This window comes from Talpa europaea, assembly GCF_964194135.1.
Source record: "Talpa europaea genome assembly, chromosome: 2".
Lineage (NCBI taxonomy): Eukaryota > Metazoa > Chordata > Mammalia > Eulipotyphla > Talpidae > Talpa > Talpa europaea.
In genome coordinates this window covers 142,397,669-142,461,929 of record NC_140068.1, presented here as the reverse complement: position 1 = coordinate 142,461,929, position 64,261 = coordinate 142,397,669, and the positions used below count along the sequence as shown (strand labels likewise).

Sequence of the window (64,261 nt, the reverse complement as noted above, 5' to 3'; positions counted from 1 at the left end):
AGTAAAAATCTAAATCAACAGGCAACTATAAACCAGAGACATAATGCAGGCAGGGAGAAGGGAGAAGGATCAGAACAGGGGTGGGAAGAGCAAAAGGGACTATGGTAATGGTATACGGGTGAATTGCTAGTGGGAATTTCACGGACAGTATAACCAAGATGATAATGTATGCGTTGTACAAAAATTAAAAATGATGTAAAAAATAACATAATAATAAAAAAGAAAAAATCTATTTAATGCTTGTTTAGTTATTCACTACCCTAAAAAGAAGCCTAGTGTATAGAATTATTCCATTTGCAATGCTGTAATTAATTTGAAATTCCAATCCTAAGGGAAACTAAAGCTACGCTTGGTAACTCCATCTTATCTTAAAACTATCCCTTTTATCATTATTTAAATGGTGGCCCAAATCGCTTATAAAACATGGCTTTACTAAATTTAATAATGAGAATTTGTTAATTATTGAAAATCATCTTATCTAAAATTATTGAGCTTTCAGGTTTACTTTTTGCTCCTTATTATAAGAAAACTAAAATTTTAATGCATATCACCTAAAAAAAATTAAAGCATGTGTTTATGTGTACATTATCTAGTCCAAAGGAATGATAGTATAACAACTATTACAATGTCTCATAACCCAAAAATTAGAAACTAGGATGTAATAACTCTGAATGCAAGTAAAGTGAGGTGTATTTAAAAAGGAAGGAATGTATTGGGAATGGATATTTTGAAAGTATTGGGAAGAATTTAATGACAATGAAATGGTTATCTTTTGAAATAAAATGATTTTTAATAAATAGGAAAGCAGAAGAAAGTATTGAAGATGTAAGAGAGGTATCTTTGTAATAGAAATTTTATGTCCTCAAATGACTTGCTATAGGAATATTTGAGTTTAATATCAGTACTGTACTTACGTAAAACCAAACTAATTTCTTTTTCATCTGCAAAAAGGGACTAAAGTATTCTTAGGCTGCTTTTACTGAGCTTTCTATAACAAATTAAAGACTGCTGAGTTAATCTAAAAGCTTGGTACTCTTTTACCCTCAGGCTTGGTTAACTGAAAAGAATCTAGTCCTGTCAGCATTCTTGAGCATTGTAAAAAAAAAAAAAAGTGATATTCTTAAAAACCTTTAGTTGTAATTCTGGGTAATGAAGTGCTATTTTATGAAAATCTACAAATGTTTATTAAGCCTGTGACAAAACTTTTTTGACATTAAATTTCTGAGATAGTAAAGTTCTTGATCAGAAAAAGATATATCTTGGGAGGCCTCCTAACGAATTGTTTTCCTCACGGAAAAAATGTTGAAAAATATTGATCCAATCTAAGCGTATTAAAACATCATAGGAGGCATTGTCATTGATGAGAAGTAGTCACACCTTTTCAGCATATATGGAATTGATAGAAGTGTTCTAAAACATATTAAAACATATATATATCTATCTAGAAATCATTGTTCATTTTTGTACAATGTTTGATTTTGCCTCTCAGGGGTTGTTCCCATGAAATTCCCACCACCAAGACACCCATGAACTGTCACCATAGACTCTTGTGCTCCTTCCCCACATTGTAATCTCTCTCCATCCCCCTCCACTGCTGAATGTCTCCCATTTATAGTTTGCCTGATAGTTTTGCCTTTTTTTTCCCCCCGATTCCTTGTATGGTTTCCCTATGTTCCTCCTATAAGTAAAATCATCCAATATATTTCTTTTTCCTTCTGACTTATTTCACTGAGCATAATCCCTTCCAGCTCCATCCATGTTGCTGCAAATGGCTTAGGTTTATCTTTTTGATTGCTAAATAGTATTCCGTTGTGTATATATACCACATCTCCTTGATTTAGTCATCTGTTTGGGGACATTTAGGTTGTTTTCATATTTTAGCTATTGTAAATAATGCTGCAATGAACATAAGAGGGCTGCTTTCCTTTTGAATTAATGTTTTTGTGTCCTTTGGGTAGATTCCTAGGAGTGGAATTGCTGGATCATATGGTATATCCATTTTCAGTAATTTGAGGAACCTCCATACAGCTTTCCACAGTGGTTGGACCAGTTTGCATCCCCACCGGCAATATAAGAGTGTTCCTTTTTCGGAACTCTTCTGCACTGTTGGTGGGAATGCAAACTGGTTCAACCACTATGGAGAGCTGTGTGGAGATTTCTGGGCCTACTAAACATAGAGCTTCCATATGATCCAGCAATTCAACTTCTAGGTTTTTACCCAAAGGACACAGAAACATCAATTCCAAAGAACACCTGCACCCCTATGTTTATAGCAGCACTATTTACAATAGCTAAGCTTTGGAAACAACCCAAATGCCCAAAAATAGATGACTGGATCAAGAAGATGTGGTACATATATACCATGGAATATTACTCAGCATTCAAAAAAGATAAACACATGCAATTTGCAGCAACATGGATGGCGCTGGAAGGGATCATGCTCAGCGAAATAAGCCAGAAAGAAAAAGAAAAATACCGGATGGTCTCACTCATAGCAGGAATCTAGAAAACTTAAATAAGGGACCAGGAAAATGAATAACTATAAGAAAGTGAAAATCAAAATCAACAAAAAACTATGAACCAGAGACACTCTATGGGCGGTAGAGGGCGGGAGGGGAGGAATTGGGGTCAAAATAAGGGGGTTGCAATTGTATGGGGAATATAAAAATAAAATTTATTATAGAAAAAATAAATAAATAAATAAAAACTTGTTAACTTAAAAAAAAAAGTGTTCCTTTTTCTCCACATCCTCTCCAACATTTGCTACTGTTAGGATTTTTTTTTTTAATGTGGACCTTTTTTTAAAAAAAAAAAAGATTTATGTATTTATTTATACAAGCACTGGGTACATTCAGAAGTGTGGGAGGGTGAGAGAATTCACCAGAGTCAGAGCGGAGAGCAGAGCAGGCAGACTGACGAAATACACTGCTGAGGGGAGCAGCGGGCGGCAGGAGAGGTCTGCGCGCCATGTGGGACCCTCACCCAGTGGCCGGGGTTCGAACCAGCGCTGCAGAGGCTGCAGGCAGCTTCGCAACCCAGCGCTCAACCACTGAGCCACCAGGGAGTATGTGGGCCATTCTTAGTGGTATAAGGTGGTATCTCATTGTGGCTTTGATTTGCATTTCTTTTTTTAAAGATTTATTTATTTATTTATTTGTTTATACAAGCACTGGGTACAGTCAGAAGCACGGGAGGGTGAGAGAATTCACTAGAGCCAGAGTGGAGAACAGAACAGGCAGACGGACAGAGTACACTGCTGAGGGGAGCAGCGGGTGGCAGGAGAGGTCTGCGTGCCATGTGGGACCCTCCTCCGGTGGCCGGGGAGCAGCTGGGGATCGAACCGGTGCTGCAGAGGCTACGGGCAGCTTCGCAACCCAGCGCTCAACCGCTGCGCCACCGGGGAGGCCCTGCATTTCTTTGATTATAAGTAATGTTGAGCATTTTTTCATGTGCCTGTTGGTCATATTGCAGATCTTTGATCTCAGTCCCTTTTCAGTCTTTCAACTCCTTTGTGAAGTTTATTTCCAAGTATTTAAATTTTTTTGGTACAGTTGTGAATGAGATGGTTTTCTTGATTTCTTCTTCTTCAGATATATTGCTTTCATATAGGAAGGCTACTGAATTTTGTGTGTTGATTTTGTAACCTGTTACTTTACTAAACTGGTTTATTGTTTAGTTTTCCTATGGAATTTTTAGGGTTCTCTAAAATAGATGAGATTTCTTAAAGTCTAGTATGTTCTGGTATAATATCATTGGTCAATTATGATTATTCTAAAATATTGAATTCACAAAATTGAGCAAAAATCCTTGTCTTTTGCTTTATACTAGAATTTTAAGTGTGGTTGTTTTCAAGGTATTTTGTTGTTGTTGTTGTTGTTGTTTATAAAGGTTACTTGTTGAGCTATCTGCACAGAAAAGTCACAGAAAAGAGACTGACAGTACTCTGGACATACAGGTTTGTTTTGGAACTAGAAAAACTACTGAGCCTATAGAGAAATTAGATTTATGAAAATTACCAATAGAAGATCGAGAATTACTGCATAGGACAAAATACACTGAAAAGGATTTGTATAATTTTAATAACTTTTCAAATATTGGCTTTTAGTGTTTTGCTTCTTATTTCTAGAAAGCTCATCTTTGAACTATATGATCTATAGTAATGGCATTTTGCATCATTTATGAGCAAACTGAGGCATTTGCTTTTCTCTCTCTCATTCCAAAATGTAAAAAAAAAAAATAAACATGAAAAACCTTGTACTCTATATTTGTACTTCTCGTGGCAATATGTCTATTTTTGCATAATCTCAATGGGGAATTTTATTTATTTCTCCATGAACAAGAGAATTGGAAACATGTTTTGTTATAAGGCTTTGATTGAAATTCTTCTGGGGTTTGAATTTGAGCTGATCCAAGAAGAGCTGAGCCAACAAGAGCCTGCCTCTTTACTTAAGGTTTCCAAAGAATTCCAAGAAAGGTGGAAAAACTTGCCTCCATTGGCAGGGCCAGAAAAACCCTGGGCAAAAAGGCCTAGAAACCTTGAGAAGAGGAAATCTCAGGTGAAGTCTGGTAAGACTGTGGCCTTAATTCTGAAGCCTGCATGGACTGGATGTCAAGAGCTTACTCGAGGCCCCTATGGTGTGTTCAACAAAGCCAACAACATTCTGCTTGGTTATCCTGCCCTATGAGTTTATGCAAATATAGGTAAAGTGATGTAAAATTAGATTTAGTTTACTACTCTACAGAATTGGGATGAGGGTAGAGAAAAATTATGTCTCTAAATTTTCATATTAGTCTCTGGTCCTCTTCATTTAGAATTGGATCTTAACTACTTTGCATAGGTTTGCTCTTGATAGCACATGATGTATATCTCCTGGTGATCCAGGTGTTTCTGGAAACTTGTCATCATCTTGAGGAAGGAAAAAAAGTTGTCCCTATTACATTTGGGACTATCATGTGTTGTATACCTTATTACTGTTGCACAACCACAATATACTTCCATAATAAAAACCCCAATGATGGCCAAGTTCAGCAGGAAGTAGCCAGATGGTTACAACACCCCTTTGTCCCATAGAAATGTAAGGTTATAACCACCAGGGGGGGAATGAAACAGGAATGAGGAACTTGTCTCTCTTTCTGTCCCACCAGATAAGCTCTCCCATTTCGTTATTTACCCTCTAGGTACAACAACCTTGTTTTCTTACATTCCAAGGAAAAAGACCATCCCCAAGATGACAGCATTGAAATTTTTGACCACTGGGTGATAGCACAGCAACCTGGCACCAAGCTGAATCTCCCCCCAAATCTCTAGATGCCTGAATCACAAGGATGGACATGGTAACTCTTGCCCTATTCCCTCCTTTCTGCTCCTTTGTAACTCTGGATAAATACCCCTGCCCTCTGCCAAAAAGCAGGACAGTTGTCTTTCAGACACGAGTCTGCTGCCCCTCTCAATTTGTTGGCAAATTACTAACCTTCTCCTCAAACTCTGTTTCCTTTTACTGGCTAAACTGAGACCAGCATTTGGTATCAGTAACAAGAGCATGAGTATGATCAGAAGGTTAAAGATGTTACTGGGTTTGTTTTTTGACATAACTTATACGTCTAGTTCAATCACTGTTCAATCACTGTTTGCTCGTGTAAAGATCAGGATGCCTTAAACTCTTAGTGAGAACATTCATTTGCTGTCTCCATTCTGGCCTAGGGTAAGAAGGTGGTAGATGTTTCCAACATCAAAAGCACAGGTTGCAAATAATGGCCTCTTCTCTGAGGAAGCATGAATGATCCATCTGACTCTCCCCTTGGGGATTGGGGTCCTACTGTTCTAGTTTGGGAATCTCGGCTGAAGCCAGACTTACTCATTCTCCAGTGTTGCATCCTCGATCCTACATGCTCACTTCTGCACCTCTTTCCCAGTGTAGTACCTGCTTTTTAAAGTGCCTAAGTGGGCATGTGTAGTTAACAACAACATTGGGGCTCCATACAGCTGTTGTCCTCCCTCTCATAGGCTGTATTTCCCCAGGACCACTCTAAACAGTATAATTACACTTTTTCCCACCCCTTTCCTCTGTGCTGTTCATTTAATTTTTTTTAAAGATTTATTTATTTATGCATACAAGAACTAGGGTACAGGCCATAGGTGTGGGGGGGTGAGAGGGTTCACCAGAAACAGAGTGGGGAACAGAACAGGCAGACTGACTGAAATACACTGCTGAGGGGAGCAGCCGGCGAGACAGGAGAGGTCTTCTGCATCATGTGAGTAGCTCCTTGGCTAGGGATAGAACTCGTGCTGCAGAGGCTGCGGATAGCTTCATAGGTTTCGCCTTAATCCCTTGCGCCAACAGGGAGGCCCCTGTTACTTCAATCTTAATTAACTCAGTAACAAGCTCTAAAGATTTTGGTGTTTGGCATCCATAAAATTTTCTCTTTATAAAATTATCTATCTGGAAAAGTCAAAATGTAAGAATAAAATGACCTATCTGCAAATATAGAAATGCCTTTCAAAGAAACATTTTACCTTCTCCTGCTTAATTTCCTCAGCTAGAACTTTCAGTGCATATTGAATAAAAACGATCAGCTCCCGCATCCTTCTCATGCTCCTGATTTGGAGGTGTGATGACAGAATAGAGCATATCACATAATCTGGAAAGTGTAGCCTACTGTGCCTTCACACTTTCAACACAAGCTGAAGGCAAAATATTTGGAATATGCAGCAGTTTCCTTGCAGGTACACAGGAATCTGACCCACAGTAGTTTTGCTTCTGAGATTAGTCCAGTCAGAGTTAACTTCCTTGTCCAGATCTCGGATGGTGGCAGCTATGGAGGAGTCACCCACAGATTGTGTGCACTCTGCTCTGAGGAGAACGCAGTGAGAAGTGCCAGCCAAGGTATGCTGGGCTATACTGCCTGTATGTGAGGGTGGCACTGTGGGGGTCGCCTGAAACCTACAAATGGTGAGGATTTTACTTTCTAGCTCTTGCCCCCTTGTCTGCTTTCTCTTTCTCTTTCACAGACTCCATTCTGGACCTCAGATCCAGGATGTAAGGTGAGGGAAAGACCAGGACAGACTCCTTGGGGGCTCAGAGGAGCAGGGGTCAGTCTCCCCAGGAGCACAGCATCACTAGTGTAGAGAACCCTAATATTTCCCTAGGAGGAATGTAATCTGCCAAAAATAGGAGTCCCCAGAAGAAATTTTCTGTACTCCAGAATTCATCCTCATTATGAGAGGGAAATACTCCATCCAGTAACTTTTGTTGATTCCCTGTTGTTAGTTCTGAGACTGTGGGTTCCAAGGAAAGGTCACTCTCTACACTCCCTCCTACATTCCCTCGTTCCTCCTCACAAACTGCCAGCTGTGGGAAGGGGAACAGGACTAGGTTCCCCAAGCGGCCGCAGTGGTGGGGAAGGGCGGATCCTGCTCACTCCTCCCTGTCTCTGTCAGTTTCATCACTGCTGGGTTTGGGGCCAGGGGCCCAGCACCCAGGACCCACAGAGGCCCAGTCTTCCCACAGACTCTCCTCACCTCCCTCCCCACACCATTCTGGTTCTGCAAACTCCCTGGGTTCCAAACCCCCTGAACTTCTTCTGGGAGGCAAGTCCTGATTGAAAAGAGATAATTATTTAATGGGGTTTGCTCCCCCAAACCAATACCTTCTTTTCCCAGCTCTCTCCAGTTCTCTTTCACTCAGAGGAGATTGACAGAAATGACAAACAATTTCTTTCTGTTTCCTCGTTGATTTTCATTATCATCCTGGTTGGATCTGCACTGATGTTATTAAGCTGCTGTATTTTCTTCTTTGCAGCTGGGATAGTGATAGAGACTGGGGTGTGGGTTTGAGTAGAGTCAAATGTGATTGCCTCAATGGAATCCTTCATACACCACCCAGTTACCTGTTTACTCCAATTACAAAGAAACAACTTGGTTATTAATTATTTTTGAAGTCTGCTAGAGAAAGAATTTCATGCTCCTTCTCTAAGTTTTGTTTCTCCCTCTTGCTGCAAATTCTCTGTGCAAAACCCTGTAGCTTCAGGCCTCCCCTGGTGGCATAGCAGTTAAGCCCTGGGCTGCGAGGCTGCCCGCGGCCTCTGCAGCGCTGATTATTTCCCCGACCACCGGCGAGGGTCCCACAAAAAAAAAAAAAAAAGAAAGAAAGAAAAAAACGCCCCCAAAAGTCCTGTAGCTTCTCCTTAGTGCCTGGTCTAAGAAGACTTTCTGCTATGCTGGAATGTTCTATCATCTGGCCACCCTGTAGCCACCTCCTCATGAAGCTATTTAGCAATTGATACATGGTTAGTGGGTAAAAAGAGATGATGTTTAAATTTTATTTATTTTGATTTATTTAAATTTAAGTGGCCATATATAATGATGTCCAACATATTTTGAAACAACCTACATGTCATGTAGTTGCTAAAATCCAACCATTTCTACCTCCAGAGAGAAGACTTCAAGACCTGTGCAGGGATAGGGCTCAGGTTGGGTGTGTTCCTATTACTGTGGACAATTTTGGCTGCTTCAGCTGTTATTCTGGGTGTGACATTGGAGCTTTTCAGGAAGAGACATGGCCTCAGCCACAGCTACCAAGAAGATGATGGAGGAAGCCACGTGCTCCATCTGCTTAGAGCTGATGGTGGAGCCCGTGAGCATCGACTGTGGGCACAGCTTCTGCCGCCAGTGCATAGAGGGCACCCTTGAAAAAAATAACCCTGTGACATCATCCCAGGGGACGTTCCCCTGTCCCCTGTGTCGGGCACCATTTCAAAGAGAGAGTCTCCGGCCCAACAAACAACTGGAAAACCTCATTGAAACCATGAAGGAGATAGACAGTGAGAAGCTGTGTGAGGAACACGGGGAGCAGCTACACCTGTTTTGTGAGGACGACGGGCAGCTCATCTGCTGGCACTGTGAGCGCTCCCCCCAGCACCAGGGACATGCCACAGCTCTTGTGAAAGATGTATGTCCAGCCTACAAGGTGAGTGAGTGGCCAGAAGCCTGCCACAGTCAGGTTTTCTATCATGTTGCTTCCTGACACCTGATGTTATTTAACCTTAAAACCCAATGATGGGGCCTCCCTGGTGGTGCATGGGGTTAAGCACCACACTGTGAAGCAAAATGCAGCCTCTGCAGCACGAGTTCAATCCCTGGCCAGCCAGAGAGAAACCCACATGGTGCAGCAGACCTCTCCTGTCTCACCCACTGCTGCCCTCAGCAATGTATTTCAGTCAGTCTGCCTGTTCTGTTCCCCACTCTGTCTCTGGTGGATCATCTCACCCCCAACCCCCTCATCTCTGGCCTGTACCCCAGCTCTTGTATGCATAAATAAATAAATCTTTTTAAAAAATTCTACCCTTCTCAAGATTTCCCAGGGCATCAAATATGTTAATGCACCATAGTCCTCAGATCCTTAGTCTTAGAAGGCAGGAATTCCTCTTTGGTACCTAATGAAGAATTGTCAAATTGAATACATTTTATTCACTCAACTTTTCCTTCAGGAAAAGCTCAAGAAAGCTGTGACAAAACTGAGATATCTACAAGAACAATGTAAGAGTCAAAAGCTGCTAACAAGAGAGCAGATAACTGAATGGGAGGTAAGAATTAATTAATATCAAACTATTTTCCATCCTAGACCTTAGACATAGGTGATGATTAAGCACAAAGCAATGATGGTTTCTTCTCACTACCCCAAACCAAATAGAGGAAATTCAAAGAAGCCATGTTTGTTCTGGTGCCTTTTTAATCTAAGACTACCACAATTATCTCCAGTTTTTACAACCATATGGTCACATTAATAGGCTAGGAAATCTAGTACCTCATGTGGAGGAGTGGAATCATATTCTTTCTGATTGCAAATACCTCAGAGTTCCAAAGACTCAAAATGTGAATAACCCCCTTGTTTGAAGAACTCAAAGTTATCTCTGCAGCATAGTTACCACAGTACAGGTTCTGGCACTCACTCTTCCAGAGTTAGAAAACAACGCTTTTGAGCACTGAGAATATGATCACTCTAGGTGAGATTCTGTTACCAACCTCATGAGGCTGGTGATGATGGTAGAGCTGCTACAAAAACATGTACCTCAGGGCCTCCCCGGTGGCGCAGTGGTTGAGCGCTGGGTTGCGAAGCTGCCCGCAGCCTCTGTGGCACCGGTTCTATCCCCGGCTGCTCCCCAGCCACCAGAGGAGGGTCCCACATGGCGCGCAGACCTCTCCTGCCACCCGCTGCTCCCCTCAGCAGTGTACTTCGGTCCCTCTGCCTGCTCTGCTCCCCGCTCTGACTCTGGTGAATTCTCTCACCCTTCCGCACTTCTGACTGTACCCAGTGCTTGTATAAATAAATAAATAAATCTAAAAAACCAAAAAACAAAAAACATGCACCTCAGACTGTGTGTCTCTAATACTTTTCCCATGACTGACCAGCCTCCTCAGAATAGACCTCATCTTTGGAGATATACTGATGCAATGCATCAGTTTTCAGTTAGATGAGGTTGGTGAGGCATTTGACTTCTCTCAGTGTCTCTTTCAAAATCTGTCCTGATCTTTTGTGAGTGTATATTAAACTTGAACTCTCACAGGATACTCTTATTACACTTATTCTGGAATCTTAGGCAGTGGAAGAACTTTGTGACTAACATCCAGAGAAGACCCATCAGTGCAAGAGTTAGAGCTGCCCCTGTCGCCTCCACAGAAGTTTCACTTTATCTTAAAACACTGACCCTTCTAGCAAGACATCACATCCCTGCAAAACCTCATGAATTGAGAAAGCACCAATGGAAATTTCAATTCCGCATCTTCCAAATAAAAGCTGAGTCCCACAAGGTGGACCATTTGGTTTCTGTCTATGTTACATTAAGGATGATTAAGTTTCTTTGGTTGGTGGATGAATAATTGTGTGACTATGATAAAAAACCTGCCACCAAACCTCTTCCTCTGGCTAAAAATCCTGCATTTACCCACCAGACTGGTTGTCTTAAAGGCCAGTTTGGTCATGTTCACCACAGGCTTCTGTCAAAAAACTTCCCCCAGAAGCAGAGATATACTTTTAGATATCAATAAAAACTGGACTTTTCTTAATAATTAATGAAGTGATTGACCTTGGCTCTAGTTCCATAGAAAATTACCTAGCACTCTACTGATACTTTTTCTGGCATCTTGGCTGATCCAGAATGAAAGACTTACAGGAAAATAATGTCATTAGCTGCAAACTTATTTTGCATGTATGTTAAAACAAACAGTTACTGCTTTAAACATTTGCAGTTGTACAGTTCAGTAGCAGAAGTGCTTCCCCATTTTTGTGCAACTATCTCCACCATCCACCTGCACAACTTTCCTCATTCCAAACTGAAACTTCACACCCATTAAACAGTAACTTCCCCATTGTTTTCACCTCCCATTCCAGGTAACCACCACTCTACTTTCTGGATTTGACTAGGTTCCTCTTTTATAAAGTAGAATCATAAATTTTGATCTTTAGTTTCTGACTCTCTTCACTTAGTACCGTGTCTCAAAATTCATCCACATTGTGTCACCATTTCCTTGGATTTGAAGGCTCAGCCTTAACGTACCTCCATACCATGATTGCTTCTTGATTCATCCACAGATGCCCATTTGGTTTGTTTCTACCTTTTCAACAGACTTTCTCGATTCTAGGAGAACATAGAACTTCAGAGGCAAAAAATCCAATCTGACTTTGAGAATCTCCATAACTTCCTCCATGAAGAGGAGAAGTGTTTTCTATGGAGACTGGAGAAAGAGAAAGAGCAGATACTGAGGAGACTGCAGGATGGTGAAGCCAGTCTGAAAAAACAAAGCCTTGAACTCAAGAATCACATCCTGGAACTGGAGGAAAAATGTCAGGGCTCAGCCCAGAACTTGCTGCAGGTGAGGCTGTGCCCTGGGAGGATGGAGAGAAGGTATCTCTTCCTGAGCTCTTAAGTGAATTGTGAAGAAACATGGAAAGACTGGTGTGGCTTTGCTCTTCCTCAAAAGTGCTCCATTGTATGGGGAAATTAAAGTAACGTTTCCTTTAGGATACACAGCTTTGCTGCCAGGTGACCTCCACTAGTCTGTAGTGTGTCTGCATGAATCAGGAACTCAAACTCCTAGGTCAATGTGCTGTATTTCTTGGCGATATGGATAATGGGATAATGTTTGCTGCCATTTATTTGTGTCTGTCACATGCTCTCAGAACCCTGGCTGTCAAATCGTCTTTTGAATGATGACAAATGGGTATAAAATGGGGCCAAAAAATGTAAAGTTGTGTGTACTATAAAGCTGCCTGCAGCCACTGCAGCATGAGTTCGATCCCCAGCCTAGGAGCTACCCACATGGCACAGCAGACCTCTGCAATCTCGTCTGCTGCTCCCCTCAGCAGTGTATTTCAATAGATCTGCCTGTTCTGCTCCTCACTCTGTCTCTGGTGAATCCTCTCAACCCCCCCACCTCTGGCCTGCACCCCAGTTCTTGTATGCATGAAGAAATAAATCTTTAAAAAAGTGGGGCCAAAATGAATAACCTTTTCCTGTTTCAAGGAATTTTACTCAGCCTCCTTTAATGCATTAAGATAAATGCCTGGAGGTGGTTATTCTTCTTGCTATGAACTGGAGGTCACACTGTGACAGTAAGAATGCAGCATGACAGCTCCACCACCAGTGACACTTGCTGGCCCCACCTGAGTGGCCCATCTAAGGGACTCTGTCTGGATTCACCATTAAGGACCTCTGTAATATGAGATTTCTAACATGGTGTCCTCTAAAGGAAATTAGGTCATTACAAGCAATTCTTGCTAGAGGGAGCACCAGGAATCTCCTGGCCCTGTTTGCCCAGCAACCACAGGCTTAAGTGTAATGGACATTACAAGTCCCAGCAAGAAGACAGACTCAGAGGCTGATAAATCTGCTGTCATGCTGAATATCTGAGGGGACTGCGACAGAAGTCATTCTACCTGGGAATCCATCAGTATCTAAAGCAGTCACTCTCTTTCCATCTCTGGTGCAGCACCTACAGAGAATAGCCCCACATGCCAAGCCCTGTGAAATGCTGATGCTCCCACACTCACCTTCTGCCTTTGTTTCTCTGTAGGATGTGAAAGACACCTTGCGCCGGTAAGTGTTGTTTGAACTCACGAGGGGAGTGTTACGGATATAAGAATTGGATAGAATGTCCATTCAAGCAGTGTCTGACCTCTGCTTCTTCTAGGAGTTCGGCTGTGAAGCTGAAAACGCCAAAGATCCTCTCTTTGGAACCTCAAACTGTGTGCAATATTTCTGAGCTTTACCTTGATGTGAAGAAAATATTAAGAAGCTACCAAGGTATGTGAAGTCAATAATTCCCTCAGCACTAGAGATGACAGGGACCACCTGTCCCTGGATAGACTCACCAAAAGAGAGGTTATTTACTTCTTTCATGGAGCTGTCACCTTCTCCCATGGCAGGATGGTCCAGTGCTTAGAAGAGGATGCAGGGTACTGGGGATCTGAGCAACTCTTCAAATACCTGCTCTTCTAGTTATTACATGTGTCAGCCCAGACAAATAACCTTCTCAGCCTTCCTATCTGAGAAGTGAAAATATTAACAGTTTCTACTTCAGTGGGTTGTTGTAAAAATTAAATGCATCAAACCATGTAAACTGTTCAGAAAATATGAGGATTATGGGCGTGGTGCAAATAGTTTTAGGGCCTTGATCCAGATAACACAATAAATTTAAGAGTCATAATGAAAATCAAGTTTCACCAGTTGCAAATTCTGAGTTTTCTCTCTCCTGATTCTCTTGGTGTGTGTTATATATCCCAAATAGCTTATCCCCAGTTACACCATTCAAAATATTGGAAAGTGAAGGGCTTGTCCTAACTCATTTGACTATAAAATCAGACCTTCCCTGAAATGATTTGGCAAAATTATTTATTTGCTTGAAACAACTCACACTTAATATCTCACCTTGTGTGTCAGAAATCTAGGCACAGTTCAGATGGGTTCAATGCTGAAAGTGTCACAAAACTGCAGTTTAGCTGTTGGGTGGGCTGTGTTTTCATCTAGTGGCTAGACTGGGGAATAATTCTCTTCCAAACTCATTCTAGGTGGTAGAATTCATTTCTTAATAGGACTTAGGTGCCTGGCTTCTTACTGGCTCATAGGTAGAAGCTGCCTGCAGCTTCTAGAAACCACGCCTCAGCTCCTTGGCGAAGAGCCTTCAACACGGCCAATTATTTCTTTTTTTATTAAAGATTTATTTATTTATACAAGCACTAGGGTACAGGCCAGAGGCGTGGGAGAGTGAGAGAATTCACCAGAGACAGAGCAGGGAGCAGAACAGGCAGAAGGACGGAAGCACACTGCTGAGGGGAGCAGCCGGCGAGACAGGAGAGGCCTGCCACGCCATGTGGGAATCTCCTTGGCCAGTCGGGAATCGAACCCACGCTGCAGAGGCTGCAGACAGCTTCACATCGAGGTGTTCAACCCGCTATGCCACTGGGGAGGCCCCAATTATTTCTTTTTCTTTTTTTAAGATTTATTTATTTATTTATTTGTTTATACAAGCACTGGGTACAATCAGAAGCGCGGGAGGGTGAGAAAATTCACCAGAGCCAGAGCGGGTTGCAGAACAGGCATAAGGACCGAGGTACACTGTTGAGGGGAGCAGCAGGCGGCAGGAGAAGTCTGCGCGCCATGTGGGACCCTCCTCCAGTGGCCGGGGAGCAGCCAGGGATCGAACCGGGGCTGCAGAAGCTGTGGGCAGCTTCGCAACCCAGTGCTCAACCGCTGCGCCACCGGGGAGGCCCCCCAATTATTTCTTAAAGTGAGCTGAGGAGAAAGTCTCCAGAGCAAATCTGCTAGCAAGATGAAGTCTTATGTAAGGGGATATAATTCTAGGGTCACATCCCATTATTTTTGCCCTGTAGGTCAGAGGTGATTGATCAGAGATAATTCTCAGTTCTTGCCCACACACAAATAAAAGAAATTGTACAAGGGTGTGAAGACCAGGACGGGTTCCTGAAGGATGGGATGAGGCAGACACACACACAATGTCTTATGTTAGTATCTCCTGCTGAGGGTCTCAGCGGGTCTTTATTTATACATTAAGACAAGCGGTGAGGGCCTCCCCGGTGGCGCAGCGGTTGAGCGCTGGGTTGCGAAGCTGCGCGCGGCCTCTGCGGCGCCGGTTCTATCCCCGGCTGCTCCCCGGCCACCAGAGGAGGGTCCCACATGGCGTGCAGACCTCTCCTGCCGCCCGCTGCTCCCCTCAGCAGTGTATTTCGGTCCTTCTGCCTGCTCTGCTCTCTGGCTCTGGTGAATTCTCTCACCCTCCCGTGCTTCTGACTGTACCCAGTGCATGTATAAACAAAACAAACAAACAAACCAGCAAACAAATAAATAAAGCATGCCTCTATAAAAAAAAAAAAATTGTTATAAAAAAAAAAAAAAAGACAAGCGGTGAGATGGCATCATCATATGCATGGAAGCAAAGCAGAAACAATCAGTGCATTCTTTTCCCATAGACTTTTGGCTGCTACGTGCTCTCAGCAAGAAGGCAGCCTTCAAGGTTAATAGATAAAAAACTGAACCTTACACTAAAACTCTTTATTTCAGCTAGACAGTTTCCTAAGATAGTTGATAGCCGTCGGTACACTCCTATCAGCTAAAGCCTAAGCATCCAAAGACTCTTCTATTCATATGGCCTTCAGCTGGAGACCAGCTGCTTTCTGGTTATCAGCTAACAGAGTTTTCTACCTGGAAACTTCTTAACGCAATTAATTTCATAGATCATTTAAAAACTTTCCTAAGAAACTTATAAAAAAAGCAAAAGAAGGAATTACTATAGTCGTTGTCCTGGATTGCTTGGCAGGTGTGTTCATATATAACAAATTCTTTCCCATTGTCAGGCAGGCCAAATTTACAGTGTTTAATTTTTGAGCAGGTATTTCTTTGTGCCATTTACTTACAGTATTCTATACGTATAATTCATTGCCCAATGTACTTTCCGAGAAGTTTTATCTTATATGACCAAGAACAAAATACAAGGGGATGTTTGTGGGTTGCAGATTAATCTTCGGCCCCACAGTGTGGGGTACAGGGAATCTTCAGCCCCACGTTGTGAGGCTCTTTGGAAATCTTCCTCCCCAAGGTGTGAGGCCCTTTGGAAGTCTTGGGCCCCACAGTGTGAGGCCCTTTCTTTTGTTTACCAGTGTCTTAGCTGGTTGGGGCAGCAAGGCCCCCCGCATATTATCTTGTAAATAGATTTTATATCAAAATATTAAGGTGTCATAAAAATCCATTGCTGCAATTCTGTTGCCAGATATGTTTGATTACTTGGTGGATAGCAAATAGTCCATTGGTTGAACAGGAGTCCTGATGTTAGAAAATAATGAGGAATATAACTTCTATCTACACTCTAATAGTTTTATGATCATAATTGGTGCGATGATTAAAATAGTGCTAAGTAAATGGGGAGAGGCTGCATACACATTAGATGAGCTCACATTACAGGGTGTGACATTTTCTTGTTTTGTGTGTCTCTGCAAATACCTTCCTTCCTATCACTGCAGCCAATACCTACCACTCTCTAATGACATTGCCTGTTGACTCCTCACCTTGAATCCTACTTTATCTAGTTGATAATTGCTGCATAAGGATGATCAAGAGGTGACCTGAGGACAGCAAGGAAAAGGGCTGACAGAAACGCTGAGCAGGTTCGCGTGTGCCAGGATGGCAAACTGCCTGGGAGGAACGCCCTGTACTTGTGCTGTCCTTGGAAGTCTCCTCGGTCATAACTTAGCAACAGATGTTCACAAGGACAGGCATGTCGGGATAAGCCCAAGGGCTCACGTATGTGGTGTGTGAGGCAAGGTCATTTTGCTTTCTCTGACATAAGATAAAACATAGATGTCTTTGTTCGCAATTCCTATGTAACCATGCTGAAAAAAATAAAGAATTACTGCTTGTAGCTGACAGCAGTCCCCGTCTGGTGGGTCCTTCACAATCAGTATCCCAGGTCTCAGAGCCCACTAGAGGCTCACAATAATGAAACCCTTCCAGTTTTTTTTTTTTTTAAAGCAACAAACACCTTTTTCACTTTTTTGTTTTTTTAAAGATTTATTTATTTATTTATACAAGCACTGGATACAGTCAGAAGTGTGAGAGGGTGAGAGAATTCACCAGAGCCAGAGCAGAGAGCAGAACAGGCAGACGGACGAAATACACTGCTGAGGGGAGCAGCGGGCGGCAGGAGAGGTCTGCACGCCATGTGGGACCCTCACCTGGTGGCCGGGGATCGAACCAGTGCTGCAGAGGCTGCGGGCAGCTTTGCAACCCAGCGCTCAACCGTTGCGCCACCAGTGAGGCCCATCCTTCCAGTTTTTTAATTCTCTCTGTATGTGTATATATTTATATATTATACACACACGTATGTACATGTATATGTGCATATATATTAGATTAAATATACTATCTGATGTAATACTATATATATTCTGTATACATAATATATTTCATATATACCAGATTAGATGCACCGTCAGATTAGATGTTTAAATACATTATCACATTAGAGGAGAGAAACCACATACATATACATTAAAAATCATATTAGTATAAGTTATTATACATATAATATATAATGTATATTTTATATACAATAAATTCCTTGATATACATGTTTAGACTATATGATTTGAAATAATGTATTATGTATCATATATGACATATTTTATATATACTTATATATCAGATTGACTTTATGTTGCAAAATATATATAATTGCTTAATAATGTATAAATAAAATATAAATATACATATAATATATAATTTCTTAATAAGTTAATGCCAAACATATAATGTATATACATATAATATATACATAATGTCCTGTTGGTCAGAGGTGATTGATCAGAAGATAACATATTATATATATATGTAATATATGTATATATAGCTATAAAATTTAGTTTGGTATTTTTAAGCTATCTTGTATAAGATTTTGTATCTGTGTTTATAAGGGTCTCAATTTTCTATTTTTTTGGAAGCTTTGGTATGAGATTGCTTTATCTATCTCTTGACTGGTAGGATTTCTTGAGAAAAAGGCAAATTCCATTTTTTGCATGACTTATATGCATGTTTTATTATCTGTGGGTAAAGTTTAAAGAAAGTATTGGGGGCCTCCCCGGTGGCGCAGCGGTTGAGCGCTGGGTTGCGAAACTGCGCGCGGCCTCTGCGGCGCCGGTTCGATCCCCGGCTGCTCCCCGGCCACCAGAGGAGGGTCCCGCATGGCGTGCAGACCTCTCCTGCCGCCCGCTGCTCCCCTCAGCAGTGTACTTCGGTCCTTCTGCCTGCTCTGCTCCCCGCTCTGGCTCTGGTGAATTCTCTCACCCTCCCGCGCTTCTGACTGTGCCCAGTGCATGTATAAACAAAACAAACAAACAAACCAGCAAACAAATAAATAAAGCATGCCTCTATAAAAAAAAAAAAAAAAAAAAAAAAAAAAAGAAAGTATTGGTAATTTCTTCTATGACTCTGCTTATTTTTTTGTCAGTTTCACTAAGAATTACCTTCCTAGAAAGTTAGTCCTTTTGTCAATGTTTTCAGTTACTTAGCACAGAGAATAAAATATAAATCCTTGGGAGAAAGGGCTTTGGAGAAGACCATGAACAACCATGTCAACTCTGGGTACTTCTGGTCCAGAGTGTGTAAGGTGGTGGTGGTGATAATGGTGGTGATTTTAATGAGATTATTATTATTATTATTAATACCACTTATTGGTTACTTACCATATTCCAGGAATCTCAGCCAGCACTAAGCATTAGCTTATTCAATTCTCCTCAACATTTTTTGTGATAGATAGGATGATTTTTATTTTTGCAAAACAAGGATCAGAGAATGACAGTAATAATAATAAATAAGATAATAAGAAACAGATAATAAGATGTTATCACACAGATAATAAGAAACAAAGTTTGCTTTGGAGCTTAACACTTTAATTAATTCTATTTCAATACTAAAAAACAAGTCTTATTTTTTTCTCCAGTCAGTGTGACTCTGGATCCAGATACAGCTCATCCTAAACTAATTCTGTCTGAGGATCGGAGACAAGTGACCCGTGGAGGCCTCCAGAGGAATCTTAACACTGCTGGGAGATTTCGTGTGTTACCCTGTGTCCTGGGCTGTGAGGGATTCACCTCAGGAAGACATTACTTTGAAGTGGATGTGGGAGAAGGAACAGGTTGGGATTTAGGAGTCTGTCTGGAAAATGTGCCAAGGGATGTGGAAAGGATGCTGGATCCTCAGTCTGGATTCTGGGCCATCAGACGGTGCATCTTTAACTACTATGTCGCCCTTACATACCCTCATACGTCCCTTCCTCTGAGGGAACAGGTCCAGGTGGTAGGAGTTTCTCTGGACTGTGAGGCTGGACTTGTCTCCTTTTACAACATGACGACTGGCTCCCTCATCTTCACCTTTCCAAAGGCCTCCTTCTCTGATACTCTCCGTCCCTTTTTCCGAGTGTATCAAGGTTCACCTTTATTCCTTCCTCCCCCGCAGAAATAAGGTCAAGAGCAAAGTCTCCTTACTTTATCTAGCATAGAGACTAAAATATAAATCCTTGGGGGCAGATATTCAAGCTGTTTCCTTCCCTGCTTTTCCTAGTATCTTGAGCATTGCTGACCCCCTAGTGGACACGTAAACATTTGCATTGAATGAATGGATATAAAACTCTAAAATACCATAGAGATCAGACTGAGCTTGAAAACAGCAAAATAGTAGCAATGCTCATACATTCTTCTCTCCATTCCTCCTCAGCAGGTTCAGATGTTTGATTTCCAAGAGACCTGGCTAACTAGCAGGGTGACAAGAGGTCTAGAGGTCTGATTTCTCCCCAGTTTGTTGGATATCATTTGAAGTCCTTCATGAGAATGAGGTCTTGTCTCTGTCATCTGCACAAAAGAGCAAGAAAATCAAAATGACAGTGACTCTTCTAGCTCTAACATGTTGATTAATAATTGAACTGGAGCCCAGGTTAGCATTGTCATCCAGGATGACATGGCCCAATGACTCTGCCAGGTGATAACCAGTAAAGTGTGAGACAAGAGTCACCATTGTCTTAACAGTCAGTGAGATGCTTGGAGATGAGATTATAGAAATGAATTGTGATGGGGGCCTCAGTGGTGGAAAAAAAAAAAAGTTGTTACGTTTCAGGCTGTATAGTACCAATTATCACAAGAGATTTTTAAATCTCAGTAAATACTTATTGCTAGGGGGATTGTTGACCATTTTTCTATGACTCAGCTATAACCAAATAGCTTTTGAATAGACACAGATTTATTTGAAAAGTACATACCATTTCAACTCTAAGTTATCCTACCTGAATCTGTTATAGGACAGGGAGAGGGGCAGCCCAAACCCCGCAAACCTGCCTATTCTACATGGGTTCTGCCATCCGCCGCATCAATACAAAACATAGGAGACTTTAATGGGAAGGAACTTTAATAAAACTAGGAAACAATACAGGTAAGGCAAAGAGTCTAGTTTCTAAATGAAGCACCCAAAGTTACCCGTCCCCTCGTGGGTAAAAGTCCATCCATATGGGATCGGCCCAGAACAAGGCCCCAAAGCCTGCTACAAGTCTAAAGCATCTTCCAGTGGGGACCCACAGCAAAGGGTCACAAACAACCGGACAAGTCCGGAAGGAAAAGAGCAAAATCAACATCAAGATAAAAGCTGCCATGGTCACCTCCCCACGGGTCTCACCCACATCTGTGTCACCCAGTCCACGACCAAAAGACAAGCGCAGTTTCTTTACGTGTCTCTAGGCTCCACGCGCCTCCTCCAGGTCTCCTGGCTCCATCCTGCTTCCTTCCTCAGTCTCTTCTTCAGCTTCTCCTCTTCCTGCTCAGCTCCACCCTCCCTTGGGTGGGGCAGGGAACCTCCCCCTTTCCTGGGGACCACCCTGTTACAATCCCCCCTTTTAATTTTTATTCCACCATATCTATGGTGGCACAGATCTCATGGTGCAATCTTAGGAGACAGTCTTTTTTCAGGGTTACAATGTGTGTAAGAGAAGCAACAATTAGTCAGCAGCATTGTCCATGAATGTCCAGTATGAGTTTCATTACTTAAAAATAGTCCATTATCCAAGCCAAAAGAAAAGAAAAAAAATTTGGAGCATTGGCTAAAACAAGATAGCAAATATATCAAAATCACAGGGAAAATATGTTAAAATGGTTCAACTTATGCAAAAACGAATTCTCTCAACCTTGATCCCAAACTTTTTTACAGCATAGCAAAAGTTTGCAAATTAAATCTACTTTTAAACCATTTTTCCTATTTTTGCATAAAATCACAGGGTAGAAATAACTAACAGCAATTTGTTTAGCTGGCTTTGTTGAAATATTCCATACAAGATCAGAGCGAACCAGTGGCATCCAGTCGATGTAGGCTTCAGGTATAAAGTTGGTCTCATCAGACTCCACCTGGGCTTTCCTCTTCGCGAGGGTACCAGGTAATTTTCGTTGGCCGGGTTGTCCAGTCCTGCCAATGGAGGCAAGCTTCCTCACCTTCTTTGGAGGTCTCTGGAACCCTACAAACAAGGCAAACAGGTTCTCCTCTTCTTGGTTCAGCTCTTTTTCAACTTTCAGGAAGAACTCCACACAAAGCCACACAATCAAACTCACGTCCAATTTTTTTGTTAAAACAGACAAAATCCCTATGTAAGTTATGCAAAAACAGACTCTGAAATAAGTAGCAAAAATTACTACCACTATTTGTATGCTGTGTTGGTATCAAGGGGAGAGAAAATGTGACAAGGTAGCTTTGCTGGGAAAAAAAATTGCAACCTTTCTGCAGATCCTGGTCACCAAAACAAGAAAACTTTGTGGATTTAGAGCAAAATGCAAAAAAATCATCAGTATTATTATGTCAAGGAAAACTTAGTAAATATGAGGTGTATTTCCAAGTCTATTCAGTCCTTAGTAGAAAAGTTTTTTACTCTCAACAGTTCCATCAATAGTAATCTGTTGAGACCTTTTCTCCCTATATTTCCAGAAACAATTTCTGTAGATGTGAAACAATTGAATTATACAATATTACAAGTGACAATCACCATTGACAATTTACATACATACCCGATACTACTGTTAACATATTGTACATACCAAAGTTTTACCATTTTCCCAAGTGACAATGCTTCCCTTCCAGTTTTACTTCATTAGATAAAAGCCAAATAGAACAAATTCATGTAATGCTTTCCCAGGAGGAAAAGGAGAAACTTCGTGGAGTGTCTCAGGAGCTCTACTGAGGTTCCACAAAATTTCCTTGCATCAGTCAAATGACAGGCCACCAAATTTGTACTTGAATTTAGATTTCTGGGAAGCTTTGCCATAAATATCAGAAAATTAACAGAAACAACAATATTCAATCTCTATGAAGGCACCGGCTTAGTTCAGTTGACAATCAATGTTGACAATCAAACCCTAACCTTTTGTTTTTCTCATAAGTGGAGACTTTTTTTTTTTTCAACGTCTATGGGCACCACGTATACCAATTTTTCAACCTCTCTAGGCCAAGACAGACACAAGGACATACAGACATACAACATATAGACAAAGACAGTTTTTTTTTTTAGTTATGCCACGTGGAATATGTTATGTAACTGCAGTTTTTCTCCATAGGTTCAGAAAAAAAAGTCAAAGTCCAAAAAAAAAAATGTGGAGTGTTGCTGGCAGAAAAATTTCCAGTTGTCATCCTGCAAACCTAAGACTTTGGAAATAGGAAGGAAAAGGTTTATTAATCACAAGGGTCACACGACCTTGTTTATCACCTTAGGGTTTTCAGTGTTGAAGTCTTTTTATTAGAAGTCAATCCTGGGGTATTCTGTACAGCAACTGAAAGAATAAAAGTTAACTTTTAAGCAAAAGGAGTCATCTCTTGTTAGCCACCAAGCAGGCACTCCTTGGGTTTCCTGGAATAGAACCTGAAAAAGCAAAATCAAAATATTAGTAATTAACTTTCAATTAAAAGGAGCCATCTCCTTACTTCTGTTAGCCACTCTGGGACAGAAGCTGAAAGAGCAGATTAAACATCTAAGCACAGATTACACCTCCCCCACAGTAGGGAGGGACAACAACAACACAGGTATGAAAACCTGGTACAGTTATATGATGCACCCTAAAGAGTGCTTTCCATAACAGACCTTCCTCACTAGGAAGCAGAAACTTAGAATCTTGTCTTACACCAGCAATTGAACAAATCCAGGATTCAAAACGGCAAACATGCCCAAAACAAATTGTGTAGACAAAATTCACAGCAGCAAATCCTTTCAGACTCAGACAAAATCTTGTTAATTTTTCTGATCCAGACTTTGCAAAAATTCAAGTTATCTCCAAGAATCCATCAAGGCTACCAGCAATTACCAGTTACTGCTTAAGGATACTCTTTCCTTAACACCCAGGCATACATTTGCTAATTTAAACACCACTGCTCCACAATTGGCTTGCAAAATCCATCAGGCAGAGAGCAGGAAGTAGCCAAAGACAAAGCAACATACCACTGAAGAACCATTATTGCCTTTAGAAATGCTAATGAGACAGCAGAGATTACAAAAAGAAAGAAAAAAAAAAAGTTCCAAGTGGCCTCAGACGCCATCTTTGATCTGGCCACATGGTCCAATGTACTGCCTAATATTTTGAGTAAAACTGGCGCAGAACCATTTCCACAAATTAAAATCTCTTAGCAAGTCACTACAAACAAATTAGACACAAACAGACAGAATCTTCACAAAGCCCAAGCCAGTTTTTCAACAGCAAATCGACATATGAAACAAACACACTAGAGAAACCAAAAATCACATTTGCACTTATGGTAGCCAGTGCCATAGGGAAGCCCAATTTCCCCATGGGGCTGACTAACCACGGATGGCTGTCCTAAATCTTCGTGGTCGCCAAATCTGTTATAGGACAGGGAGAGGGGCAGCCCAAACCCCGCAAACCTGCCTATTCTACATGGGTTCTGCCATCCGCCGCATCAATACAAAACATAGGAGACTTTAATGGGAAGGAACTTTAATAAAACTAGGAAACAATACAGGTAAGGCAAAGAGTCTAGTTTCTAAATGAAGCACCCAAAGTTACCCGTCCCCTCGTGGGTAAAAGTCCATCCATATGGGATCGGCCCAGAACAAGGCCCCAAAGCCTGCTACAAGTCTAAAGCATCTTCCAGTGGGGACCCACAGCAAAGGGTCACAAACAACCGGACAAGTCCGGAAGGAAAAGAGCAAAATCAACATCAAGATAAAAGCTGCCATGGTCACCTCCCCACGGGTCTCACCCACATCTGTGTCACCCAGTCCACGACCAAAAGACAAGCGCAGTTTCTTTACGTGTCTCTAGGCTCCACGCGCCTCCTCCAGGTCTCCTGGCTCCATCCTGCTTCCTTCCTCAGTCTCTTCTTCAGCTTCTCCTCTTCCTGCTCAGCTCCACCCTCCCTTGGGTGGGGCAGGGAACCTCCCCCTTTCCTGGGGACCACCCTGTTACAAATTGGCTAAGCACTTACCATGGTCATGTTGTTATAGGGCAGCCCGATATAAAACGGGTTGCCTGACTGCGGGTTGCCTGACTGTGGGTCCTCACCCGCACACTTAAAAGGACTTATCAATACTCTACTGCAGGCGCATACGAAAAGTTAATAAAAGGTTTATTTACAAGGAAGGGCAAATGAGGAAATGTACAACTCAGGGAGAAAAGTGGAAGACAAAGTTTTAAATGCATCCTACCCAATCCACCGATCTGGAATCCCAAATGGCACTTTGAGAGCTGGCCACAAGCCAGGAGCCGGAAACCAGGAGGTGAGCGAGAGAACCCCCCAAGGCCCATGTGTTTGGTTTTTATACTAACCCTGGCTGCTTAACTCCACTCTCAGGTCCCAGCCACCTTCCCTTTGGTGGTGACGGGATTTGTCTTTCCCAATGTCCTGATGGCTTTAGTCTGGAGTGGGGGTGGAGTCCGCAAAGCCTGCATGGGATTAGCTCAGGACATCCTTTCCCCCTAACAATTTCATGCAAAATATGAAGAACATAGCTGACCCAAAAATGTTACCTAATTGCTAGATGTCATGATAATTTCTGTTGATAAAAAAAATAGATGTTTCTAATATCATCTCTCTGGAAACAGGAGAAATGAAGGTTAAGAATTGTTTTAGGATGTTGGAGGCATAGTTGGCTTTCATTTCTGCCCAAAAAGAGACTTATCACCCATGCTCCCTAGCATCAGAAGTTCTGTTAAAGACTCTGTTAACAGTTCTGATAGAGACTGGGTTGTAACTAGAGAATGAAGGAAAACAATAGATCACCCCTAAATATGTCACCTTGGTGTTTGAATTAGTTTGATCTGAAGGCAATTGAGAACAAACAGGTACAAGGAAAATTCTCTGCCCTCCCCACGTTGTGTAAAGGATGATACCAATTTGTATGGGTACCCCCATCCCCTATACCAGGAAGGACAGAAGTTAATCACCTGATACTGAAAGGTCAATGCAGGAGATTGGAATGCAAAAACCCACCAGGAAACCCACCTGGGGACAGGAATGTGGAAGCCTGCCTAGAGGATTCAGACAATGAGGCATCCCCACCCCTACAAATCTTATCTCAGGCAAAGACCCTCCAGCCGCCCTACAAATCTTTTTGCACCTTACAAACTTTTTCCCTCAGTATGAACCCAGTTTCCCACCTGACCTCTCCTCACCCTATAAAAGTCTGCCTCCCCCTGACAACATGCGGGGCTTCACTGACCCCCACTTTGGGTGCGTGAGGTCCACCCAGGAGCAATAAATTTTCCCTTCCTTTGAGAAAGCTTGGCCTGGCTCTTCTTTACCGCACTGTACCTTTCAGATACAACTCTAGATTCTTATCAGCTCAGAGAGGCACTACAGGGATCTACATAATAAGCCTTGATAAAATTTATGCTAAGCCTCCCTGTTTCTCCTTTACTCTCACACTCTTTTTAAAAAAAAAAAATTATTTATATATATTTTACATCATTGTTCCTTTTTAAACTATGTTTGTTAGGGGGAAATGATGTCCTCTACAACATGTTTGCTTTTTTTCCCCCTCAGGTGTAGTCCCCACAGAATTTCCTCCACCAGTGCCCCCGTGCACCATCACCTCAGTCCCCTGTGCTCCTCCCTCCCTCCCTCTGATCCCTCTCCCTGCTCCTCCCCAGCAGGATGTCCCTGGTTTATAATTGTCTGTTTATGTTTTGTTTTGTTGTGTTTTGTATTATATTACTTCCCCCCATATCTTATTTGGTTCCCCTATATTCCTCCTGTAAGTGAAAGTGAAACCATCCAATGTTTTTCTTTTTCTTTTTTCTGACTTATTTCACAGAGCATAATTCCTTTTAGCTCCATCCATTTCGCTGTGAATGGCGTTAGTTTATCTTTTTTGATTGCTGAATAGTATTCCATTGTGTACATATATCCCATCTTCTTGATCTGAAAGATACTCTTTCACTCTTATGCAACTGAATAATCCCCAGGGAAAGGGGAGGTCCCAGGTTCCCTGCCCCACCCTGAGGAAGGGTGGAGCTGGGCAGGGAGGTGAAATTAGAAAAGACTGGGAGAAGGACTGAGAAAGAGGAAGAAGAAAAGAAGACTGGAGGGCCTCCCTGGTGGTGCAGGGGTTAAAGACACAGCACTATGAAGCTATCTCCAGTCACTGCAGCATGAGTTCAATCCCTGGCTAGGGAGCTACCCACATGGCACAGCAGACCTCTCCTGTCTCACCTGCTGCTCCCCTGAGGAGTCAATAGAGCAGTCTGTTCTGCTCCCTGCTGTCTCTGATGAATCCTCTCACGTTTGGCCTGCACCCTAGTTCTTGTATACATAAAATACAAAAAAAAAAAAAGAAGAAGAAGATGAACGGAAGAGACACATGGAGCAGAAAGATGTGAAGAAGCCACGCTTGCTTCTTGGCTTTGGATTTGTACCAGAACTTGGGGGACACAGAAGGAGACACTTGAAACAGACATGGATGAGACACTCATGGGGAGGCTGACAATGGCAGCCGTTATCTTGATTTTGCTCTTTTCCTTCCAGACTTGTTTGGCCTCTTCTGCCCCTTCCCTATAAATCCCCACCAGTAGGTGCCTTAGACTAGTGGTAAACTTTTGGGCCTCAGCAGCCCTCCTTTGGGCCAACCCTGATTGACGGGGCATTTGCCCACAAAGGGAAGGGTAACACTGAGTGCTTCATTTGGAAACTACATTCTCTTTCTCATCTCTGTATTGCACACTAATTGTATTAAAGTTCTTTTTTATTGAAGGTCTTATGCACTAGAGTATTTTTGTTTTGATGCAGCAGATGGCAGAAACTATTTAGAGCAGGCAGGCTTGAGGGTCCCAGAGGACCCCTCAGTTTGCCCTGTAACATCCAAAAGTGTTCCTTAGATGCAGTTACAAATGACTGGTCTCTTTGATAAGCAATAACAAGTTTAGCAAGTTTGTCTTACCCTTATTTCCTGCAATTTCCCCTTGTTTGACAGGTTTGTCTGTATGGCCCAGCCTCTCAGACAAGCATTAACAAGTCCTCCTGCATTTGAAGGAAGAGGGAGTTAAACATCAGCTATGGAAGAAAAGCCTGCTGGCACCCACCTGTCTCCATGCCAATCCCTTCCCCTTCCCCTTTGCAGACCCTAGCCCAGCTCCACTTTTTTTTTTTTTCCTTTGTATAAATACCCCTGCCCTCTGCCAAAGAGCAGGACAGGGTCTTTCAGACATGAGTCTGCTGCCCTCCTCCTTTGTCGACAAATTAAACCACTTTCCTTTTCCTCAAACTCTGTTTCCTTTTATTGGCTGAGGGAAACAGGCTGGTGTTCGGTATCACCTTCTCAGCAAGTAAGTACTTGTATTGGGGAAATTTCATCTGGCCAGGAAGTTTGAGCTGCATCTGATACCGGAACTGTCAGGCCTAGTCTTCCAGCCAGAAACAGATCCCAGGCTGCAGGTGCAGCGCTGAGCCCCAACCACTAGACCACCACGGGGTGGTGTCTCACGAAGCCGCAGCAGGAACTTCGCAGACACTCAGGCAAGCAAGCGAGAAGAGGCAGGTTTGTTTAGAGAAAGAAAACGTTTATTGAGGAGAAAAGTAACAGAAATAAAGCTGGACTCCCAGGCCACGAAACCAGGCCAGGGAGGGGCAAGGAAGCCAAAGTGGAGTCGTGTCTCAGGGAATATAGACCTTCTTTCCCTCATTATTCTAAAGATCCACCAGTCTCTTTGTGATTGGTTAGTTCTCGGCTGTCTCACTTAATCTGCTACTGAGTGGTGGATCTTTACATTCCTTACCTAATAGGTGTGTCTTTCCCCATTTGTTGCATCTTCCCCCTTGTGTGATAGATTTATCTTTATGGCCCAGTCTCCCACATGAGCACCCCTGCATTTTAGGGAAGAGAAAGTCAAACATCAGCTATTGAAGAAAAACAGGCCGGTGCCCACAGGTGTCAGTGCTGACCCCTTCTCATCTGCCCCTTGCATAAATATCCCGGCACTCTGTCAAAGGGGAGGATGGTGGTCTACCGGACATGAGGCTGCTGCCCTCCTCATTTGTCCATAAATTAAACCAGTCTCCGTTTCCCCAAACTCCACCTCCCTTCATCACCTGAGGGAAACCAAAGCCAGTGTTAACAACGCCTTCCTTGGTCCTGGGATGTTTATTATTCCCAGTGGAATTAGTTACATTCCTCTGGTTGTCCTTATCTCTGAAGACTTCCTAAACTCTTCAGAGGTCCCCTCCTGCAATGTCCCTAAAACTGCCTAATTACCCTAACTTGTCCTATGTCTCACATCTAAGCGCCATGGCAGCCTCCACCAAAACTTAAAATTTCGCTGCAGAAACTTGATAATGGATATCTCCCTGGTCAAACTTCTGATGAGAGTTCTGATGCAGCCAACACCCATCTGTGTCACCTAGTCCACGACCAAAAGACAAGCACAGTTTCTTCACGTGTCTCTAGGCTCCATGCACCTCCTCCAGGTCTCCTGGCTCCATCCTGCTTCCTTCCTCAGTCTCTTCTGCAGCTTCTCCTCTTCCTGCTCAGCTCCACCCTCCCTTGGGTGGGGCAGGGAACCTCCCCCTTTCCTGGGGACCACCCTGTTACACTCACAGATAGGACCTGGATACTTTTGTCTCAGTCCTCTTTATCCTGGGGCCCAGCAGCCTGGGGCTGCAGCTTTGCGCAAAGCTTTGTGTTCCTCCTTTTCTTGCTTGCAGAGATGTTTACATTGCTTTCAGATTGTTTTAAAGTTTTTCTAAGTTAATTCCCTCCTCCATTGATTGTTGCTTTGTGATTGAAAAGTTTCCTATTCATCTTCTCTTAAATATTTTTAAAATGAAAATACTTGTTTTACTATTTGTTTCAGCTTATGAAAGTATCTATTACTTATTAACTTCTGCCTTAAAACTACCCTGAGGTTTTTTTTTCTTTCTTTTGTAATTTTATGTATGCTAAATTGGTCGGAACACAGAGTAAAAAGGAAATGTGATATCACTGATCTCCTGGCATTGCTAATTTTTGGACAGTATTTATACCAAACCTGGCTGCTTAACCCCACCCTCAGGTCCCAGCAACCTTCCCTTCGGTGGTGATGGGATTTGGAGTTCCCAGTGTCTTTTGGCTTTGGTCTGGAGTGGAGGGTGGAGCCCACAAAGCCTGTATGGAATTAGCTTTAGGACATCCTTTTCCCCCTAACAATAGAAGGAATTTAGAAAACCTAAATAAGGGACCAGGAAAAAGACTAATTGTAATAAAGTCAAAACTCTGAAGTGATGAGAAGAGTCTCCTCTTGCCAGGAGAACAGTGGCCTCACATTTTCTTTTTTCTCTGTGTTCCTACCAATTTAGCACTGACAAAGGTACAGCAATGTGCAGCAAATAACATCCCATTTTACTGTCAAGGGGATTCTAAAAGGGAATCCTCTAAGCTGAAACTACCAGGGAGATCTTGAAGGAGGGGGTGGGTGAGTAACCCCTGCTGGGAATTGATGAGCTCCTGGCCTCACCTCAAAGAAGTGTGTGCTGGGACCTTAAACAGAACACCAAGTGAGTTGAGAGATGAACTGTCTGTTCTGCCACAAAGGACCCTACCGAACCCCCCCCCCCCCCCGTGGCACACGTATGACACTTCTCCACAGCACTGCAGAGGCTGCAAAGCTGAGTGGACCCACAATAACTGAAGAAACACGCCTAGTTTCCTTACAGGTACACGGAAATTTGACCCACAGTAGTTTCATTTCGGAGTTTAATCCAATCAGAATTAACTTCCTGTCCAGTTCTCAGACGGTGGCAGCTACGGAGGAGTCGCCCACAGATTGTGTGCACTCTGCTCTGAGGTGAACGCAGTGAGAAGTGCCAGCCAAGGTATGCTGGGCTATACTGCCTGCATGTGAGGGTGGTACTGTGGGGATCGCCTGAAACCTACAAATGGTGAGGATTTTACTTTCTAGCTCTTGCCCCCCTGTCTGCTTTCTCTTTCTCTTTCACAGACTCCATTCTGCACCTCAGATCCAGGATATAAGGTGAGGGAAAGCCCAGGACAGACACCCCGGGAGCTCAGAGGAGTAGGGGTCAGTCTTCCCAGGAGCGCAGCATCACTGGTGTAGAGAACCTTAATGTTTCCCTAGGAGGAACATAATCTGCCAAAAATAGAAGTCCCAGGGGCCTCCCTGCTGGTGCAAGGGGTTAAGCGCTGCACTGTGAAGCAATCCGCGGTCTCTGCAGCACGAGTTGGCTCCCGGGCCTTGCCAGGGAGCAACCCACATAGTGAGGCAGACCTCTCCTGTCTTGCCTGTTCTGCTCCCCACTCTGTCTCTGGTGAATCCTCTCACCCTCCGCATCTCTGGCCTGTACCCCAGCTGTTGTATACATAAATAATTAAAACTTAAAAAGAAAAAACAAAAATAGGAGTCCCCAGAAGAAATTTTCTGTACTCCAGAATTCATCCTCATTATGAGAGGGAAATACTCCATCCAGTAACTTTTGCTGATTCCCTCTTGTTAGTTCTGAGACTGTGGGTTCCAAGGACAGGTCACTCTCTACACTCCCTCAGATAGTCCCTTGTTCCTCCTCACAAACTGCCAGCTGTGGGAAGGGGATCAGGACTAGGTTCCCCAAGCAGCTGCAGCAGTGGGGAAGGGCAGATCCTGCTCTCTGATACTCATCCCTGTCTCTGCCTGTCAGCTTCATCACTGCTGGACCAAGGGCCCAGCACCCAGGACCCCACAGAGGTCCAGTTTTCCCCCAAAATCACATCGCCCCTGCCGCGAGCCAGCCGCAGCAGCCTGGGTGTCAGGGTTTCCTGAAGGATGGGATGGTGTCGGCACAATTGTGGGGTGAGGGGGAGTAAGGAGATGCAAATACTTGATCAGGGTGCAGACATCATCCTGCTGAGGGTCTCAGAAGCCCTTTATTTATACATTTCAAGCAAACCGAGAGTCCATAAGCATATGTATTCGAGCAGGAAGATAACAATCATTACACCTTCTTCTAGAACAGCCAGGGGTTTATTTGCCCTTCAGCAGAGGTTGTAACATTCTTTATTCTGAAGCTACCATGCCAATGTCACTGAAAGGGAACTGTTAAGGAAAAGGGAACTGTCAAGGAAAGGAAATCTTTCCCTGTTAAAGAGCCATAGACATGGAAATGTAAGTAAAAGACAAGTTTGTGGGCCTCCCCTGGTGGCGCAGCGGTTGAGCGCTGGGCTGTGAGGCTGCCCTCAGCCTCTGCAGAGCCGGTTTGATCCCTGGCCACCGGGGAGGGTCCCACAAAAAAATAAATAAATAAATAAATAAAGACAAGTTTGCTTCCTTCATAAGCATATCTAAACAAGGCCCGGCAGCCTGCTAGACTGGTTGCTCTCCCCGGGCCATTCTCAAAGATCGGCATCCTTCCCCTTTTCCTGTGTCAAGAATTTGTATGCTAACTAACCAATATTATCAATGAATTACGCAGTGCCATTTGCCATCAAATTGGTTATTTAGTAATTGATCGAACAGCATTTGCAGTTTTACTTTTACATGTGTATTTTAACAATGGTAGAAACCAGCCATAAACAAATAAGAAGAATCTAGCAGGAGTCAGCTAACGAGATTCCTGGCTTTTCAGGAATCTGCTCCATGCCCGGACCCTTGTCAGACGACAGGAGTAGCATGTTTGCCAGCACACCCCCCCACCCCATTCTGGTTCTGCAAACTTCCTGGGTTCCAATATCCCTGAACTTCTTCTGGGAGGAAAGTCCTGACTGAAAAGAGACAATCCGGGTTTGTTCCCCCAAACCAAATCCTTCTCTTCCCAGCTTCTCCAATTCACTTTCGCTCAGACAAGGAGCTTGGCAGAAAGGGCAAAGTGCTTCTTTCTGTTGACATGTTGATTTTCATTAACACATTTCATATCACATTGCTTCCTGACATCTGACATTATTTAACCTAAAAACCCGATTATGATCCTGCCAGTGTAGGATCACGTTATTAACCTGGTGTATTTTCTTCTTTGGAGGTAGGAGGGTAATACCAAGTGTCTCTACTGGAAGTGTGGGTTTGAGAAGAGTCAAATGTGATTGTCTCAGTGGAATCCTTCATACACCACCCCATTACCTAACATTTTACTTTACTACAAAGAAACAGCTCAGGTACTAATTGTTCCTGAGGTTATTAGAGAAAGAGTTTCACACTCCCTTACTGAGTTCTGTCTCTCTTGCTGCAACTTTTTTAAGCAAGACCCTCAAGCTTCTCTTTCTCAGTGCCTAGTCCAATAATACTTTCTGCTATGCTGGAATGTTCTATATTTGGGCCACCATATAGCCACCTCCACATGAAGCTATTTAGCAATTGCTAGATGGCTAGTAGAGCTAATGAACTGATATTTAGATTTTATTTAAATTTAAGTGGCCATATATGATGATGCCCAACATATTTTGAAGCAACCTACATGTCATGTAGTTGCTAAAATCCAACCCATTTCTACCTCCAGAGAGAAGCCTTCAAGACCTGTGCAGGGATAGGGCTCAGGTTGGGTGTGTTCCTATTACTGTGGACAATTTTGGCTGCTTCAGCTGTTATTCTGGGTGTGACATTGGAGCTATTCAGGAAGAGCCATGGCCTCAGCCACAGCCACCAAGAAGATGAGGGAGGAAGCCACATGCTCCATTTGCTTGGAGCTGATGACTGAGCCCATGAGCATCGACTGTGGGCACAGCTTCTGCCGCCAGTGCATAGAGGACATCCTTGAGAACCTACAAGTGATGTCATCCCTGAGGGACCCCCAATGTCCCCTGTGCCGGGCACCATTTCAAAGGCAGAGTCTCCGATCCAACAAGCAACTAGAAAACCTCATTCAGACTGTCAAGGAGATAGACCGTGAGAAGCTGTGTGAGGAACACGGGGAGCAGCTCCGCCTGTTCTGTGAGGACGATGGGCAGCTCATCTGCTGGCTCTGTGAGCGCTCCCCCGAGCACAGAGGACACAGGACAGCTCTTATGAAAGACATATGTCCAGGCTACAAGGTGAGTGAGTGGCCAGAGTCTTTAGCAAGGACTTGCCTCTCAGGTTGAACCTTTTCATTGAATCAGTTGTAGTGAAAACCATTATTCTGACCCTAAAATAAAGATGTAATCATGTCATTTTTCTGAAAAATATTTTAGTACATATCCACATTGAATCAGATAGTACTGTCCATCCTGACCTTCAAGGTTGATCAAAACCCTTTCCTGTAAGAATTTCCTGTAATGAACTTCTCCTGGACAATAGATTTTGCTCTCTGCCACACCGGCCTCATTCATGGCCTCACCTCAAATATTTAATTGGAGACACCACAACATGCAAGAGCAGGAGTAAGCATCTGAACCCCCAGAGATCAGAACCACCACCTCTCAGATATCCTACAGTCCACAAGGAGTAAGTAAAGGAACACAGGATGCCTGACATCCCTTGGTGTGGGTGGTGAGGGGGGTACCAAAGGGTGGGAATGGGTGTTGGGAGAGACTTCCCAGAAGTGAGTCCTGACGGAAATACAAATAACCATGTGTGGAGAACAGACAGGATTCCATTCAGAGGGACCACCTGTAATGGGAGCTTGCCTGACCCTCTAGTACCTTGTCAGGGGTGTGTGATGGGAAAGGCAGGTGAGGGCATGGGAAAGGAAATCAAGGGAAAAACCTTAGTATCACTTGAAGTCTACTCCTGATCCACAGTTGGGATTTTATGTGTGGAGTAAAATCAATGTTAGTCCTCTAAAAAGAGGGGATGGAAACAGGTTTTAGCAAAAATTGAGATGGGAAGTCAAAGGATTTTAAAATAATTGGATGGATGAAGCTTTGAGAGAGGTTTCCTAAGTTTCTCACTCAAAAGCTTGTAAGTAAGGCTCCCTTTGTCGTGGAGGAAAGAGGAAGGAGATTCCTTCATTCTCTGCCTTGTTGACATTTGTAGAAAACACCCCTAGTGTGAGGGGCTCTGATCTTTTTCAAGATTCTTTTGGCTACTCTGTGCCCCTCATATTTCCAGATGAATTTTGGAATTAGCTTGCCAATTTGTGCAAAACCACGAAAAATAAAAATCAGAGCAACTGAAAGTATGATAATGAGTGCCTTGAATCTGAACAACGTTTGAAAGGAGTATTGCCAACTTCATAACATTAAGTAATCCAAATTGTGAACATGGAATGTCTTTCCAATTATTTTGGTCAATTTAATTTTTACCAATGATGTTTTGTAGGCTTTAGTGTATACTTCTTGTTGTGCTTTTGTTAATTTTAGTATTTTAGGGTTTTTCTGAAAGTATTATAAATGATAGCTTCCTAATTTTTTTTCAAGTTATTTATTACTAGGATATAGGTAGACGATTGGATTTTGTACATTGACCTTATATCCTGCAATCCACTGAACTCAATAATTAATTGTAAAACTCTTTCTATGTTGATACCTCAAGATTTTCGATATACAGAATGATTTTATCTGAAAATAGAGTTGTACTTTCTTTCAAATTTTGATGGTCTTTATTTATTTTTACTTAATTTCGGTAATTTGAATCTTCAGTACATTGTTGGCTAGAGATGGTTAAGAGCACACATCGTTCTCCAACTACCGATCTTGGGGTGTAATTACAATAGGTGTAATGACACATTCTTAGATCGTAGGGCCTACTGAGTCCTTGCTCTTGTAGTACGAGCTTAGTGTGAAACACACAGACAATTCTCAACTTCAGTTGTACTGGACTCTAACCACCCCCCACCCCAGAGTAGTTTCATTTCTGATATCAATCAAGACAGAGTTAACTTCCTTGTCCTGGCCTCAGGAAGTGGCAGCCATTAGACAGAAAGAGCAAACCAGGCCAGGGTTTGCTGGGGGGAGGGCTGTGATTCCTGGGGGGGGTAGTGAGGGGTAGTGGTGATGGTGGCAGTGAAGGGATCCCCCTTGGGCTCTGAAAATGGTCAGGACTTTGCTTCTTAGCTCACTTTCTCTGACTGCCTTTTCTTTGCCTTTCACCAGAATTCATCCCATCTCTCAGAAGATCCAGGATTTGAGGTGAGTGACAGGGAAAGATAACTCCCTAGTGGTCAGAGGAGGGGAGCACAACCCTATTCTGTTGTGCTTCTATTGTGTTTCTTTTGGGGAAATGACCTTTCAAGAATACAAGTCTCCAAAAGAAATTGCCGGTGAATTGAGGGCTCATTCTAATAATTAGAGGGAATTACCTATCCACTAACTCTAGCTGAATGCTGGTGTTAGTTCTCCAGCACTGTCAATTAAAAGGAAAGCTCCCTCTAATCTTCTTCCTGCCTCATCTTTTCTCCTCACAAACTCTAAGCAGTGGGAATCCAGGTTCCCTGAGCAGCTACAGCAGCAGGAGAAGGATAGACTTCTTTGCTCCAAGTCACTCCTGCGGTCGCTGTCTCTCAGGTCCTCGCTGGTGGACACCAGGGGCTCCAGGATCCACCATCGCAAACTTCCCACCTCCTGCACATGCTAGGTCCCGCAAACTCCCTTGGTTCTAGTCACCGTTACTCCTCCTAGGAGACAGTTCGTGGCCCAGAGAAGAGAAAGACCCCTTCCTGGGTCTCCAAAATCTCTTCCCACTGACCCTGCCAAGCTCTTGCCAAGTCTCTTTCCCTCGGGCCAGGGAAGATGACAGAAAGAGCAAGGCTTCTTCTGGTGGCCCTGCTGACTTTATCACCATCCTGCTGGTATTTCCACTGAGAAATTCCACACTATATATTTTTTCCTTTGTGTTTGGGAATCTATCAAGAGAATCTGGGGTATAGGTTGGAGTTGAGTCAAATGTGATCGTCTCTATGGAATCCTTCATGACTGCCCACTTAAATACCCAAGTGATAGGACCACTTATAAAGAAATGTTGGGTTGTCAAAAAAGTCATGATGCATTTTGCATAGAAAACAGAAAAATAGGGCCTCCCCGGTGGCGCAGTGGTTGAGCACTGGGTTGCGAAGCTGCCCGCAGCCTCTGCAGCACCGGTTCGATCCCTGGCTGTTCCCCGGCCACTGGAGGAGGGTCCCACATGGCGCGCAGACCTCTCCTGCCGCCCACTGCTCCCCTCAGCAGTGTCTTTCTGTCCTTCTGCCTGCTCTGCTCCCCGCTCTGGCTCTGGTGAATTCTCTCACCCTCCCGCGCTTCTGACTGTACCCAGTGCTTGTATAAATAAATAAATAAATCTTTAAAAACAAACAAACAAACAAACAAAAAAACCCAGAAAAATACTTGGCCCTCTCCACTGGCTCAGGGGGTTAAACCGCCGCTATGAATTTATGCGCAGCCACCGCAGCACAAGTTCGACCCCCAACCAGGGAGGTGACCCAGATAATGCAGCAGACCTCCCCTATCTGGCCTGCTGCCCCCCTCAGCAGTGTACTTTGGTCTGTCTGCCTGTTCTGTTCCCCACTCTGTCTCTGGTAAGTCCTCGCACTCCCTGCATTTCTGGCTTGTACCCCAGTTTTCGTATGCATAAATAAATAAATCTTTAAAAAAAAGAAAACAAAAATACTTCATGACTTTTCCAACAATCCAATAATTCAGTGCTAATTATTCTTGGTGTTCATTAGAGTGGAAAAGAGTTTGTTTCACACTCCGAAATTGAGTTCTCTTTCTCTTGCTGCAACTTTTATGAGAAAGCCTGTCTTGCATCTCCATTTCTGCTGGTGCTTACTGGCTGCACGGAACATTCTGCAATGCTGGACTGTCCTATATCTAGTCCCATTGAGCCACAGCCATATGCAGATCATCTGCAATGTTCATGGAAACCGAAAAACTGAATTTTAAATTTTATTTAACTTCTATTAATTCAAATTGAAGTAGCCATTTTTATAGGGATCACCGTATCCTGCAACACCATTACATGTTATATCTCTTCTAAATATCAGTTCATTTCTTTTCCCCAGAGGGCCTTCTCCAAGGCCGTCAGGACAAATCTTCTCTCGTGAGATGTATTTTCACTGAGAAAAATTCTGACTGCTTCTTTCTCCCTTTAGACCCAAAATTGGAGCTTTTCAGGAAGAGTCATATTCTTAGCGTCAGATATCAAAAAATTGAGGGAGGAAGCCACGTGCTCAATCTGCCAGCAGCTGATGAGGGACCCAGTGAGCATTAGGTGTGGGCACACCTTCTGCCGCCTGTGCATAGAGGACGACTTTCAAGACCAGCACCATATTGTCAGAGCACTGGGGTTCATCAGCTGTCCCCAGTGCTGTATTATGTTTTCAAGGGCAACCATGCATCGCAACGAGCATGTTGAAAGACTCCTTGAATACATCACCACATTGTGTGAGGAACACGGAGACCCGCTCTACCTGTTCTGTGAAGATGACGGGCACCCCATCTGCTGGCGCTGTACACAGTGGGGACAGCACAGAGAGCACAACACGGCTCTTGTTGAAGATGTATACCCAGGTTACAAGGTGAGTGAGCTGGCCAGAGGACTTCAGCAAGTACCCGCTCTCATGTAGCTCCCCAACACCTCAGATTATTTAGCCTTTTTTTTTTAAAGTTTTATTTATATGTACAACAACTGGGGTACAATCCAGAGGTGGGGGGGTGCGGTGAGAGGATTCACCAAAGACAGAGTGGAGAACAGGTAGACTGACTGAAATACACTGCTGAGGGGAGCAGTGGGTGAGTCAGGGGAGGTCTGCTGTGCCATGTGGGTCTTTCCCTGGTTGTGGATCGAACTCATGATGCAGTGACTGTGGATAGCTTTATAGGTTGTGTCTTAACCCCTTGCACCACCAGGGAGGCCGTCAGATTATTTAGTCTTAAACCTGAAATTATGGGCCTCCCTGGTGGCCTAGGGGTTAAGTCTCAGTGCTATCACTGTCATGACCTAAATTCGATCCCCAGCCAGTGAGCTAACCTACATAAGGCACAGCAGACCACTCCTGTCTTTCCCACACTTCCCTTAGCAGTGTAGTTCAGTCAATCCGCCAGTTCTGCTCCCCACTCTGTCTATGGTAAATCCTCTCAACCTTACACCTCTGGCCTATACCCCAGTTCTTCTACTCAAAAATAAATTAAAAAAATAAATATGTCAGACCTCTTTGCTCTGTAACATTTCTAATAACATCTGCTGAGCTGAGGTCTTTCTTTCCTAACTCATCATAAAATGTGCAAAACTTCATGAGTGACAATCCATTTATCATTGGTTATGTGTGGTTCACTACAATATACTACAATATCTTATTCTACATTGCTATTATCTTGTTCTATATGTAACATTTCCAGGGCAAGACTGAAGTGAGAATGTAGCTCAGGCCCTGGGTCAGCAGATAAGCTTGGAATCACAGCTTAGTCACCTACCAAGCAAGAGAGCCTCTTCCTTGGGTTACTTAACACCTTCTTAAGCCTCAGGCTCTACAGCACATAAAAATGTTAAAATATCTGGGCCTCCCCAGTGGCACAGCGGTTGAGCGCTGGGTTGCGAAGCTGCCCACGGCCTCTGCGGCGCTGGTTCGATCCCCGGCTGCTCCCCGTCCACCGGAGGAGGGTCCCACATGGCGCACAGACCTCTCCTGCCTCCCGCTGCTCCCCTCAGCAGTGTACTTCGGTCCTTCTGCCTGCTCTGCTCCCCGCTCTGGCTCTGGTGAATTCTCTCACCCTCCCGCGCTTCTGACTATACCCAGTGCATGTATAAAACAAACAAACAAATAAATAAATAAACATGCCTCTAAAAAAAAAAGTTAAAATATCTCAAGTGCGCAGGACTACTAAGAGGGTCAAATATGCTACCTGCATAGACAGCCTGCAGCATGCTTCCTCACAAAGTATAAGGTATAAGAACTTAATAAATATTCAGTGTATTCTGATAGTCTTACAAGGGGGGATTCCACACAGGTATCAAATAATTGCTAAATTGAATAACTGGTATCCACTCAATTTTTCCATCAGGAAGAGCTCCAGGAAGTTTTGACAAAACTGACGGCACTACAAGGCCAATGTAGGAGCTGGGCGTTAATCACAAGAGAACAAATAGAAGAATGGGAGGTAAGAATTCAAGATGACCTCAAAATATTTCCATCCTACAGCTTAAACATAGGGATAATGGGCAAAGTGCAATAATGGCTTACTCTCACTAAATAAGACAAGTAGATGAAATGCAGATAAGAAACATGATTGGTTTTTTATGCCACAGGTTGTCTTCAGTTGTAGGACTGTATCTCCAATTCCCTCAACCTTCCAATAAGAATTGACTAGAGGGCCTCCCTGGTGGCACAAGGGGTTAAGATGCAACCTAGGGCCTCCCCAGTGGCGCAGCGGTTGAGCGCTGGGTTGCAAAGCTGCCCGCAGCCTCCGCGGCGCCGGTTCGATCCCCGGCTGCTCCCTGGCCACCGGAGGAGGGTCCCACATGGCGCGTAGACCTCTCCTGCTGCCCACTGCTCCCCTCAGCAGTGTCCTTCGATCCTTCTGCCTGCTCTGCTCCCCACTCTGGCTCTGGTGAATTCTCTCACCCTCCCGTGCTTCTGACTGTACCCAGTGCATGTATAAAAACAAAACAAACAAACAAACAAATAAATAAATAAATAAAAACATGCCTCTTTTAAAAAAAAAAAAGATGCAACTTAAGAAGCTACCCACAACTGCTGCAGCAAGAGTTTGATCCCCCAGCCTGGGAGCTACCCACATGGCGCAGGAGACCTCTCCTGTCTCGCCCGCTGCTCCCCTCAGCAGTGTATTTCAGTCAATCCACCTGTTCTGTTCCCTACTCTGTCTCTGGTGAATCCTCTCACCTCCCACACCTCTAGCCTATACCCCAGTTCTTGTATACATAAATAAATAAATCTTAAAAAAAAAAAGAATTGACTAGGATCCCACTACTTCAGTCAGGAGCAACAGAAGTAGTGTGACTCCTTACCCAGAAACCACCCTTGGCTAGGTTTCAAATATTAAACCACTAAAAGCTCCTCCTGCTTTGAAGGCCTTACACTGCCATGCTGGCACTTTTCCCACAGCACAGGCTCTGCACTCAGCCCTCCAGGTCAGCAACCACCTATGTGAGCATGAAACCAGGGTTACTCCAGCTGACATTATGTTACTCAACTCATGAGAAGCTTCAAGAACATACACATTTGCACACTTGGGTCTCTAACACTGTCTCCATGGTTGACCAGCCTCCCCAGGATCAGAGACACATTCCTTCATGGATATATTGAAGTAATCTATCAGTCTGCATCCAAGTTCTGCAGGTCTGCATACTATTCCAACCTCATCCTGATCCTTAGCATGTGGATGTCAAAATTGAATTCTCAGAGGACACTCTTTGTACCCTCTGGGTAGCTGAGAGGGCTTTGTTTGTAACTACCAATACAAGAGTTAGTAAGCTGTCCCACACACAAGTTCCACTTCATCTTAAATCAGTCACCCTTCTGTCACAACATCACTGCAGGAATTGAGAAAGCACCAATAGAAATTTCAACTCTATATTTTGATCCCCAAATCAAAGCTGGCACTCACAGGATCGAGCCTTTGATTTTTTTTTTTTCAGTTTTATCCATAAGGATAATTAAGTGGCCCCGTGGTTGGTAAATGAATGATTCTGGTAACTCTGATCAAAGCCTGTCACCCAAACCTCCCCCCTGATGAGAATCACATACTCACCTACCAGTCTGAGTGCCCTAAAGTCCAGACTTGGTTATGTTCCTTTCTAATGTTTGCTTCACAAAATTACCTCAGGGACAGGGAGAGCTCATGCATCCAAATAAAATCTCCTTGTTATCTTTACAATGTGAAAGTGTTGACCTTGGACATTGTCCGTGATCCAAACATCTAGCCCTCCCTCCCCTCCTTTCTTACTTCATCTTGATTGAAAGGACACTCACCAGATGATTATGGAGAATTGTGACAGCTTCTCCCACATCTAAGAGGTTGCCCCCAAAGTTGACTTGGTAGCAGGCAAGTGGGATATACTTGCGGCTCCAATGACTCATGGGAAAATAATGTTACAGTAGAGGAGCAAACCTTTTGTGTGTGTCTGTGTTAAAATACCCATAACAGGGGCCTCCCTGGTGGCACAAGGGATTAAGTCTCAGCACTATGAAGCTTCCGCAGTCTCTGCAGCATGAGTTCGATCCCCAGCAAGGGAGGTGACCCACTGGCTCAGCAGACCTCTCCTGTCTCTCCCGCTGCTCCCTTCAGCAGTGTGTTTCAGTAGATGTGCCTGTTCTGCTCCCCACTCTGTCTCTGGTGAATCCTCTTACTCCCCACACCTTGGGCCTGTACCCCAGTTCTTGTATGTATAAATAAATAAATCTTTAAAAAATATGCATAACATAAATTTTACCATTTTAAGTGTACAGTTAGTTCAGTGGCACTGAAAACATTAACATTGTGCGGCCTCCCCGGTGGCATAGCGGTTGAGCGCTGGGTTGCGAAGCTGCCCACAGCCTCTGCAGCGCCGGTTCGATCCCCGGCAGCTCCCCGGCCACCAGAGGAGGGTCCCACATGGCGCGCAGACCTCTCCTGCCGCCCCCTGCTCCCCTCAGCAGTGTACTTCGGTCCTTCTGTCTGCTCTGCTCCCCGCTCTGGCTCTGGTGAAATCTCTCACCCTCCCGCGCTTCTGACTGTACCCAGTGCTTGTATAAATAAATAAATCTAAATCTAAAAAAAAAAAAAACCAAAACATTAACATTGTGTTACAACAGTTATAACACTCCAACTGCAGAACTTCTTGATCATTCCAATCTGTAACTCTAACCCATTAAGAAAATTCTCTGTTGCTTCCTCCTCTCTACTCCTATTTTGGGATAGTTTTATTATGATTTGAGGTTGACATTCATACAGGCACCTTTTGTAAGAAAAATATATGAATTTGTTCCATTATTACCATCTGGAGGTAAAACAATGAAACACAAGGGGAAGACACACAAACATAAAGACAGATAGAACAGTGGTCTCTTGGCTTTAAGCCAGACCAAAACTACACCACTTAGTGGCGTGGGCCATGCTACCCATGCTGTCTGACATGGAACATAGAAAGGAACATAACCAAGTCTGGACTTTAGGGCATTCAAACTGGTAGGTGAGTATGTGATTCTCATCAGGGGGGAGGTTTGGGTGACAGGCTTTGATCAGAGTTACCAGAATCATTCATTTACCAACCACGGGGCCACTTAATTATCTTTATGGATAAAACTGAAAAAAAAAAAATATCAAAGGTCCAGGCACGGGGGAGATTCCTGAAAAGTCGGGAAACTCCGTAGCTGGCTCCTGCTACTTCCTTTCATTTGTTTGTGGCAGTTATTGAAACCATGGAAATTTTCTATAAGCTTCAGAATAACACAATGAGTTTTGGCATTAATGCCAGTTTTGGTAATGCACACTTCAGTAGTTTGAGAAATGTACCTTCCAACATGATTGATCATGAAACAATTCCCAGTAATTCTCCACATCCTCCAATTTGTAATTCAGTTACCATGAGTAACACTGAGTTCTTTAACAAGCCACGCTTGATAGAACTGTTGGTACCAAGTCGGGTAAAAGTCCCCACAAGGAAGGACCTGAGGCACTCAGAGAGGCGAAATGGTCCGAGAAAAACATGCCACATACTGTTCCCATGGTACCGGGACCCTTTGGTTCTATATAGAAAATAGGAAGCCGCCCTCCATTTTACAATGCCTGCTCAGCCTTGTTTTAGTTACCTAGCTTGACTGCATAAATCACACAGTGTAGGGCCTCCCCGGTGGCGCAGTGGTTGAGCACTGGGCTGTGAAGCTGCCTGCAGCCTCTGCAGCGCCAGTTTGATCCCCGGCTGCTCCCCGGCCACCAGAGGAGGGTCCCACATGGCGTGCAGACCTCTCCTGCTGCCCGCTGCTCCCCTCAGCAGTGTACTTCGGTCCTTCTGCCTGCTCTGCTCCCCGCTCTGGCTCTGGTGAAATCTCTCACCCTCCCGCGCTTCTGACTGTACCCAGTGCTTATATAAATAAATAAATAAATCTTTAAAAATAAATAAATAAATAAATCACACCGTGTATACCGTGTATAGCACCTGTTTCTACTTTGTGAATAGCATACATCACCTAGGGAAATAATGTAACCAAGTTAATGTAACCAAGCAACCAAGTTAATCATAGATTCGGAAAATTAAGAAAGGCCCGTGCACTGATTGATGATCAAAAATAAATTCTGAAACAAGGTAAAAGTAAAATCACATGATTGCATGATGTAATGATCAAATAACAATTTCTGATGCATAAATGAAGCCCCGAGGAGGCTATCAGCAGGAGATGTCTGCACCCTGATCAAGTGTCAGTGTCTCCTCATTCCCTCACTACCTCATTCCCTCCGTTCCACCGACGCTGTCTCGTCCTTCGGGGACCCAGCCCTGGTCGGAGCTGGACTCGGCAACTTAGGGCTAGAACCCAGGTGTTTCCTGGCATACAACCAAGGACCAGGCCTGGATCACCTCCGCAACTGTCCTTTTTTAATGTCCATATTTCTTATAACTCTAACCCAAATTTACACAAGACTGGTTCTCTGACATGCCAGGATCTCTGTTAGTGTGGTCCTTTAACCCACAAGCCTTATGAGACCAATAAGAAAATCAGGTGCAAGCACAATGTAACAAGTTTACTTGCCAAAGAGTTATCTGATGTCAGGAACCCAGGACTATTTCTTTTCTCAAAATAAAAATAGCTCCAAGGGTGGTGTCAGGAGCACCAGATTGGGGCAGGGAGTCTAATCGTGCAGCCTCTGGACACAAAGGTCTAGGTGGCTACTTTGAATCTGCTCCTGGCTGGGCCTACAGAGTCTTGGGCAGGCAATCCTACCTGCAGGGCTACTTTGTTACCTAACAAGGTACTCATTGTCCAACATGTGTAAAAAAATTACCTTGGTGCCAGGTTTTGAGAAAACAATTTTATTGCAAATCATTTGGCAAGGAAGCAGGAGAAAAAGATAAATCTGCCTTCCTAAATAAGAAAGGGAATGATATTTGGAAACCAGGGTTGAGAACAAAAGAGTGAAATTGTATTGGCTAAAAGGTAGGCTAAGGGCAAACAAGTGTGGATTTGGCTAAAATTCACTGGCTAGTTACAGGGCAGTTCATGCTCAAGCTCATGAGCTGCTGTAAGAACAGACACACTTACACTGCAGACTGTGGCCCTCTGCTGGGAGAAGTATGAAGTATGAAGAAGCTTTCCTTAAGATAATTGGAATTTTGAATTTCTGTTGGTGGGCCCTTTGCCTGTGGCAAGGACTGTGTTATACTGTCTCTTAGCTTAGTCCAGCCTGGGGCTCATGCAAGATTAGTCACTTGTGTGTATGCTGAGGTTGTATCATTTGCTGATAACTATCCAAGCTGCCCTTGGTCTGAATGCAAATCTCAGGGGGAAAAGATCAGATTAGTTGTCTTTTTTCTTTGTTCCCTACGTGCTTTCTATGTGCTCTATGGTCTGAGAGCAATTTAACCATTTAACCTTAGTTACACTTTCTGTCTATAAATTTGACAAGATACCTCATATAAAGTAGAATCATAAAATTTCAATCCTTTCATTTCTGGCTGCTTCAAACCTTGTCTTACCATAATGTCTTCAAATACACCCATATTGTAGCATGTTTCAGAGTTTTCTTTCTTTCTGCGAGAGTATAGTATTCCGCTGTACTTAACATACTACATTTTCTTTATCAATTCATCCATTGATGGACATTTGGTTTGTTCCTGCCACTTGAACTTACATTCATGATTCCAGGAGAAGACAGAACTTCAGAAACAAAAAATCCAGTGTGATTTTGAGAAGATCCACATCTTCCTTCGTGAAAAAGAGAACTATTATCTTCAGGAATTAGAGAAAGAAAAAAACCAGACCCTGAACACACTGCGGGACAGTGAAGCCAGTCTGGCAAAGCAAAATGATGAAATTGATAGTCACATCCTGGAACTAGAGAAGAAATGTCAGGGCTCAGCCCAGAAGTTGCTTCAGGTGAGACTGTGTACTTGGTGGAAAGAGAGAAGGTGGCTGTTCCTGAGTTATTAAGAGGAGAATGGTGAGGAAACCTGCATGTGTTACTCAAAAGTGGCACAGCCGTGTGAGGAAGTTAAAGTCCTGCTTCTTTTGGACGCTCTTCTCTAGCTACTGGAGGAGGGTGATCTCCTCCAGGTTTAAGGTGAATCAGAAAACATATATCCCCTCTGGCTCTATATGATGGACCATAGACCTAATAAAACCAGAAGATAGCTGTTACCAACACTTCTTACCTCTGTTCATGTGCACAGATCCCTGACTGTCACATTTTCTGCTAGAAGGTTCTTCCAGATGACTGGTGGGTGATAAAGCAGGCAGCCAAAATGAATAACTCTTGCCTGATTTGCTTTTAGAGCCTTGCTCTAAGAGCTCTTCCTGGGCCTTCTCAGCTGCATGAAGCATGCAACCCATTAAGATAAATGTCTGGAGGTGCTTCTTCTCGTTCCCACTATAGACTGAACGACACCCTGTGAGTTTGAGAATGTAGCATAAGTGATCCACTGTCAAGTTACACCTGCTGTCAGGGGTTACTGACATCTTAGTGGCCTATTTTACCACCTTAATGGCCTCTTTCAGGGGCTCTGCCTGCATTCCCTACTAAGGAATCCACAGAGCTGAATGGAATGTCCCACTACTCTGTGATAAATGGTCTCTAACATGGGATCACTCTGAAGGAAATTAGATAAGTGAAAGCAAGGCTTGCCAGAGGAAGGATGGCTGTGCTACTTCCCTCTCCCGAAGCAGCCACAGGCACTGTAGCACCCCACATGCCCCAGCAAGAAGAGAACAGACTCATAAGTTCATAAACGTGCTGCCATGGTGAACATCCTGGGATGGGAATCATTCTGCTTGGGTTTCTAGCAGTCTCTAAGGATGGTACTTTGGAAGGAGAGTTTATAGACACTAGCCATATTGCCATGTCCCATGAAATAGTGATATGCCCTTTTGTCTTTGTTTCTCTGTAGGACGTAAAAGACACCTTGAGCAGGTAAGTGTGGTATAGATGCAGGAGGGAAGTGTTATGAATTCATAGAGCTGAATGGAATGTTCCGCTGAACATAATCTCTGTCCTCTGCTGACTGTAGGAGTTCAGCTGTGAAGTTGGAAGTCCCAGAGGCCATCTCTTTGGAGCTTTACACTGAGTGTGACTTTTCTAAGGTTTGCTCTGATATGAAGAAAACATTCCTGGCTCCTGATCGGGATGGCAGTGTTGTGAAGCACAGCGCCCATCAGGGCCCGAAGGGGGTGGGTTTAGGGCCTGAAATGAATGGCTGTTCTTCCCCCCAGAACCAGCTCAGACTTCCTCCCCACTTCAGGATTAGGAGGCTCTACTGGCCTCCACGGGAGCAAAGCCACTCCGGAAGCCCCAGCACCACAGCCAGCAGCACACACCCCAGCACCGCCTTCAGTCCTTGCCAGGAAGCCTCTCAGGAGGAGACCCAGTGAAGGCTCCCCTGCAGGCTGCTCTGGCAGGGTTGCCACAGCTCTGAGCCTGGAGAAAACAGCTCCAGATCCCTCGGTAGGGGGCAGTGTTTCCACCCTGAGAGACTAGTGACTGTTCCTGGCCTGCAAGGAGACTTGACATGACTATGCAGCAGAGTTCACAGACTCATAGGGGAAGCTGCATCTGATGGGGCACGGTGATGCTAAGGGCTAAGGACACTGCTCTGGTGGAGACTTTGCTGCGAGACCTGGGAGCTCCTCAGGACGGTGAGGAGAGGCTGCATTCTGGAGCACCTGCCCCCAGACAGCACCCAGGATCCACAGTCTGGGCAGGCCACAGGACCTGCATCTCAAAATGGCCTCCTTAAAAAAACTCAGACACCATTGTGATCTTCATGACAGTTCCCATCCAGGCTTTTGTCAGCTTGGACATCAGTAAGCTGGAGAATGAATGCACCTAATGAAACAGAATCATAGATATCTGGCGCGAGCCATGCTACTCATGTCGTCTGACAAAGGTCCGGGCATGGGGCAGATTCCTAAAAAGTCAGGACTCTTGATAGCTGACTCCTGCTAGAGTCTTCTCATTTGTTTATGGCTTTTCTGTATGTGGCAATTGTTACCCATTTAAAAGTAAAACTGCAAATGCTGTATGACCAATTACTGAATAACTAATTTGACAACAATGGCACTGCATGATGCAAACAGTACATTCTTAAACAATTAATAAGCTTCTGCCTGAAGGCAGTGATTCAGAATTGGTTTTATTGTAACAAGTGATATGTCACACCTAAAATCTTCTGGAAACTAAAGGCTGTAAACATTCCCGGCCAAGTCTTTGATACAGATTTGTGGTCTTTTAAGGCAGAGACCATCTGGAGAGGAGTTTTGAAGTTAGAGATAGCAGTTAGTTAACAAGATAATTAAGGAAGTAATAGGTAAAAATATTGCCTTGAGAAAGTAAAAGGAGTTTCCCTCTTTCTTTTGAAGCTTGGAGTCAGAAAAAATGTCAGTGCAACTTATGCGGCACTGGGATTCTTTGGGTTTTTTGATTCTTTACTACTTTATTAAATTAGAATAGATTAGTTATAGGAATGAAAAGTTTTTGATTTTAGCAGTAATTGGATTTGATTACCAATACATAAGGTAATTATGTTTTTTAATATTTAAGATTTGGGAATTTTATAAATTTTGATTAATTAGTAATTTAGCAGTTATAAAGGAGTTAAGTTTTAGTCATATACTTTTTTGTTGTTTTGCTGTTTTTAGCATTAACAGAATGATTACTGGGCAGTAGAAAATAAATGATCATTAGGGGACATTTTGTGTGGTAATTGTATTTACCCTTAGAACAAAGTGAAATGGCTGTAATCACCTCAGCAAGGGGTCACAGGACCCAAGGCTGGTTTTGAAAAAATGCCAGGGTTGTTAGTCTTTTTTTTACTTGAAATTTTTTTTACTTGAAAGCACACGCTTATGTACTCCCGCGCCTTGCTCGAGATGTATAAATAAAGAGCTGCCGAGAGATCAAGTGTCTGTGTCTCCTCATTCCCTTTCGCCCTCAGCCACTCAGATTTGTCTACGCTGTCTGTCCTTGCAGGAACTCCTGACACGACATTTTGTCAGAGCTGCTTCCGGCAAGATTTTATTATAGGCATTTTCCTTCAAGGTCTGAGACTTTTTTTCCAATGTGCTCAGTCATCAATGGACATTGAACTTAGCAATGAGTTACTTGCATTATTCATAGGATCACGTGGTCTCTTTTCTCGAATCTGATAATATGACATTTATGTTGATTACTCTGTAGTAGTAAACTATTATATATTATATATTATTTGATACCCAAATATCAAGGTGTCTTGAAAATCATAATCATACTGCAATTCTGTTGCCACTTAAGGGTCGGTTGCATGGAGTATTTAACAAATAATCCATTACCCAAACAGGAATCCTGATGTTAGAAAATAAAGAAAATTGGGCCTCCCTGGTGGTACAGGGGTTAAGACTCAATCTCTGAACCTCGTCAGCCTCTGCAGCATGAGTTTGATCCCCGGCCAGGGAGCTACCCACATGGTGCGGCAAACCTCTCTTGACTCACCCACTTCTCCCCTCAGCAGTGTATTTCAGTCAGTCTGCCTGTTCTGCTCCCCGCTCTGTCTCTGGTGAATCCTCTCACCCCCCACAACTCTGGCCTCTACTCCAGTTCTTTTATTTATAAATAAATAAATCTTCTTTGTGAATAATTTTATTTTATAAAATTCTTACATCATTTTTCATTTTTGCATAATGTATGCATTTTCATTTTGGTTATATTCCCCATACAATTCCCACCCCCTTTTTCTGACCTTAATTCCTCTTCTCCTCCCCTCAGCCCCCACTGTAGTGTGTCTCTGGTCTATAGTTGCTTGTTGATTTTGGTTTTTACTTTATTGCAATTAGTCTTTTTCCTGGTCCCTTATTTAGGTTTTCTAAATTCCTGCTATGAGTGAGACCATCCGTTATTTTTTTTTTTCTTTCTGGTTTATTTCGTTGAGCATAATCGTTCCAACTCCATCCATGTTGCTGCAAATTGTATGAGTTTATCTTTTTTGATTGCTGAGTAATATTCCATTGTGTATATATACCACATCTTCTTGGTCCAGAGTGCAACTTGGTCCAACCACTGTGGAAAGCTGTGTGGAGATTTCTTGACCTACTAAAGATAGAGCTTCCATATGATCCAGCAACTCCAATCCTAGTATTTACCCAAAGGACACAGAAACATTAATTCAAAAGGCACCTGCACCCCTATGTTTATAGCAGCACTATTTGCAATAGCTAAGCTATGGAAACTACCCCAATGCTCATAAATAAATAAATCTTTTTAAAAAAACCAGAAAATTTAGCTGCCATCTATACCTTGATAGCATTGTGACCTTGGCTGGAGTAAGAATGAAGACACTTGTTAGGTAGTTGTGGAGAGACTGCCCACACATTAGACCTCCTCACATATAAAGTGAGACATACTTTCTTGTTTTTTTGTTTTTTTTTTAAAGAGGCATGTATTTTTACTTATTTATTTATTTGTTTTTTTTTTTTTTTTCCTTTGTTTGTTTATACATGCACTGGGTACAGTCAGAAGCGCGGGAGGGTGAGAGAATTCACCAGAGCCAGAGCGGGGAGCAGAGCAGGCAGAAGGACCGAAGTACACTGCTGAGGGGAGCAGCGGGCGGCAGGAGAGGTCTGTGCGCCATGTGGGACCCTCCTCCGGTGGCCGGGGAGCAGCCGGGGATCGAACCGGTGCTGCAGAGGCTGTGGGCAGCTTCGCAACCCAGCACTCAACCGCTGCGCCACCGGGGAGGCCCGAGACATACTTTCTTGTTAATGGCACCTCTGCAGGCACTTTCCTTCCTGTTACTCTAACCAGCTCTCTGATGATAACATTGTGTGTTAGCTCCTCACCTTGGCTCCTGGATCTTTGTCTGATTGATATTGAAAACATCCAAGTTTATGTATCTTCATATTATGATTTATTTATTTTTTTTTTATATAAATTTTATTGTTATATTCCCCATACAATTGCAGCCCCCCATTCTGACCCCAATCCCTCCCCTCCCGCCCCCACCCCCCTAAAAGTGTCTCTGGTTCATAGTTTTTTGTTGATTTTGATTTTCCCTTTCTTATAGTTATTCATTTTCCTGGTCCCTTATTTAAGTTTTCTAGATTCCTGCTATGAGTGAGACCATCCGGTATTTTTCTTTTTCTTTTTGGCTTATTTCGCTGAGCATGATCCCTTCCAGCGCCATCCATGTTGCAGCAAATTGCATGTGTTTATCTTTTTTGAATGCTGAGTAATATTCCATGGTATATATGTACCACATCTTCTTGATCCAGTCATCTATTTTTGGGCATTTGGGTTGTTTCCAAAGCTTAGCTATTGTAAACAGTGCTGCTATAAACATAGGGGTGCAGGTGTTCTTTGGAATTGATGTTTCTGTGTCCTTTGGGTAAATACCTAGGAGTGGAATTGCTGGGTCATATGGAAGCTCTATGTTTAGTAGGTCCAGAAATCTCCACACAGCTTTCCACAGTGGTTGGACCAGTTTGCACTCCCACCAACAGTGCAGAAGAGTTCCTTTTTCTCCACACCCTCGCCAACATTTGTTGTTGCTAGTTTTTTTAATATGTGCCATTCTCACTGGTGTAAGATGGTATCTCATGGTAGTTTTGATTATATTATGATTTAGAAGCATTTTATTTTCTGATAATTTTATCAATCTCTTTATTACTGGTTTCTAACCTCTCTTTTTAGGTCAGAGATCATGGTCATGTGAATTAGATTTATTGAAATTTGTTCAGACTTACTTTCTGGCTAGTCTTCGATGGCAAGCATTCCAAATGTGACTAGAAATCTGTGTGTTATCCACTTATTGATTGCTGGGCCTATATATGTCTATTAGCTTTAGATTGTTGCCTTGTTGGAATCTTCCATATCTTCAATATTTTTTGTCTGTTGATCCATATATTAAAGAGAGAAAATGTTAAAACGTCTCTTAATTGTAGATTTTATTGCTCCTTAGAATTTTGTAATTTTTACTTTATTTTCAGACTATGTTACTAAAACAAACATGTTTGGAATTGTGATTTTTTTTCTGGTGAGTTGTATTTTTTTAAGGATTTATTTTCATTTATGCATACAAAAAACTAGGGCGTAGGCCAGAGGTGGGAGGGGGGTGAGAGGATTCACCAGAGACAGAGTGGGGAGCACAGCAGGCCGATCCACTGAATTACACTGCTGAGGGGAGCAGCGGGCAAGACATGAGAGGTCTGCTGCGCCATGTGGGCAGCTCCCCGGCCAGGTATCAAACTCTTGCTGCAGTGGCTGTGGATAGCTTCACAGTGCTGAGACTTAATCCCTTGTGCCACCAGAGGGGCCCAGGGAGCATCTTTAAACAGTAGGTCACAGTAATCGTTGACAGGATTTTACAGAATTCTGGTGGTGATTGCTCCCCATAAAGGGTGCACTCAGAGTGCCAGTTTTTTTTTAAAAAAAACAAAAAAACAAAAAAAAACCACTCCCGGGCCTCCCCAGTGGCGCAGCGGTTGAGCGCTGGGTTGCGAAGCGGCGCCGGTTCGATCCCCGGCTGCTCCCAGGCCACCGGAGGAGGGTCCCACATGGTGCGCAGGCCTCTCCTGCCGCGCCTGCTGCTCCCCTCAGCAGTATATTTCGTCCATCTGCCAGTTCTGTTCCCTGCTCTGGCTCTGGTGAATTCTCTCACCCTCCTGCGCTTCTGACTGTACCCAGTGCATGTATAAACAAAAACAAAACAAAACAAACAAATAAATAAAACATGCCTCTCAAAAAAAAAACAAACAAAAAAAAAAAACAAAAAAAAACCCTCCCGTAAGCCACTCACCAGTCTGGGAATCTGATTTCCTGCAACCCACACTCCCAGGGGAAACCTCCCCTCCATCTGGAGGAGATGCACACCCTGGGGGGTTCCCTCTGGTCTCCCCTGAGCTGTTGCAGCACATTACACACATCACCTGAAGCACTAGGCTCACCCCACATTGGGGACATGTCTCTGAAGGCTCTTCTGCCTCCCCACTCCCTCTCAGCCCTGAGCGCTGCATGATCCCCTCCATCACACAGTGGTGCCAGGGGGGCAGTGGTTACAGGACAGACCCTGTCATGAGCTTGTCTTTGTCTGGCTGCTGCTGTGGGGGTGGGGGTGGTTGATCCCCTGTGGCATTCCCTTGTCTCCTTTCCTGGACCTTTGACAAGACAACTCATCTTGAACTGTGCCCGTGTAGTCTCATCCACGATGTGATGGTGGAGACAGATGCCAGGAGTCATCATGGGAACAGGGACCTCTGTGTGTGTTCAAGATGGGCCTCTCCCTTCCCCATGTGGGGCCTGCCCCACGAGCTGTGCCAGGTCATGATGAGATTTTAGTTTGTTCCCTCTGTTGTTGCTCTGAAGGAAGGGTGCTGTTCCTACCAGGCCCTCCAGGCAGGATTCCTGAGCGGAAAACCTCTGGCATTTTGACAAGTTTCCTCCCTCTTCTGTCTGGACCCGCCCCCACATCAGTTTCGTTTCTGAGTTGACTCTAGTCAGAGGCATTTCCCTTCCACAATACTTGGAGCTGCAGAGAGACTCGCAGAGATTTTGTGACTGACTGCCGTGTGTGGAGGAGTGCAAAGTCCAGGCCAAGGTTTGCTCTGGGGTGGACAGTGATTTCTGTGTGTGTGTGTGGTGGGAATGGGTGGTGGGTGGCAATAAGGACCTCCACCAACTGTGAAAATATAAAGGGAGGGAGACGGTCACCTCCCTTGTGCCCAGGACACAAGGGAGGCCTTGGCTCTTCCTAAAACTTCTAAAGAGTATCTATAGGCAGAGAAAAATAACCAGGATTTTCCAGAGTGAAGGACAGAAGGACCTGACCCTCTGAGTCGGCACAGGTGTTGAAGTCTTCTCTCTGGAGAAGACTTGTAATTCTCTCCAGCTCTCCTGCCTGGTGGGGTCTCCATGGAAACGGGACTAACCTTTTTCTTAGAGGGTTTAAGTGGGGTCCAGAGACCAACATGGGAGTTTGAGGACAGTCAGGTGGGACTGACCCCATGGACTCTGTTTGCCAACATTCATGTCAGTGTTGCTGGCAGAACATAGAAGTCACTCGGGGCTGACTCCTCCTGAAGCTCTCTAGACACAGAGAGAGTTTCACTCTCCCTCCCTGAGTTCTCTTCTCTCATACAACTTTTGTGAGCAAACCTGTCTGCTTCTCTATCTCTATGAGTACCTGCTCCAAGAACATCTCCTGCCATGGTGGAATGTTCTGTTCCTGTGTATGGGGGAATTGGCAGATATTAAGCATTGAATTATGGCTGCTGGGACAGAAACACTGAACTTAAGTTTTATTGAATTCTAATTAATGTAAACTGAATGGGGCAAACATGACAGGGATCGCCCTATTCTACCACACAGGGACAGGTGAGGCATCTTTCAAATTCTAATCCTTATATCTCCAGAGAGAAGATTTCAACACCTGTTCAGGCTCAGAATCTCAGGTGAGGCTTCTGTCCATCACTCTGGAAAGTCCTGGCTGATTCATCTCTGCCTATAGATACTTAGCAGAACTTTGAGGAAGAGCCATGGCCTCATCGCCAGCGATTAGGAAGATGAGGGAGGAAGCCACGTGCTCCATCTGCCAGCAGCTGATGAAGGAGCCCGTGAGCGTCAACTGTGGGCACAGCTTCTGCCACCAGTGCATAGACAATATCATTGGGCAGCAATATTTTGTGACATCTTTTATTTGGAGGGCTCGCTGTCCTCTATGCCAAACATCACTTCAAAGGGAGAGTGTCCGACCCAACAAGCACCTTGAAAACCTCATTGAGCGCATCCAGGAGTTGGAGCGTGAGAGGCTGTGTGAGGAACATGGGGAGCACCTCCACCTATTCTGTGAGGACGACGGGCAGCTCATCTGCTGGTGCTGTGAGCGCTCCCCCCAGCACAGAGGACACCGCACGGCTCTAGTGGAGGATGTATGTTTAGACTACAAGGTGAGTGAGTGGCCATACCTTTCAGCAAGTTCTTCCTCTTATGTTGCACATTTTTATTGAAATTACTTACTCTGAACACCAAGATTGTGACTGCAAAAATGTTGTTTCCATCATGTTATTTTCTGAATAATAATTAATTATGATCCCAGTGAGTCAGGTCATCAATCATTTTCTTCTTTTTTTTTTTTTTTTAAGATTTATTTATTTATTTATACATACAAGCACTGGGTACGGTCAGATGCGCGGGAGGGTGAGAGAATTCACCAGAGCCAGAGCGGGGAGCAGAGCAGGCAGAAGGACCGAAGTACACTGCTGAGGGGAGCAGCGGGCGGCAGGAGAGGTCTGCGCGCCATGTGGGACCATCCTCCGCTGGCTGGGGAGCAGCTGGGGATTGAACTGGCGCTGCAGAGGCTGCGGGCAGCTTCACAACCCAGCACTCAACCGCTGCGCCACCAGGGAGGCCCGAGGTCATCACTTTCTATGCTGAACTTTAAGGTTGGGCAGAACCTTTCCTGTAAGAATTTCCTGTAATGAAGTTCCCCTGGACAATAGACTGTGCTCTTTGTCACACCTGCCTCATTCATGGCCTCACCTCAAATACGTAAGTGGAGATACCACAGCGTTCAAGAGCACAGGGAAGAATCTGAAATCCCAGAGGTCAGAACCAACACCTTCTTGATATCCCAGAGTCCACAAGGAGTAAGAAAAGGAACTCAGGACGCCTGACCTGCCTTGGTGTGGGTGGTGAGGGGGGACTCTAGGGGCAGGAATGAGTGTGTGAGGGGGAGACTTCCCTGAGTGAGTCCTGAAGGACACACACAATATCACCACGGGCAGAGCGTGGATAAGAGACAGGAAGCCAGATCAGGTGGTTCACTTGTCACGAGAGCTTGCCTGACTCTCCATGGCCCAGTCAGGGGGCTTGTGAGAGGAAAGGCTGTTGCGGGCATGGGAAAGGATGTCAGGAAGGATCGTTGGTATTACTCGGAGTCTATACCCCTCCCCAGAGTGGCCTGGGACAGTAGGACTTTATTTGTGGAGGGAAAGATCAGGTTGACATGTAAAAGCACATTCTGCGTGGACAAAATAAACAACAAGGACAAAATCTAAGGATTGGAAATGGCAACAGTTATAAGCATAAACTGGGAAGGGGAGTTAGGGATTAAAAATACTTGGGAGGGATGAAGCCTTGAGAGACATTTCAATCATTTCCTGTGTTTTTGACACAATAGCTTTTAGCATAAGGGTCCCTTTGGTGTGGAGGAATGAAGAAGTGGGGTTCCTTCCTCTCTGCCCTTTTGACATTTGAAGTAACCTCTCCAGTGTGGGGCTCTGAGTTCCCTCATCACTGAGGTGCCTGTGTATTGTGTGAAGGTTCTGGATCCTGTGTCAGGGCGTGTCAGCCCTGACCATTGCTCAGTGCACTCACCTCTTCCTGTAACCCCATGAGCAGTCAGGGCTGTAATGGGGCAGGTCTCACTGCTTCTCCCCATGTCATCAAATAGGAGCAACACAAGGTGATGGGTGTAGCCTCAAGAGTCAGACTGCTGAGGTCAAATATTAGTTTAGCCTCTTCCGAAGTGGGCAACTGGGAGCAGCTCAGTTCTTGCTTCATGACTTGGTTTCTCCATCTGTAAATGGAGAAAAGGGCTGCCCCCTCCCAACCGACACACACACCAGGAAGTTGTCATAAGTTGTAAGGACATTCTCTAGGTGGAGTTGAGAATAGCACTGTGCTCATAGCAAAAGCAAATCAGTCTTTTGGTATATAGTTTCCTGAGCATTATTTTGAGAGTGTTGTGATGTTATGAGTAGATTTGTGAATTTGCAGAGGGCAGGAGGCAATTCCTTTATTGTGGATGACAATGAGCAGTTTAGTAAGCTTCAGATCCCTTCTCTTGAAAATGTGAGAAAAGGGCGCCTTCCTGGTGGTATAGGGGTTCAAGACTCAATGCTATCAAGCTATCCCAGCCACTGCAGCATGAGTTCAATTCCTGGCCAGGAAGCAACCCACATGGTGCACCAGACCTCTCCTCAGCAGTTTCTTTCAATCAATCTGCCTGTTCTGCTCTACACTCTGTCTCTGGTGAATCCTTTCAGCATCCCCCACCCCCCCACATCTCTAACCTACACTCCAGTTCTTGTAGGCATAAATGAATAAAAAATAAATCTTCAGTAAAGAAAAAAGAAAGTGTGAGAAACTTTTGAATAAACCCTAGAGATGGATGTGGACACGAATCACTGTGAGTTGACTTCATGACACTGTTCTCCAGGTGATACAGGGCGCCCCCTCATGACCTGGTTCTATAACTTCAACTGCCATCCTGGGCTCTCCTTCCTGACTTGGCATAACATGTGAAAAGTTCCCTATGTGTCAGGCACTGTGTATTATCTATGACGGGTCCAGCACGTTATTTTACAAAATTTGCTTTTAGATGATTTTAACCTTAAATGATGAGCAGCATTTTCCTGGCTGACTGTAGTGTGGAGTTAGTCCAATCCTTAGTTCCGCGATGAGCTGGGAATCGCATCTCTGCCACCTACCAGTGATGGCCCCTTGGGCAGGTTACTGCTCCCTTCCTAAGCCTCCACATCTACAGCACAGAAAGATGTTACAATCCAGCAACTGCTCAGGGACTCCTAGGAATCACTTAATACTACTGCCCTCATGTTGCTTCCTCTCAAAGTGTAAGGTCTCAATAATATATTCAATGTTATTGTACTGCTTGGAGGTTGGGATTCCCTGTAAGTACCAAATGAAGATTTGATATGGATTAGCCAGACCTCACTCAACATTTCCTGCAGGAGAAGCTCCAAGACATTGTAACAAAGCTGAAGGAAACTCAAGACCACTGTACCAGTTGGAAGTTGTTCACAGCAGAGCAAATAACTGCATGGAAGGTAAGAATTGGCGTTTAGTGATCACAAACTATTTTTCATCCTGAATTCAAGTATAGGCTATGACTGGGCAAAGTACTCATTGACAGTTTATTCTCATTAAACCAGTACAAATTGCTGAGCCCCAAAGAATATGCCAGTTTTTTAAAAAAATAATTCCTTTAGTTGTCTAATCTAGGAGAATTTCCCTCTACTTTCTTCAGCCTTGCAGGAGTAAAGTGCTAGGCATCCCATCACCTCAGTCAGGAGAAACAAAGCTGTTGTGCCCCTGACCTTCAACGGGCTTCCCATTTTCAATGACTGAAATTACCTCCTGTCTGAAGATCGTGAACTCACCTGCGCACATTTACCAGAGTACAGGGTCAGACCCTCTACCTTCCTGGTTGCAATACCACCCTAAGGGAATAACAGGACCAGTGCAGAAGACCTTCCCATAACTCAAGCTCGTGAGGTTGTGATGAGGATAGAGCTCTGCAAGACTTACACACACTTGCACTGTAGACTTTGGGTCTCTAAGACAGTGTCCGTGGCTGACCAACCCCTGCAGGATCAGAGACACATTCTTTTATGGATATGGATGTAATCCATCATTTAGTAACCAAATTCCCCAGATGTGTGAGCCATTTTGCCTCTTCCAGTTTCTCTTCCCACCTTGACCCTGCTTCTGTGTGAGTGGATGTGAAATTGACTCGTCCATCCCTCATTTCGAGATCCTTGGAAGTTGGAGGACCTTGGAAATAACATGTGAAGATTCCTGACACTGTAGGTGCTACAACTGCCTCTGTCTCCTCATTCTGGAATATTAGGTCATAGGGAGAACTTCTATTGCTACAAACCATATAAGGAAACCATGTCAATGCCAGAGTCCAGCTGTCCCAGGTCTCCTACAAAAAGTTCCGCTTCAGGGCCTTCCTGCTGGCTCAAGGAGATAAGTCTCAGACAGTGAAACTATTGGTAGCCACTGCAGCATGAGTTCAATCGCTGGACAGGGAGATGCACAGCAGTCCTCTTCTGCCTCACTGGCTGCTACCCTCAGCAGTGTATTTCAGTCAATCTGCCTGTTCTCCCCACTCTGTCTTTGATAAATTCTCTCACCTATGCACCTCTGGCCTATACCCAAGTTCTTATATGCATAAATAAATAAAATCGTTAAAAAAAATTCCACTTCATCCTAATCAATACTCCATCTACCATAATATCACAGACACTAAAGCACTTTTGGAATTGAGAAAGCACAGATATAAATTACAATTCCATATACCACAATAAAACCTGTGTTACACATAAAGATGAAATATGAATCCTGGTAGGTGCAATAATATATCTGGTAGCTCTTCAGGCTTCCCCTATTGAGTATTATAGACTCTCCTATGAGCCTGATGACTTAAATTCAGCATTGGTTATATTCACTATCAGCGTTTAGTTGAAGAAATTCTCTCAGAACATATATATAGCATGTTACTTGCCCATAGTGCTTGGTTTTATCTTCATAAATGATAAGTTACTTGCTATTGGCCAAATTCCATTATTCTCCTGTTTAGCATTCCGGGAACATCTTCTTCTGCATCGTGGCTGGAGAAAAAGGAAATGTACCAGGTGGCTGCAGCTTATGATCACCTTCCACATCAGAGTGCAGCCTTTAGGTCATTTCTAGTGTACAGTCCAGTGGCATGAAATACATTTACTTGCTTTGCAGCCATCACCATACTCCGTCTGCAGAACTATTTCAGCATTCCAAATTGGAGACTCTATGTCCATGAACAATAACTCCATTGCTCCCTCCTTCCGGCTTGAGGGCCACCGAACTACTTGTTGTTTCTCAATTTGATGAGGGCCCACATATGAGAGGACTCATAGGTCTTTCTCTTTTGTGCTTTGGTTCATGTCCCTCAGCATGAATCTTCAAGATATGTCCAGTTGGGCACATGTCACAGTTTGCTTTCCTCCTAGGGGTGAGCAGATTTGCACTGTGTCTCAGTCCTACCTGTGTTTACTGATTCACCAAAGAGATATGTTTGGTTTATTTCCCCCTTTTCTACCTACTTTCTTGATTCTAGGAGAACATAGAGCTTCGGAGACAAGAAATCAAGTCTAAGTTTTGGAATCTCCACTGCTTCCTCCATGAGGAGGAGAGGGCTTATCTATGGAGATTGGAGAAAGAGGAAGAGAAGCTGCTGGGGAGACTGCAGGACAGTGAAGTCAGTCTGGACAATCAGAGCTATGAACTGGAGAAGCTCGTCCTGGAACTAGAGAAGAAATGTCAGGGCTCAGCCCAGAATTTATTGCAGGTGAGGGAGGCTGTGAAATTGGAGGAAAGAAAGAATGTCTGTTTCTGATCTATTGAGAGGAGAATGTCGAGGGAGCCTGGGAAGTTTGGGAGTCCTCTCTGCCTCATTCAATATTTAAAGTAATAAATGTTGAAGGCTATAGCAGCAGCAGCTCTTTTGCCCATTTCTGTCTATGCAAGTGTCCTTTACTCTTCTCTCCCTTTTTATTATAAACCTCCCCTTTGGAAACCAAAGAAAAGATCCATATCAATGTCAGCTGGTGGCCTGTGCAGGTATCCACAGGGGCAGTATGTGATTCAGACACCAGCTTCTCTGGGTCGAATGTAGGTTTCTTGGCCATATGGAACCACAGAATAACCTTCATCCCATTTATTCACCCTTGTCAGTTGTTCATGGAACCTTCACCCCATCTCTTGAAAATGACTGGTGGTATAGAGTGGGGCATCCAAAATGAATGATAACCTTCTCCTGAACCACTTGTCTTGGGCCATGAGCTCTTAGGGAACCTCATTTCAGCTGCCTGGAGCTTCCAGCTGGTGAACATAAATGCCTGGACTCCAGTTGCTGTTGCAGGACTGGTGGTTGCACTGTGAGGGTGAGGATGTAGTGTGATAGCGCCCTCAGCAGGTGACATCTGCTGCCCTGGCCTCAGTGTCCCAGAGCCAGGGTCTGGGCATGGATTCCCCACTGAGGACCTTTGTCATAAGTGACAAAGGTAAGATGGGCTCCTCAGAAGGAAATTGTATCACTAATAGCAGAGGGAAATGCAACCTTGCTCCTGGCCTCTTCTCTAATGTCACGGGTTAATGTAAATGAAGACTCCATAACTCCCCCCAAGCCTGAGTAAGTGTGATCACATACTTACACACACTGGCAGTGACTATCCTAGGAGACTAGGATGGGAATCTTTCAACCTGGGTATGTGTGGTTGTCTCAGGCTGGGTCACTCTACTTCCTGGGATGGAGTGTTCATAGCAAGTAGCACCATGTTTCAAGTGACACAAAATACTGATTTCCCCACACTCACATTTGTCTTTGTTTTCACTGTAGGGTGTGAAAGACACATTAAACTGGTGAGTCTGTATGAATGTGGGAGTGTGAGGATGTGGGCAGTTGTGTGGCTACCCAGAGCTGAATGGAATGTCCCCTGTTCCTTATAGGAATTCAGATGTGAAGCTGAAATTGCCAGAGATCTTCTGTTTGGAGCCTCAAACTGTGTGCCATGTTTCTGAGCTTTACTTTGATGTGAAGAAAATGTTAAGGCACTTCCAAGGTGTGTGAAGTCAACATTTCCCTTCATGCTTTACATAGAATGCCCCTTTGGTGGCAACTAACTCAGCAGCTGTCCCTGGGTAGACTCAGAGACAGAGAGGCTGTTTAGCTGTTCTCAGTGAAGCTGGAGCTCTCTACCTTGTGGATAAGCAGGGATGTAGCTTCCCTGTTAACTCTTCAGGCTCTTCAAATTCCTTCTCTCCCAGACTAATCACCTGCTCATTCTCCCCATCTAAACAACAATATAGAAGATTTCACTTCCCTCACTTATCATGACATTTAACAACATCAATGTATGCAGTGTTTAGAACATTTATTACAATTTCATTAAACTCTCAGCAATGCAAGAAAGATAGATCAGTATTTTAAACTGTGATGAAAATGGTTTTAAGGCCTTGACTCCTCTAAATGTTAGAATCCTAATGAAAGCCAGTATGACCAATTCCAATCCTGAGCTTCCAATCCCTTAGTTCTTACTTAGTATTTGTCATTTTCCATATGTCCACAATTAGATAATTAGATAATAAGTTAAATATTATTAAAAAATTCTTTAGGCTGTAAAATCAGAATGAACCTGACAGAGGCCAAACCAGAATTGATTCCACTGGTGTGCTGCTATTTTAAGTATGTATTTTTTCCCACCAGGTTATTTCTTTAAAGATTTATTTATTTACCCATACTAGAGCTGGCACACAGGCCAGAGGTGTTGGGGGGCGGTGGAAGGATTCACCTGAGACAGAGTGGGGAAAAGAACAGGCAGACTGACTGGAATACACTGCTAAGGGAACAGTGGGCGAAACAGGAGAGGTACTGTGCATGTAGGTTGGCTCCCTGGCCAGCCATGGATTAAACTCATGCTGCAGGGGCTGAGGATAGCTCACAGTGCTGTGCTTAACCCCTTGTGTCCCGAGGGAGGCCCAAGAGTCATCTATTTTCTATTTAGGTTGCTTCTGCAGGGATTTTCCCATATCTGCCCATTGTCATTTATAAGCATTTTGATTGTGTAATCTTACCATTTTTATTGGTGTTTTTATTACTGTATTACAATGAATTACATTCAAGTAACCGGTCTGTGTAACATAGATCTACAGATATATGTTCATTCTTTCAATCTGACTAGTCTTATTCATGGCTACATAGTCCATGTAGAAAATGTGATGTAAACTGCATTTTCTCTACTTATTAATCGCTGGTATTTTCATTTGTCTATTAAATTGGTCTGTTTGAGGGCCTCCCCAGTAGCTCAGCGGGTTGAGCGCAGTGCTATGAAGGTGACCGCAGTCTCTGCAGCACCGATTCAATTCCCGCCAGCCAAGGAGAATCCCACATGGGGAGGCGGACCTCCCCTATCTCGCCCGCTAGTCTGCTCAGCAGTGTATTTCGTCAGTCTGCCTGTTCTGTTCCCCACTCTGTCTCTGATGATTCCTCTCACCATCGCGCAACTCTGGCCTGTACCCCAACCTCTTGTATAAATAAAAAAATAAGAAATTAAAAAAATAAATTGGTCTGTTTAAACTGTGTTAGTCTTCCCCAGTTTAGTGATCTTTTTGGCCAGCCTCACACTTAAGAAATCACACTCCTGTTGCCTCCCTGAGACGCAAGGGGTTAAGAAGCAACCTATGAAGCTGTCTGCAGTGACTGCAGCATGAGTTCGATCCCCGGCCAGGGAGGTAACCACATGGTGCAGCAGACCTGTCCGGACTCACCCGCTGCTCCCCTCAGCAGTGTATTTCAGTCAGTCTGCCTGTTCTGTTCCCCACTCTGTCTCTGGTGAGTCCTCTCACCCATACTCCTCTGGCCTGTGCCCCAGTTCTTGTATGCATAAATAAATAAACCTTTAAAAACAAACAAATTATACTCCTGGCCAACATCACGCTTAAAAGATCATTATTTTTTTTTTATTTTACTTATACTAGTCAGATCCTTTTGATGTGCGTTATTCCAGCATAAATTGTATCACTTTTTACTCATCCCTGGGACAATATGGACTATCATCTGCAGCAACATAAAAGACTTCACACCAAAATTCATGGGTCTGAGAGGTGCTCTGAGGGCTGAATAGAATACTGGGATCTGAGGTAACTGTTTCTATAACAAAATATGGCAGGACCTATGTTATTTTGCTTTCTGATAATCAGTGTGAAAGGTTATCACTAAAAATGGGGATAAGCTTCTTTTTTGCTTCAATATTCCATGATTCTTGGTGGCCCTACACAGGGGATAAGGGATGTGGAGAGGACAGCAACCACGCTGGTTAGTCAGTCCCTTGACTTCTCTGAGAGGGACTGAGTTGGTGTTGATGACGTAATGGAGTGGATATTACTTCCACTTACTGCTTACTTACCAAATGCGAGGAATTTCTCCAACCAGTAGGGTGCATGAGCTCCTTCAATCCTCCCCACCATTACTGTGGCAGGTGTGATGATTTCCTACTATATGCAGAGTCTCAGAAAGTGACTCACAGAGCTAGAAGTAGGCAGCACCTGAAGCCAGGAGGTTGTACTTGAAGTGCACTGTCTTCTCAGCAAATAAAATGTGTCTTTCTCTCTTATCAGTCAGTGTGACTCTGGACCCAGACACAGCTCATCGTGAACTAATTCTGTCTAAGGATCGGAGACATGTGACCCGTGGAGGCAGCCGGAAGAAGTATTTCAGTTCTAAAAGATTCTGTTCCTTACCCTGTGTCCTGGGCTGTGAGGGCTTCACCTCAGGAAGACATTACTTTGAAGTGGATGTGGGAGAAGGATCTGGGTGGGACTTAGGAGTTTGTCTGGAAAATGTGCACAGGTACAGGGACATGACCCCAGAGCCTCAGTCTGGCTTCTGGGCCATCAGACTCTGCCAGGAGAATGGCTACATGGCCCTTATCTCTCCCCCAACTCCCCTTCCATTGATGGAGCGGCCCCTGCTAGTGGGAGTTTTTCTGGACTGTGAGATTGGACTTGTGTCCTTTTACAACATGAACACTGGCTCCCACATCTTCACCTTCCCAAGGGCCTCCTTCTCTGGTACTCTTCGGCCTTATTTCCAGGTTAATCATTCTTCTCCTTTGTTCCTCCCTCCACCCCTGGAGTCAATTTAAAAGAGTCTCTTTGTTTCCCGTTGTAGAAATATAACGTCAGTCCTATTAGGTCAGGACTTGTTCTGTTTTGTCATTTCCTCTTTCCCTTTACCTGAACCAGCGCTGAGTTCACAGTGGACACTCAGTGAGTGTGCGATGACTGCTGGACACAGCCGTTGTGCAGACAGCACAGAAGATCAGCCTGACCAGCAGGGAATTGAGAGAACAGCAGGGTCATCCCTCGTGCTCTCCCCCGTCACTGGGTCAGATCTCTGACCTGCCAGGGTCC

The 64,261-nt window shown here is 43.9% G+C and overlaps 2 protein-coding genes across 2 annotated transcripts; both read left to right on the top strand.

The window, feature by feature from the left end:
• Positions 1-8,555: 8,555 nt before the first annotated feature.
• LOC311188418 (E3 ubiquitin-protein ligase TRIM38-like) lies at positions 8,556-19,524 on the top strand (the record flags this gene model as incomplete). The annotated part of the gene is made up of 6 exons (XM_084259518.1): positions 8,556-8,966; positions 9,487-9,582; positions 11,639-11,869; positions 13,070-13,092; positions 13,187-13,299; positions 19,004-19,524. 6 exons carry the CDS (start codon positions 8,556-8,558, stop codon positions 19,522-19,524), a joined length of 1,395 nt encoding a protein of 464 aa, XP_084115644.1.
• Positions 19,525-54,069: 34,545 nt separating this feature from the next.
• LOC311188417 (E3 ubiquitin-protein ligase TRIM38-like) lies at positions 54,070-63,993 on the top strand (the record flags this gene model as incomplete). The annotated part of the gene is made up of 5 exons (XM_084259517.1): positions 54,070-54,453; positions 59,409-59,639; positions 60,690-60,712; positions 60,800-60,912; positions 63,467-63,993. The coding sequence occupies 5 exons, from the start codon at positions 54,070-54,072 to the stop codon at positions 63,991-63,993; spliced, it is 1,278 nt and encodes a 425-aa protein (XP_084115643.1).
• Between the last annotated feature and the right edge of the window lie 268 nt (positions 63,994-64,261).